Raw genomic sequence first — 72,089 nt, forward strand, 5'->3', positions numbered from 1 at the left:
CTTGATGTTTCAAATTGTTTTGATGTTGGGTGAAACATATTATCACATCCTAACCTATAAATATGTTATATGTATAAGAAAAACTATAGCGAAGTAACACAATTCAATTCAATTTATATTAATATCATCAAGATTAAGTTTACGAATTTTTTTCAATATAAATGTATAAAAAAGTTTATAAAAGAAAAGATTTAGATTTTTTTCAATGAAAGAACACCGTGGCACAAAGCGTCATGTCAAAGCAAAACAACATAAGTCTTATAAAAATCGATAATTTAATATAAATTTAATCACGGATATTCAAAATAAGTACAGAATCACAAGTTACAAACGTTAAAACTTTTTTGCTGCATCATAAACCACTTTTTTCACCAACATTTATTGCACCGTTTTCAGTGACGCGTTGATATTTGACAATTGTCAAAAAAGTGAGGTTGGGTTGGCATTACCATCAAAGAGTCGCAGTACGACGTACCAGTATTATACTTGTATCGTACGAGTATGTTGTGCTTCTTATTTCAGAAGTACGACGTACTGGCATTGTACTAGTACTATACTTTTATCGAGTACTCACATTTTATAATTCTAACAGTACGACATACTTTTATTATACTAGTACTGCACTGGTACGTACATACATAATTATTTTGTACTGGTATGAAACTAGTATAATACCAGTACTCCCTACTCGTAAATAACGATTAGTACGCTTGGTTATCTGGGTTTACTTACATCTGACAGTTAATTAATTAGAACGTTAATTAATAAATTCAATTTGAGTAAGAATTTAATTTAAAATTGAATAATTATTAAATAAATATGTTATTTATTCATAATTGAAGCTTATTTATTATTAATTAACTATTATTATTAATATTGTTTATTAAAAAACATTAAGGCAAACTTGAGGGGAGATGAGGGCAAACGTGAGGGCGCGCATAGGGGCGCCCTCATCAATGAGCATGTCGTTTCCATGAGGGGCCCCTATGGATCACTCGTATGCGCCCCTCATGGCATGAGGGAGATCCATAAGGGCCCCCGCACAGTGAGGAAAACTGTAAATTTTTGTGTCAAAATCGTAGAACTTGGGACAGAGTTGATACAATTTAAGAAAAAAAATTGGAGATGAAAGCTGTGACTCTAGAGATTAGAGGAAAAATACGGAGAAACCTGTAAAAAAATTGTTAACCCATAAAAAAAATATGCAAAGTTGGAATTTTATGGTAAAAAATTGGTTTTCAATGTACTGCGAGCATAAAAACGATGAAATCTTTGTCTATGTCGACTATACTTACGTACTTTTTCATGCTGAATACGAATCCGATGCCAGAATTAGTGAAAAAAAATCGAGGAATAGAAATCGACCATGTTTTTTTCATAAAAAGTATTGGATCAGCCATTTTGACTTTAGAATTTCTGAGGTCATATTCGTTATCAGCGACCCCAAAAACATAAGAAACATAAGTTTTGATTAGAACAGAAGCATTTAAAAAATTTTAGTCGGCCATATTGGATCCGCCATTTTGAATTTTGAATTTCTGAGGTCATATTCGTTATCAGCGACCCCAAAAACATAAGAAACATAAGTTTTGATTAGAACAGAAGCATTTAAAAAATTTTAGTCGGCCATATTGGATCCGCCATTTTGAATTTTGAATTTCTGAGGTCATATTCGTTATCAGCGACCCCAAAAACACTTAAAAAGTGAGTTTCGTTTCAATCTAAATAATTTGGACTTTTTATGAAAAAAACATGGTCGATTTCTATTCCTCGATTTTTTTCACTAATTCTGGCATCGGATTCGTATTCAGCATGAAAAAGTACGTAAGTATAGTCGACATAGACAAAGATTTCATCGTTTTTATGCTCGCAGTACATTGAAAACCAATTTTTTACCATAAAATTCCAACTTTGCATATTTTTTTATAGGTTAACAATTTTTTTACAGGTTTCTCCGTATTTTTCCTCTAATCTCTAGAGTCACAGCTTTCATCTCCAATTTTTTTTATTAAATTGTATCAACTCTGTCCCAAGTTCTACGATTTTGACACAAAAATTTACAGTTTTCCTCACTGTGCCCCGCTGGGGGACCACATCACTTTTTCACACAGAAAGTTAAATTTAAATAAATTAAACCTTTAAGTTTCTTTGAAAAATTTTAATAAAATCAAGTTTTGTATATTTTACTAGACGGTTTTTGGTTTGATAAAATAATTGAAAACAACTTTAAAGCATTTTGGTTAAGAAAAATATACTTACATTTAGATTTTCCCTATTTTTCCCCTTTTCCAAATATACTTTTCTCTATTCCCCTTTTTTGGAAATTTTATACTGTGAAGTCTGCTACGGAAACTTTTCCACCTGGATTATTATCGAAAATTGACTACAATTTATGGAAATAATTGTTATTCAAGTTTACATATTTCTTCACTGAGAGAAACGATTGGTTGCGATTGCCATATTGTAAGTATATTTATATTAGTTACTCTTACTAATTAGTAAGTAATGTAACTAATTAAAAACAAACTAATTAGTTAAACCAACTAATGAAATAGTTATTCTAACCAATTAAAATAATAACCACAAATAGTAAATTATAGTAGTATAGTTTACTAATTAAAAATGGTCATCTCAAAAATGGCAACACCAACCAATATTTTCTCTCAGTGTTTTATTGTATTACATTATTCTTTTATTGTACATTTCTCATTTTAGAAGTTTATATTATACAATATTTAAATTAAATTTGGTATAAGCCAAAAGTTTTGAACGTTCATATGAACGAATTTTTTTGTAATTTCTTTAAGTACGAATCTTATTACAAAATATTGATTAAATATCTAAAAAGAAGTTATTAATTTAATAATTGTTTAATTTACTGTTTTCTTTTAAAATTTGTTTATTTAAAAAATAACAATAAAAAATGAAAAAATTAACTTTTAGTAGGGGTTATAGTTAATCAGGAGGACAAAAACACAGCCATTTTTAAGAATATTTTTCAAAGAAAGTTGTTAATTTATAAGAATGAAATTTTCTCTATTGGATTATGTAAATTTTAAAGTGAAAACAAACATTCTAATTTTGTAAAAGTATTGATTTTTGTGACTTCTGCAACAATTTTCCCCCGGCTTTTCTAAAAAGGCGTTTTACGGTGAGCAAAATATTTTCAACTGAATCATATGAAAAAAAATGAAAAATATTTAGTTAATACAAAATCAAATCTTCTTTTTAATCGAAGGAATGAAAAAAATATTACATTTACACAAAATGGCAGCTTAAAAAAAGAAATTAAAATTTTTTTTAGAAGCTGCAACTTTGTGTAAATGTAGTATTCTTTTTATCACTTAAAAAAAGGATTTTATCTTATATTAAATAAATATTTTGCTGCTTTCGATTTCTGAAAATCCAGTTAAAGAATATTTTGCTCACCGTTTAAGATACTTTTTTCAGAGAAGCCGTTGGAAAATCGTTGCAGCAGCCATGAAAATCGATAATTTTGCAAAATTAAAAATTTTACTTTTATTTCAAAAGTTATGCATAATCCGCTATACCGATATGGTTATCGTAACCATATTTTGGTTAGGACAACAAACTATCATTTAGTTTTTTTTGGCAAAACTATTTTGTTGTGTTTACCAAATTATTTTGTTTTCGTAACTAAACTTTGGTTGGAATTTAAAAATGTTCAACCAAATGGGAACCCGAATAGCACAAACTCATTACTGACCATTATTAATGGGTTTCGGTACTGGCAAGATACATATTCATATTAGATACATATTCTTTTCTCAAATGTTCTGTCTTTTCTGAGTTTGAAAGGATTAATCCTAAGGTTGTAAATGCTAAAGATGCTTTGCTAAAGATTTCCTAAAGATTTATTTGAAATGTTTGGAATATTTCATTGCAAAGTTTAGTGAAAACTGTGTGAAGATTTAAATGTCCCACTTGAATAAATTATAATTAATAATTATAATTAGGCGAAAATATCATTTCAATGTTCAGGAAAGTTTCGCGCTAAAAATTTATTCAAGTGGGACAGTTAAATCTTTACTCAATTTTCACTAAATTTTGCAATTAAATATTCCGAACATTTCAAAAAAATCTTTAGGTAAGTTTTGGTGCTGTGAGAGCAGGGATACATCTAAATATTAAAACCGAAAATCTTTGTCATCAAAATGTTATATGTTGATTGGAATATTGTAAATAATTAATTATTTTCAAGAAAATATACTGTAAATTGTTTATTAACTTTTGTTCATTTATTAATGTAAGAATTGAAGGAGAAACGTGTTATTAAGCCCAAACAAAAATGGACGCCGGGCTCGATAGGTCCAAAAAAGAAGAGGCTGAATCATCCCAAAAAAATGATTTTAAAAGAAAAAAGAGATCCTACGAAGAGGAAAACGCCAAAATTAGACGAAGTAAGTTTTTAAATATTATTTTAATTAATAATTTACAAAATACATACATTACAAAAATTAAAAAAAAATAACTCTTAGCATGCAAATAACAAATTAATTTTTACAAGTTTATGTGAGTTACACCGAAAAAAATAAAATCTTAAAATGAGAAGAAAATTCCTCTCAACATTTACTTTTACATTTTATTTTCAATATGTGAATATTCATCTAAAAAATAGCGGATTCTTTTTTTTTATTTAAGAACATTTTGGTTAGATGATTACTTTTAATCTTTCTTTTTCGATTGAAAGTATTCTTTTTCAATTGAGATTTTTTTTCTATAATTGAAATTATTCCTCTAGAAATATAGTTTTTTGTTTTTTTACGCACACCTTCAAACTGTACGAAAACTGACAGTTAAAAAATAAATAATGGACATCCCACTAAGAAACCTTCTATGTAAAGTGGGACTAACAAATTACATCTGTAATTTTGAAAATAATATTAATTACTTATAATCAATAATGTTATTATAATAAATTATGAAGCTTAAGTACGCAACGTTTATGATAAAAGATTTTTTAAGAAATAATTTTTTAAAATAAAAATTCTATAATTTTTTGCCTAAAAAATATTTTTTTTATAATTTGCTGATTAATGAAAAACTACAAGAAATATTTTTTAGGCAAAAAATTACAGAATTTTTCATCTTAAAAAATTTTTTCTTCAAAAATTGTTTATCATAAACGTTGCGTACTATAGCTTCGTAATAAACTAATGTCAATGTGTTTAACCCCTATTCTTTCTATGATTAGAATTTTGTAATATTCCAGTTAGAATTAAATTTTTTCAGCATCATAATCTATAAATATTATTTTGAAAATATATTCATTTTTATATAAATAAAAATAAGAATGAATTTTTCTCTTCCATATTTTTATTTGTAGGAATGTTTATAAATTAATTTTTCGATTTTTTGGAAGGAAGTAAATAAAAATTATTCTGTAAATAATTCATAAACTTTTTCACCTGCATACTATTCATTTTATTTTAAAATTAACCTAAGTTAAAAGTATTTTTCATAAACTAAAAAATTTTAGTATTTTTATTAAACAGAAAATCGTGCTTTTGCCATGTTTCATTCTCTAAAATGATTTCTTTCCTATAAATAAATAAATCCAAGTTCTAAAGGATGAACTAACCCATATAATTTCTTCTAATTAAATAAAGAAGATTGACATTTCTGAACTTAACGTAGGATGAATATCTCTATATTTGAGATTATTCCTCTCAAAATATAGAAGAGGAAAATTCTCTCAATTAGATATGAATATATGATATATGATCGATTAGTAAAATTTTTTAATTGTCAGTCCATAAGTCAGATATTTCTTTATCACCAAAAAGTTAATATTTACAATGATTCATATAAAGGAAGAATTCGTTTTTATTAAAAATATTTTTACACTTTTTTAAAAAATTTACCTGGGATGATTCACGATAATAATCATAAAGCATATAATTAATTATATTTCATAAATTGCATTTAATTAGAAAATATAACTTAATATCTTAAATTTAACTAAATGATGTTAAGCACTTTTCTGAGTCAGGTATTATACAAATTTAAATGGCATCAAGAAGTTAACATTCCTTGTCACATAGCGTGCATAGCGTAGATGGTAAAGCGTAAGACTCATAGTTAGTTGGTCGTAGGTTCCATTTCCCCCATGCGTTAGATTTATTTATTTCTCAGGTTTGCGTTTAATCATTAATTCTATGTATGTATTAGTTAAAAAATGAAAACATTCGATCATAGTATGCAGAAATTACATATTTTTTTATTTATTGTATGTATATGTATTACTTTTAATCTATATCCGCCAGTTAATTAATTAGAACGTTAATTAATGAATTTAATTTGAGTAAGAATTTCATTTAGAAATGGAAGAATTAGAAAAAAAATGTTATTCATTCATAATTTAAGCTTATTTATTATTAATTAACTATTATTATTGATATTGTTGATATTGCAAAAAAATCTACTTTTTCATAAATGTTAAGGTTAAAAGTCTTCGTGCACCGTTTTAATTTTATTCGATGTAATTTTTGTTTCGCATACTATTTTTATAAGAATAATTGTTATGTAGGTTTTTTTATTCATTTTTGTTTCCTCGCAGAGGATGCTTTGTAGTCCCTTCATTTATAAGAATTTCAAAAATGTCGAAAACAAATTTTTCTCTGTACAGAAACATGTTATATGAGATCCTGATGGATTGTCTAGATGTATGTGTATGAATGTGTCGATCCCTTTTTTATTTCCATGATAACATTAACAAGTTTTAATAGAATTGGGTAAAATTTGTTAGGCTTATTTAGCGCATCAATATCTCAAATAGACAAAAGGATTTTGAAAAATACCCCTGAAAAAATTTCATTGTTTTTGTTAGGGTTAGAATTTGGTGGGAAAAGGTTTTAGGTTTTTATGGAAATCAATCATAAAACAAAAAAATAACTTATCTTATTATAAATTCCGGTAGGCTATCAACATGCCCTATGGACAATTTAAATTATAAAGGTAGTGGATTCCTCCTACTACCATTATATTATTCAGAATGTCTTTGAGATTCGTATTCTTATTGTACTCTTAATTTGATCAATCAGAAAAAAGGAAATATGAGAAATGGTTTAAATAAGAAATCACAATTTAAACTCCAAAGAAAAACATGTATCTTATAAAATAGAATCAAATGCTTTTAGTACATTTAATAATCAATATTCAATAACTCAATAAATCGATAAATCAGTATTCAATAAATCACAAATCAATATTCAAAAGATCAATAATAAATAAACCAATATTCAATAATTCAATACTCCACAAATCAATACTTTAATAATCAATATTCAATAAGTCTAAAAGAATTTCTCCACTGAGAGAATTCTTTTACAATGCACACTTTGTTCAACTAATTCTAATCTATAATAGTTTAATATTTCACTACTTTTTAATTTATCGTCTGTTTAATTTATTGAAAATTTTATTTTTTAGAATCTGGAAAGAATAACACTTCAGAAAATTTTATTAGAAAATGAAGCAGATAGTTATGCTGATTTCTTAAAAAACGTAAGTTTCTCTTTACTACCGTAATATGTATTTATTATTTTCAACACATATATTACATATTTTTAAGTATACCTTTCATGATTAATAATTTTTTACTTCCATTTCTAGATAAACATTGATACAGCTATCAACGAACCAGCTGCAGCTACAATTCCTGCTGCTGAAATACTCCAAGTAAGTCATTCATTCAAAATTCAAAATGTTACTTAGGAGTTTCTGGGTCACTGATTACGAAACGGATATCATTTCGCTTAAAATTTGTTATTCGTAGGTTTTGGAGGTCGTTGATTACGAATCTTACATATCTTTTTTCATTTTAAGAATTCAAAATATGCCTTATCACGGTACCCTGGAACCAATCTCAACCCTCAACATTCTCCCTTTCAAAAATTCCTGTTGCAACTTGTTCGGGGTACGTCACTGAATATTTTTTAACAAGAAAAATCAAAATCCGTCGGGCGCTTTTTTTTAATTTCAATTTTTGTGATTTTAGCGCTAAATTAAAGAAAACTGGTTGTTATAATTATTTAAAGTAAAATTCAACTTCACATGGTCAAATTTTGTTCAAGAAATTATACAAAATCATAATTCCGGTAAAAATTTTTCTGTAGAATCGAAATCTGACATTGGCTTTCGAATTTAAAGCAGAGGAATCCCAAAAAATCCGGAAAACTGTAAATATTCTAAAAGCAATCTCACTGTCGTTTTTTTCAAGTTTTCTGTGTCGAAATTTTTTTTCTGTATTAAAAACAGAATTCCTTACGCCATCTACAAACAGCAGTGGTAAATTCCACAAAACTGCTGCGTTGGTTTTCGAAATATACAAATTGTTCTTTGTGAAAAAGCCAAGATTAATTGGCGCAGGCGCAAATTTCTTGGGAAAAAACAGACTAGAAACGAATTAAAAAATTGTTTATATATTTACATATTTAATAACAGAAAGCAAATTTGAATCAGAAAATTTAAAATCAGTAGAAACGTCGTAAACTTACCCTAGATTTTGGTAACTTTTAAATTCAAAATTTTAATCACTGACAAAAAAATGTTCATTCTATAATATTTTGTTTTGTAAATTGGAAAATGTAACTGTTACTTATTGGGAAATTTCGATAAATTTTGAAATTGCTCTTATTTTTATAAAATTTAACAGACAATTTGGAAAAAACGACGCTACGGTGAGATTTTTTTTAGAATATTTACAGTTTTTCGGATTTTCTGGGATTCCTCTGCTTTTAATTCGAAAGCCAATGTCAGATTTCGATTCTACAGAAAAATTTCTACCGGAATTATGATTTTGTATAATTTCTTGAACAAAATTTGACCATGTGAAGTTGAATTTTACTTTAAATAATTATAAAAACCAGTTTTTTTTTAATTTGGCGCTAAAATCACAAAAATTGAAATTAAAAAAAAGCGCCCGACGGATTTTGATTTTTCTTGTTGAAAAATATTCAGTGAGGTACCCCGAACAAGTTGCAACAGGGATTTTTGAAAGGGAGAATGTTGAGCTTGGTTCCAGGGTACCGTGTTATATTACGTCATATGTACTATTTTTTTTACCATTTTCAATCGCCTATGCTTATGTGGGAGTTATGTTTTAAATTTTTATTAATTTTTGTCCGACATATTAACCCCTTGACTGAGAGGTACGTCTATATACGTACATTCTAAGGTGGGCTCTCACTATAAGATATGTCTATACATTTACATACAAAAAAATTTTTAATAACAAAATTTAGCAGATATACATCATACTAACGTTATTTAAGATATTTTGAACCGTGAATCCTAATTTGAGGTCAAAAATTTAAAATCCAATATATCTTCACAGAAAATTATAAGGTATTTAAATAAGCTGCAACGCTTATTATTTTAATACAATTTTGATTATTTTAATACCAAAATGGATTAAAATAAGCAAAATTGGATTAAAGTAATAAGCGTTGAAGCTTATTTTAATGCCTTTTAATTTTCTGTGTTCTCAAAAGTGACCTGTTTTGATATTCTGTTTACTAATTACGAATATGAAATCAGTTTAACTCGTTACTCAGGGATTTTAAAACTTGCAAAATTTGAATAAGAAAAATTAACAAATTATTAGAATTTATTTAAAACTTGTTAATGAAGGGTTTTCGTGGTCTGTGAATACGAATCTGATGTTTGTTTTTCAAAATTCAAAATGGCGGACTGGAAAATTAAAAATCATTAGAATTTACTTAAAACTTGTTACTTGGGTACTGAAGTCGCTGATTTCCACTAAGCTTAAGGGAAATTAGCGACTTTAAAATCCCCCACGTAACGAGTTTTAAGCAAATCCATAGAATTTAGAAAAATATATCCGCCCTATTAGTTTCGCCATTTTAGATTTTGAAAAACTAACATCAGATTCATAATCAGAGACCTCAAGAACTTAAGTGCACAGTTTTAACCTTTTTGTTAATATAAAAGTTTCTTAACTTTTTAAAACCATATTAACCCACATAGCACGACTTCTTGCTGTGAGGTTACTGTAAGAATATCTGTAGGGTTTGTAAGGTTACCGTGTAAGCCTGCAGTAAACTTGAGGTCATCTTAAAACTTCCGCCTTACAGTAAGCTTACACAGTAAAGCTAAGGTAAGCTTACACATAGTAAGGTCGTGGTAAGTTTACATGGTAAAGTTGTGGTAAGCTTACATGGTAAGGTTGTTGTAAGCTTCCCGTAAGGTTACTGTAAGGTTGCTGTAAGGTTACTATTAATATAAAGTAATATGAAAATATATTAAAAATAATTATATTATAATATATATTATATTATAAATTTTTTTGTATAAAAAATGATGTATTTGGTAAAGAACTTTATGAACCCCAATAGGGTTTGTCAAATAAAAGTTACTGCGGATCCGTATGTGCCATAGAAAACTACTGCGCATAAATATTAATAAATTTTATTTATTAACAACATTCTATGTTTACAGTAACCTTACATCAACCTTACAGTAACCTTAAAGGAAGCTTACAACTATCTTTCCGTGTAAGCTTACCACAACTTTACCATGTAAATTTACCACGACCTTACTGGGTAAGCTTACCTTAGCTTTACTGTGTAAGCTTACTGTAAGGCGGAAGTTTTAAGATGACCTCAAGTTTACTGCAGGCTTTCACGGTAACCTTACAAACCCTACAGATATCGTTACAGTAACCTCCCAGCAAGAAGTCGTTCTATGTGGGAAAGCTGTTGTTTCTCACAGCAGAAGGGTTAAACCTACCACAGCAACTAGAAAATTTTTAAAATCTGACTTTAGATTCTTGATCAGCGACCTTAAATACGTCCTAAATTGCTCTTGATGGCTAAATTCCTGTTCTTAAGAAATGTATTTTTCAAATGATTAAAGAATTTACTCTATCTTATGTATTTAATATTAGTTTATTATTGGTAATATATGTTTAATTTTATTATTAGTATAACATATTGTCATTATTTATTTAGCAGACGGAAAAAAAACCGCCACTAAAAAAGGGAGGTGCATTAAATGCACCGATCTTAAAAAACAAGTGGAGGAGTTGAAGCAACAGCTGGAAAGGATCAATTTAGAAAAAGCTCGACTAGAAGCCGAGAATACTTTCCTGAAAGAAGAGCGAGAAGCGCGTAATGCACAAATTTTAGCCGAGCGCGAGGCGCAACAAAATATTCTTTTAGCTGGTTTTAACCAACTAAAAGAAACGGTCGAGGCTCAAAATGTAGTTGTGCGAAACGAAACTGCAAATACAGTATGTACTTCATTAGATTACATTAAAGTATACCTCAGGGACAGTTGTTTTAATTTTTGAAAGACAATTTTTACATTCTTTAATCTATGAAATTTTACGTGAAATGTTATAATTTATTTCTTTTTTCATTTTTTATTTAATTAAATTAAAAGATAGTTTTAAGTTTTTTAATTGTTATAATATTTTTTGGTTTTAGAAAATATAATTAATTTGTAGAAATATTTAAAAACAATTTATTAAATAGTAAGGTTTTTATTTTTTCTGTAATTTAAAGTAAGTGTTAATAACCTATTATATTTGATCCATAGTATGGTGAAATTAATATATTTCAATAACAATCTTTTTAGACTCTCTGTGCTGGTGTAGTGCTTGACAAAAATTTGTACTATAAAGCGTTAAGCGCGCAGACAATAACTTGTCGAGTGTGCGCAAAATTGCTGCAGGCTACTGGCCCAAAGACGTTAATAAAGTCATTGCGGCAAGGAAGCCCCCTGGTGTGAAAGAGGAAGACTTTCTGCAGATCAATACGGAAGATTATTTCAATATTGATCGTAAATATGTTGTACCCTAATTTCGTTATTTACTAAAGTTATTTAAATGAAATAAGTTAATTTTTTAATACAGAACAAAATTGAAGAACTTAAGTTTCAGAATATTTGTTATGTTGTATATATAAAAATGATATCAAAGAATCAAGTGGACATTCAACATGCAACTCACTCAAGTGTTTAGAAAAAGGTTTTAGTTTTGATAGGTATTTTGAATCAACTAATTCAGCTGCTATTTTGAAGATATTTGTTTAAATGAAATTTTAATTTAGACGTAAAAACTATTATTTTCATAAGATAAACTATTTTTATACATAAAATAGAAATTGACATTTCTTAAAAGAACTTTTCTGTAAAAATACATAAAATTTGATCGAAAATTAGATTAAAAAGAAACCAAATAAAAAATAATTACTTTTTTTTAAGTTAATATGTTAACTATCTGCGGAATAATGGCAGCCAAGATACCGTAAAAGTTACTCTGATAAACACTGGCGCATCAACGGCCTAAATTTCAAATCTATAATAGCAAATTATCAATACCAAACTATCATACTAACAGCCAAAGTTCTAAATCTACAATAAAAAATTATTAATAAGGGTGAATAGTGTTTATTTATATATACAACATTTAACATAAACTTATTTTATTTAAAGAACTTTGTTAAGTAACAATATGTGACAAGAATGCTAGTTATAATTATTTCCAGCGCACTAATAATGTAATTTTAAACATAGGTGTTGTGCAAGAAATGCAGAATGATCCTGAAACGAAAATCGTAGGATTTGATAAAGTCATATATAAAAAAAAATTTAAAGAGACGGTGCAGAAAGCTCTTTCTTGCAGACGCGTTACGTAAGTTGTTAATATATATATTTGCATGTTCATGTTTATAATAATTTAGATTTTTAAAAAACTAAATACTTACAAAGTAATTGTAACTTAAAGGTCGATTATGTAATTTAGCTTTATACTCTCTAAATCTGAATTTGTAGTTTTCTACTAATGAAAGAGTGCGGATTCGTTTACCAATTAGATTAGTAATAGTTTTGACTAATTTGTAGTAAAAAAAACTAGCAGAGGGCCCCAAAATGGACATTTAATATAAAATTTTCGTATAAATATATATCGCCTCGTGAATTTTTTTACTGACTTAGTTTGTTTAGATGAAGCTTTTTATATAAGCACGGATCGGAAAGAATTGTTTTTCTTTCTGTAACACATATTACGTGGATTTTTCGTTTTAAAAAGTTTTGTAACAGCTTTTATTTCAGTCGTTAAAATTATCTATATTTTTGGTTTCGAATAGGTGCATATCGTAATAACCTCATTTATTTATAGTATCCCAGGTGCGAATTTCGGTCGGCCGCCAGAGTTGATGTTAATGTAAAATAAAACAGAAAATTAAACAAATATTAAATTAATAACTTCTTTTTAGATATTTAAACAATATTTTGTAATAAAATTCATACTTAAAGAAGTTACAAAAAAAATTTTGTTCACTTGAACGTTTAAAACTTTTGGCTTATTATACACCATTTTTAAATATTCTAAAACGTTTGGATTCCAGAGTACAAAATCAAAACTATGTCCATCTTGGGGCCCTCTCCCCTACTAATTGTTAGTAAAAAACTACTAATTCATTAGTAAGTCGTAAGTAAGTACTACTAATTCAGATTTAGAGAGTATTTACTGCTACTAATCTTGATTTTAAATGTAATGAATTTTGTTTGCACTTTTGCTGATTTTATTTTCCACATTTGTTAATTTTGATAATCACTTTCCCTCTTGTTGATGATGAGTTTCATTTTGAGTGACAATCTTACTGTATTTGAGTCACATTATCGATTAAAATATAACAAATCTAATACAAAAATTGGAAACAAGTGCTTATATCAAAACTTGTACAGAACTTTACAAGCAAATGTACATGTTCTTTTACATATTATATCAAACATGAGCCTTAATTGGTTTATAACTCAGGTTTATCGTAAATTATTTTTATTTTTAGATCGACAGTATTAGAAAAAATTAATTCTTTTTCTTCTGAAGAAGAAGGAGAAGAAGAAGAGGTAGATGAGGTAAATGAGGTAAATGATGAAGATGATGATGATAATAGCGATAATAATGGCAATGATGATGAAAATTACGACGATGTTTCTGAGGATTTTTAATTAAAACTTTATGTTTTACTTTTATACCATAAAAATAAATATTTATTTTCACACACCTACGTTTTTTACTGTGACTGTCGTTTTATTTAGATTTTTTCTGTGACAACTTTAATAAAATAGTCGACACTTAAATTGTTGAAATTGGCCAATAGTCCGTTTTAATTGTTTAGACGATGGATGAATCAAAATAATTTTTTAGAATAGTCAAATAGTCAACACTTTGATTGTTTGAACAGTTTATTTGAAAGAGCAAATCATAAAAATATTTAATAGTAAAATAATAATATTTGTACATTTATTTCTTATTTGTAACACAATTTTTAAATATTATCATAACAATAAAGATTTTATAGATATTTAGGTAGTTTGAAAAATTATGGTTTAAAATGGTTAAGCTGTCAATACGTCATTTATTTTACACATTATTAATTTATCTAAAAAGTGTTTCTTTACCTAATCAGCACGAAAACTTGCGTACAAAGTAACTTGTTGTGGGAGACTGCAGTGCAAACATGTAGCAAGTTTGATGCAAGAAACAAAATGTCTTCTTACGGCACGCTGTTAGGGCAACCTTGAAGAAAGCTTGCTGCAAGTTTTCATAACTTAGCACGAAACGCAGTTGTAAATGGAAGCTCCTACGGCGGCACAATAAGTTTTTTAATCTTCAAGGCTGGGTGCCCTTTATGTTTATTTAAAAATCAATTGTTTCTAAATTTTTTTATATTATACATGCTTGTAGCAAGTTTGCTGTAAGCTTGCTTGATCACTTTGCCGTAAGAGGACATTTTGTTGCTTGCACCAAACTTGCTACATGTTTGCACTGCAAACTAGCACATCATGGACTGCAAGCTTCCTGCAAGTTTTTGTATTGATTGGATATTTATCTCTTATTATTTTCTCTGAAGTAACCCAAATAGAAATGTGCCACTGGCATAGTACTGACCCAACACTGCCAGTCAGTATAACAGTACTGACTGCCGTACTGGGACAGCCCTGGCTGGTAACGCTGTCCAGTACTGATTTTGTAACGCTCACCAGTACTAACGTAGTACTGGAATGATACTGGCATAATACTGGCACTCATTCGGAGTTAAAATCTCATTTTTTTTACAAAATACTATATAATACTCTTTCCATTGCAAATTTCATCCTTATAAGCTTATTACTCCCATTTTTACCACGAAAAGGTAATTTGAGGGCAATAATAGTTTATTTAATTTAGAATATATATAAACTATTATTAATAATAAATAATTAAAATAATAATTATCATTTATGTTAATTAAATTATATTATTTTTAATAAATTAATTTACAAAAAATTTTTTTTTTTTTAATTCATACTATTTACTTTTTTTTTACTTTGCACTTATACTTAATTTAATAATTATTATTACAGTTAGACAAATATTGTACTTAAAACACTTAAAATTAAGAAAGAACAATCTCGTACGCATGGGGGATCGAACCCTAAACCCTAAGAACGCAAGTCATATACGCATACCGCATAGCCGCGCTGGCTTGACATGCTCACTTGAAATAGTTTACCCTAATGCAAAAGTTTTGATTTCGCAGACAGTATTATCTATTGATCACGAAAATAAAATGAATTTATTCTTGAATTTTTTTATCTCACAAAATGTTTTAATTTTTACAAAGATTTTATGAAATAAAACTGGATATCAATTTCAGTTAAATATTTTTAATAAATTATTCTTACGGTGAATAATAATATAAAAACAGAAAAATATGATTGATGAATTACATAATTAAAAATAGGTTAATAAAATACGACTGTAAAATATGAATGGTAAAAAAATTTTAAAATTTAATATTTAATTATTAATAATACCTATTTAAGAATTACATTTGCTTTATTTTTAAAACTATTAGAAAAAAATTCTCAACCTATTGTTATTGTATGCATGATAAGTAACTTAATGCACATATTTCAATGAGTATTAAAATAACTAATAAAAACATAAATATATTTTATATATAGATATAATAATAATACATAACAATTAGATAAAGAATTTTCAGAGAAAGTATTGGAAAGAAATTAATGAACCTATTTTTTAATAAAAAATCATCGTTTTCTACCTATTGGAATAATTTGAAGACTTTTTCATTTAATGTTTTTTTACCACCAACATAGTACTGATTCGGTGTGAATGACAGTGTACTTCCAGTACTGGTTTTAATATTTTTTTACCTCCGACATAGTACTGATTCGGTGTATTAGTCAGTACACTGCCAGCACTGAAAGTCAATACCGACGGCCAGTATTGGATCAGTACCATGACGGTGTTTAATTACGCCGAGCTACGGACATTTCTACTTGGGAAATAATAAGTTTCTTTAGTTAGCCACCAAGGTCCGGTAACTTCGGACATTTTATAATTTTATGCGCAACTTACAAATATTTAGGTTAATTATTTTATGAAACAATTTTTGTTTTAATAGTAAAGTATTCCAAAGCTCTCTGACCATTTTTATAATTTTGTTTAAAAGGAAATAAAATAAATTAATTAAAATTAATTAATAGTACATTTGAATTTTCAAGTGAATTCTGAATGTATTTTTTGAATACTTTTTGAATGCTTAAGTTATGTTTCCTAACCTCCGAAAAAAATTTCGAATATTAAAAGTAATTGACACTCTTTCCAAGTACGTTACATATTCGTCCCATGTCTGAAGTTACCCTTCAAAATTACATTTCCTCAAATGAAATGCATTTACGAAAAAATTTATGACTCTACCCAAATAGCACGGAAGCTTGTGGCAAGCATAGCATGCAAGCTTGGCAGAGCTAGCCAAATGTCCCACCCGTGGCAAGATTTCTGCGAAAGCATGTTGTAAGCTTGCCATGAAAGATTGCTGCAAACTTACTACGAATGATTGCAGCAAGCTTCCCGTGAAAGTTTGCTGTAAGCTTCTTATCAAATTTTTCAAAAATACTTTATAAATTAAAAAAATTATTTATTTATTTTTATTAATTATACTCTGCTTATTTTCACTTCGAAACTTAACGAGAAATTTTTCGAAACAAATTTGAGAGGACTGAGAATTGAACACGTCTTCGACGGACGATAACCAAAGACCCTAACCGACAAGCCAAACAACCAGCTATCTGAGAAAAAAAATTGTTGCTCTTAACGTACTCGATAATAATCATAAAGAATATATATAATTAACTTATAATAATAATAATATAAATATAATATGTATAAAGCTTATAATATAAAGTTTGAAACTACACGGGAAAAAATTTTCTGTAGAATTTACAGAAACTCCTGCGCCATCTACTGATGTTTCTCCAAATAGAGAAATATGTTGAATCATTTGCATTAAAATCTGTTAATTCTACAAGTTTGAGCTACAGTTCTTAAAAACTGTTGAGTGACCAAATTATGTATACTATATGGGGATAATATATATTTGGTAGAGTATTTCTTATAGGTTATATTCTCCTCCGAATACATTAAATTCGCGGAACATTATTGTATAAATTAGTATAACTTCTATGTAAATAAATTCATCCTTCAATAATTTTCTAACAAAAAAATGAGGAGCAAGTTTTCAAAACTTATGATAAATACACTTTTTCTTATGTCGAGAAATTGAAACAAACGACTTTTCTCACTTAATCACTACAGTTAATTTTAAAATAAAAAATTTGTAATAATTTATTTCTAGAATAATAATGTTTATATACTTAAGACGTTTCCTTTTTAATTAAACTTTCTTGCCGACACTATGATAATAATAAAAACACTAAATTCGCCTTAACCTCTCGCACTCAATCGTACTCAGCCTTAGTCGAATCACTGCATTGTTTTCGCGCATGCGTTAAATCCTTGCAGAAAATATCTGTAGAATTAACAGATTTAGGAACATGTAAAATCTCTAAATCGACGTTAAAGAATTACCAGAAAATTTTTTTCCGTGTAGATACACAGGAAATTTCGGGGTCCCTCGTTTTTGCGTCATGGTCTTGCCTTTTTATAAAATAGCATTTTCTTTACATAAAAATAAAATCAAAACTTCACTCACCATTAGTTAAAAGCAACAATAAGCTCTCCTAAGTGAATTACTAAGGGAGAAACTGCTTTCAGAATTAATTTTGTTGTTTTTCACACATTAAAAGCATCAAATGTGCATAGGGAATCACAGAATCGTCATGGTCTGGCCTTCAAATATTTCTCAATAAAATTAATAATTATTTATATTTTATGTCAACTGAATTACCGCATAAAGGCCGTAGCCAGATAAGCAGGGTCCTGCGGCCCCCGCTCAAATTTCGTCGATATTTACAGGATCAATTAGTCTCAGTATGAAACTTTTTTTCGACAAGTTTCAACTTCTAAAAATAATTTTGAAAAAAGTTATGGCATTTTTAAAAAAAAATTAAAAATTGGATTTTCTCTTAAGCGTTTAAAGTTTTTTAATCGGGTAAAAAATATGTTATAGGGGAAGCAAAAATGCATCTAACCAAAATTTGGCGACCATTTTTGTGTAGTGGAAGGGGTAAAAAAAAATTTTTTTTTACTTTTTATATTTTTTAAAAATATTAATTGATTTGGCACAATCACCATATTTTTTTCCTTCATTCTTTAACATCCAAGAAGCAACATATTTTTTTGGCAGCTCGATCTGAGGGGTACTTGCCCGTTAAAATTTAAAAAAACTTATTTTTGGCCCCTAAAATGTATGGTATCTCATGAAAATGGGGGGCCAACATAACCGGGCAAAAAATATGTTAAAAGGAAAGTGTGACGAAACTATATATATATATATATATATATATTGAGCACTGTTAGTATATCTGCTATATATAAGAAACAATAAGTCTTGACTTATACGTCCAATGAATGCACAAAGGGTGTAAAGAGTCAGTAATGACGTAGACATATGTTTTACACCTAGATTAGATATGCTAGATTTATGTATAATGAATGCTCAAGGAGTGTGACTAAAGTAAACAAAATGAAGAGAATCACATAATTTATTTGATATATTATACCTTGCATAATTTCATATACATAGTAATATAAATCCTCCATTGCTAAAACTGTTATAATTGAATCGAATAGATTGGCGGAATACTGTGCATATGATTGTGCACTAAGAGTGTTGCAGAACTAGTAATAGTAACGAAAAGTACACGAATAATAAATGTTATTGCATTTATGATAATTTAGATATACTAAACTTATGTTAATATAGTTTTATATAATTATAATATTAATGAAAAAAGTGCCGTGCACTAAAAATACACTTGACTTTTAATAATTGCCTGTTATTTTACTTAATGTTTCACAGTAAAAAGTAAATCTTATATTAAGGTTAATCTTAAATTAAATGATTCTTGGAAATCAACATAGTCTTAATTTAAAGTGAGCCTTGTATGAATTTAAGGTACTCATAAATCTGAATTTACAGAGTGTTTGAAATTCAACTCCCTTTGAGCCTTAATTTATAAAAGCTAAGTCTTAAATTCAGCTTGGGGCTGCTGCTTTTACCAAAAAATTGCCTTCAATATAGCACATAAAAAGTTCTGAAAATCAGCTTACATACTCCCTTTTTAAAATCAACAATGCCTGTCTTAAAAACGTTGCGTCTTTTTACTGTGTTCAGTTTCACTCATAAACCCAGGTGCGAATTTTTGGTCGGCCCAAAGTTGGGCCAACTATACCTATGGTTGGCCCTCCTTCGCATGCCAAAGGTTCGGCCAACTATGAAATGATAACGGTCCGCCAACCATTGGCGACATAGGTTGGCCCGACAACTGACGCCAACGTTGGTCCAACTTGAAATGCGTATGTTGTGCCAACCGTAATTTTCAAAGATTGGCCCAACAACTAATGCCAACGTTGGTCCAACTTAAAATACTTAAGATGTGCCAACCATCACTTTCAAAGGTTGTCCCGACAACTGATCCGAACGTTGGTCCAACTTTAGATGTGTAGGTTTAGCCAACCATACTTTTTAAAGTTTGGCCAACTTTGAAGTGAATAGGCGGGCCAACTTAATCTGACAGTGGTTGGGCAAACTATACAAATGATAACGGTTAACCGTCCATTGGTGTCAAAGGTTGGCCCAACAACTGATCCCAAAGTTGGCCCAACTTAAAAAAAAAAGCTGAAAATTAATTACAAACGTGAATTAATTATTAATTACACAATTAACACATTATTATTGTGAAGAACATTACATAAACCTTAAACTATTATTATTAAACGCAATTGTCGACATACATTTTAGAAAATATTTGACGCTCGCTGGGATCGAACCCTGACCTAACGCACCGCAGACTAATACGCTAACCACTAGACTATACGCTCGCATGTGAAAATAAATGAAAAATGATTTCATAAGTTGCGACCCAGTAAAAATATTTTTACTTTCTTAATAATTCATTAAGAGTCTTAAACGGGTGATAGAAGCCACAAAATAATAAAATACTGGAATTAGAAACAACTTTTTATTATTTAAACAATGATATTTGGCACAAAATATTATATGACTCAAAAATAGTTTTTTTACCGTTTAACGTTTCGAAAAAACTAATATAAATATTTTATATTAAAAAAATAAATGTGTTATGAATATAGTGTAAGTAATCAACGTTCCTTTCGGCCTCCTTCACGATCAACAGCTCGTCCCAACCAAGTGCTTAATTCACTGCTTATTTGTGACTCTGAAATAGTGCCGTTGAAAAAATCCAAGAGTACATCTGCAAAATATTTTTAAAATTAGAAGTAAGTGATAAGCAATTAAAATTACTTAGTATAAGACAAAATCCGTTAAGCTAATGGATCAAAAATTAAAGGTTTTTTGGATGGGGCTAAAATTTAAAAAATATTTAGTACAAAGGGTATGTAATTTATCCACCAAATATTATTTTTATCAAAAAATTTAATAAAACATGTAAGTAAAATATTTTTCACCCTAATATTCATCACGGATTACAGTACCTTTTTTCCTTAAAATAGAGAAAAAGGTGAATAATTTTCTAAAAATAAATAACTAAAAAGTGACAACAAATTTACCCAAAACATTTCAGTAAATCAAAATTATCAAAACCGTTAAATATCTATTTTGAAAAAAGTTCTAAGCTCAATTTTTGAAAAAAAAATTATTAAGAAAAATTTAAGTAAAAAAATTGTCAATATTGAAACTTAAAACATTTTTTTAAAACAAATGAAAAATCAATTTTAAAAAATTATTGTAAATTTTAAACAATTAATAATTCAATTATTCCATATTTCAGTCGATTAAAAATTACATTGTTTTACATTTTAACCAATTCATAATTCAATTTTAAATTTTAGTCAAGTATAAATTCAATTATTACACCTTCCAATTGATTTAAAATTCAATTATTTAATATTTTAAAATTTGGAATAATTAAATTTTTATTTGATTAGAATCCGTACTAATTTAATTAATAATTTTTTAAAATTTCAAATTTGGAGTAATTGAGTTTCTAACTTCTTATTTGAAATAAGGAAATAATTTAATTTATAATTGATTAAAATTTGAAATAATTAAATTTTTAACTAATTAGAATGTAGAATATATGAATTTATAAATTATTTTTATTTAGAATTGAATTTTTATTTGATTGGAAAGTAGAATAATTGAATTTTTAATTAATTGGAGTTTGTAAGAATTGAATTTATAATTTATTAAAATTTGGAATTGATTTTTCAATTTATTAAAATTTAAATCATTAAGTTTTCAATTGATTAAATTTCGATTTAACTGAATTTAAAATTGATTATTATTAATAATAATGGATTTTTTCAATTAATATTTGGAGTAATTGAATTTTTAATCACTGATTGTATTTTTAATAGACTGAATCTCAGAATTGAAGAATATAAAAAAGATAAATTCTGAAAATAGGGGAAATAGGTGATAAAATCTAAAAAAAAAGTTAAAGTCTGTGATCCCTGATATATGTATGTATAATAAGCTGCTTCTATTAAAAAAACCCACTGTCGACTGTTGTGATCGATCCACTGTTGTGATCGTTCACTTGAAAAATTTTGTCCAATATAAAAATAAAAAATATTACCTCTCATTGTCTTGTAAGTAAATGTTTCATTGAATGCCAAATTATTTTTTCCTCTTCCAAGAGCGCTGTATGATTGTTGAATGGGTTTTGCAATCAATGTTTTTAAAATGTTTGGTATAGCTTCTTTCAGGTTTGCAGATCGTCGAGCGGAAACTGACATTATTGATTTCTGGAAACAAAAATACATTATTTTGAAGTTGACATTGTTTAAATTTCTGTGTAAGATATGATAATTTTAATATTTAAAAAACAACTTTAAATTTACCAGTGCTTCTATTTTTTCCGGACTTCCCGACACTTCTAAGTCAAAAGCAGTGAAGACTTCTGGATCGTCCATTGGTAAGGCAACTTCTAATACCTCAATTTTATCTTTTAAATCAAATAATAATGGCGTATTGACATTTTTCCCAAAAGTAGTTTCAATTTCACTCAATTTTTTGGTAACTTTTTTTATCAGTTTTCGTTCAAAGCTACGCGCAGTGAGGATTAAACAATCTTTTATAGTTTCAACTAGCTCGTCAATATCCATATCTATATGAGGATTCTTACTTCGAGAAGTTTTTTGATTTTCATTTAACGCTTTTGTCTGTTCGGATCCAATTTCTCCATTTATTTCTTCGTCAGCGTTAGTATTTTCTGTATGATCGTTCTCCTCAATATTTTCCCCTGAGCAATCGGGTTGTGGTTTATCAATGCTCATATTCACAACAGAATCTTGTTTTTCTACAATTATAAAGATAATATTATTTTACATTTACAGTTAAATTAGAAATTAAATTATGTATTAAGGGGTTATGCCACTCTAGGATTTTCAAAAAATCGCTTTTTTTTTTTTTGCTTTAAATAGTTCCTTAGGGTCTCAGAAATAACATATTGCAGGATTATGGCTCGGAAAGATCTCTAAATAATTTATTTTCGAAGTTCCTTGCAAGGCTGCACGGTACGCGGCGAGCTCATTTTGTATGTTCTACGGGGGGTAATATTTGAAGGATCTACAGCAGGTATACGGCAGATGTTTTCAAAGGCGCTAGTTACTTGCTAGACTATAGTGGTCAATTATATGGTGCAGGCATTGCAGATTAAAGGTATTGTGAAATTATTTAAGTTTTTTACAACTTAAAACTTTAAACGCGTTTATCTCCAAACTACATTTTTCGAGTTGGCCGAACCAACAACTCGTACAATTTCCAACCGATTAGGTTCAAATTTGACACACATCTTTAAAAATACATTTTTTAAGGTATCACGTAGGATTTTTTTTTTATTCTATATAGTTCATTTGTTATTAACTATTAACTGATGGTTTTTTAGTCGAAATTAGAAAGTTTAACTTTAGAAGTGCGCCATTTGATCATGAATTAATATATCGAAAAAATCCTACGTGTTACTTTAGCTATTGTAATATATAATAAAAAAAAATTTAGATACTCAAGATATTTCAAAATTTACAGGAGCAGTTAGTTCGGCCACGTACCCCTTGAACCATAGAGGAGTCGAAGGACGACCGCTACAGCGCCACCATTCTTCAAGAAATATTTATAAGAAATTATTTTTTTACACCTAAAAAGATGTATAATAAACTTCTTATATTATATTTTTAATTGACTTTATGGTTTTTCTAAAAAAAATTCACATAAAACACCTATTTTTTCGGTCTCTAGAGTGGCATAACCCCTTAAAAACATAAAATTATACTTTTTCCATACGTATTGTTTTTTTCTATAAATTTTAATCCACATGTACTCCTACTGATTTAATTTGATTACATAATTTACAGCCATAAATTATTATATTAAATCTAGGACATATTCAAATTTCTTGAAAAAAATAAAAGCCTATCTAATTTTTCTTTTATAAATTATTGAAATAAAGTAATTATTCTTGTTGAAAAGGGTCAAAAAAAGAATACTTTTCTGAATAATAAATATGACGTTAAACTTGAAAATTCTGAAAATCGACACAATTAAAAACTGTAATAAATTTACCTGCATGCTGAGAAAGAGATGAACCATCACAATTTTGAGAAAATTCTTCCTCATTCAGCGACATTTTAAATGATCAGGTTTAATTTGAAATTAAAATTTATAGAATCCTCTACCCTCTGGTGTCCACTATATTTCTCTACTCTGAAGCATAAAAAGATTTTTATTTATTAATTATTAATATTTTGTATAATTAAGCAAGGAAAAATTATTTTAAAAAATTGTTTTATTTTTACTGATACATACTACCCAGTGGACCAAAAACCATCATTGTTCGAAAAACGTTCCTGAAACGTTTTTAGAACGTTTCATGTCGGCCAAATAAAGTACCAAAAACGTTACATGTTTTTAAAACGTTTTAAAAACATGTAACGTTTTTGGTGCTTTATTTGGCCGACATGAAACGTTCTAAAAACGTTTCAGGAACGTTTTTCGAACAATGATGGTTTTTGGTCCACTGGGTAATATCTGTCCATTAAAATTAATTAAACCTAAAAATCCATATATAATCACTATACCTCTGTATAACAATATTTTGTGTCAAATAGTATATTAAAAATAAAAAAAATATATTAAAGCTCAATTTATGTGACAATAACATGAACAGTTTAATAATGAGAATCATAATAATAAATAAATAAATAACGAAATTTTTTGTGCACATACAATTGTATTCCTAACCTCAAAATGAACATTATACCCACTCTACCAATATTATAAATGCCAAAATAATGTTAAAACATGAAAAAGTAATTAATATATAGTGATTATTAAAAAGTAAACTTACTTTCTTCAACGCAGTTTTCAGAAGATTGTAGAGAAATTCAAACAAAACGATAAAAAACGAACAATGAAAAGGTGACACTTCGCAAAAGAGAATAGATCTTATGGTAACTGACGATAAAGTATCTTTTCTCATGGAGCGTCACATGTGTGTCAAGATGATCCACCAATAATTATTGGATCTCGCATATGCTCTCTATGATATGGTAATTATGAATGAACGAATAACAGTTAAGAATTTAATTATCATTCTTCGTTTATTAACTACATTAATCAGTCTCATTTAGATGAGGTAGTTGCGCTGCGTCGATAGACCAATTACAAACGTGTTATTTAATGTACTATAATATATTACGAGGTTTATTCTTAACATTTGGAATAATGCGATAACCTCAGTCTTTGATGGCGTATTACCGCGTATGTGAAACACAAACAAAAATATAATACTATTGGCGCACAACGGCGCAATGAAATAACTAAAAATATAATAATGTTAATACGCGACGGCGCATTTATAGTAACCAAAAAAAGAAAACAATGTATTATATATAACGCGCAACGGCGCGAGAGGAAAGAAATTATTTATTTATTTAGAAAAAAAGAAAACACACAGATCAATGCGCAACGGCGCAATTAACAACTTTTAGTTGTTTGGACATTGAGACGCACTATTCTTGCGGGGTATCGGTCGATTCCTGATTGTGGACGGCCGGATTTTCGTCACCATCGTTAATCGGTTCCTCCTTGTCCTCATTAAGGGCTTTGTGGAGAGCGTAGTCAGCCGGGTAACAATAGTTTATCTCGAACTCAGATGCGTTTGATTCAGTTGCGCGTTGTAATCCTCCAACCACTTGGGGGGTTTGTGGAGGAATTGATCGTGTCCTGCTACTTCCAGGTGGGCCTATTGCTTTTTTGGCAGTGGATGACGAAGATTGCTGCTCAAGGCGCAAGGCTCTGGAGCGTTGAGTGGTCCCCAGCATCTCTTGCATCTGAGGTGCTCTGGTATCCCAGGTGGTCCATTTACGAAATGAGGCCAAGGACATTCGCTTGTCGAAAAATCGGGATGTGCGCACTTTTGGCAGAATTTACCAGAATAGGGCTTCGTGCACGACCTGTAACTATGGCCTGGAGTCCCGCAGTTCAGGCATCCTTGTTCTGCCCTTGGGCGTAGTTGCGGTTCACGTAATTCTGCTACTGCGCGATAAACATCTGACAAAGTTTCTCGGAATAGATCTTTGTATCGTTTGGCCAGCTTTGCATCGTAGGCCGCGTAATCGTAATCCTCTTGTAGCGCTTCATATTTGTCTTGTAGCTTTTCTCCTTTCGTTTGTAATTTGTCCACTTGTTATTTGCAGTGACGCAATTCTTCTTTGGTTTTGGCCAATTGGTCTGTCAACGACGACTTTTCATTGGTGACCGTCAGCAATGAATCGTACAATTTCTCTACCTGTCTAAAACTTGGTTCTGTTGACGAAGATAGGGATTGGGTGGAGCCCATGCGTAGTGAATGCGTGGTCACGCGTTCTTCCCTCAACTGAGCAGCCATGGCGTTACGCGACTTGATGAGGCTCTCCACATCGGCCTTGGCGAGGATAGTCAAACCGGATGGTTTGATTCCAGCATTGATATCGATGTTGGCGTCGAAGAGGTCATCTATGCTGGACGTAAGATACGTCAGTGTTGCGCTTGGTAAACCCTCGTTGGGTGTTGAAGTACTGCCTTCGGAACTGCTCATGATGATATCTAACCTAAAACGATTTTACAGGATATTTCGCGATCTGAGATTTTTCCTAGCCATTTTTAAATCATTTACGTGATATTTGCCAAGCTTCTTTCCATGCGTATCACTAATAATAACAACCATAGGAGATACCTTTTCGGTAATTGTAGCCGGTCCTTTGTAACGTGGCGCTAGTTTGGAACTATAACCACGCACGGCATTTGATAAAGTGTTATTGGGGTAAAACACATAATCTCCAATCTCGAAAGGGATAACATTTTTACGGTTTTTATTATAAGTTTTACTCTGTCTCTTAACAGCCTTAATCATTAAGTGTTCGACTTTAGCGCGAAGAGTATCGATACGCTTTATACGCTCCAGCCAATTTTCAGCGGTCCCATCGGTCATCGCTATGACATCGATGTCATGAGGTTGTTTACCGGTACGTCTTGGTTCACGAGCAAAGTTTAAAAAGGCCGGGGTTACACCTAACGAAGAATGGACAGTGGTATTATACGCGAATTGTATTTCTTCGAGTAACGTGTCCCAGTCGCGCTGGTCTTCTCCAAGGAGACTGGCTATCATCATTTTTAAGTTTCGATTAACGCGCTCTACAGGATTGGACTGTGGGTGATATACCGGAGTTGTTCGTTGTTCCGAGCCGATTTCCATTATAAATTTTGAAATGGTACGGTTTACGAACTCTGTTCCGTTATCCGTGATAAACGCTCTGGGAGTTCCCCATTTATTAATCAAGGTGTTCAATGATTTGACAATTTTTGGACCGTCGGCTTTCGATAATGTAAAGCATTCGATATAGCGCGTATAAGTGTCCTCGCATACTAAGACGTAACATTTTCCTGATTTGGAACGTGGTAATGGTCCTATAATATCTAGCGATACCGTATCCCAGGGTTCGATGAATTTGCGCGGAAACATTAAACCTTGTGGAGGGGAATTGTCAGGTTTGCACCTGAGACAAATCTCACACTCGTTAAGGTACCGCTTAATATCTTCGCGCATTCCGGGCCAATAATAGTGATTCAAAATTGACAAGTACGTCTTTTGAATTCCCTGATGCGCTGATTGGGAGGAATCGTGATATTTCGTAATTGTTGGTAGGATTTCATTTTCTTTCAAAACCTTTTTCCACGCGTTATTGTCGCCTATGGTTTCTTTCAGTTGATTTGGTTTGTAATAGTAAAGTTCGGAATTATCATCGAGCTTATATCTTTCGTAGCGCGTGGGAGCCTGCTGTACTCGATTTACTAACTCGTCGTACCAGGATTGGCTACGGGTGTGACTTAGCTGTGATGGGGGCGTGTCTTCCGAGACACTCCCCACATAGCACCGAAAGTTTCCTAAACCTGTATTAAAGCTGTGCGTGCCAAGTTGGAAAAATTTACCGTAAAGCTTAGCACAGGTTGTGTAAATGTGTAAATGTCCGCAATTGAGTAAATGTTTAGCGTAAAACTGTACTGAATCTTTAAATTACGTATTTAGTACAGGTTTAGCGTAAAACTGTACTGAATCTTTAAATTACATATTTAGTACAGGTTTAGCGCAAAACTGTACTGAATCTTTAAATTACATATTTGGTACCCCTATCGAAAATTCCGATATCGAAACCTATATAGGAAACTATATGGGAAACTATATTGTTTCCCATATAGTTTCCTATATAGGAAGCTATATATAGCTATATATAGCGTCAATAATATAAAAAAAAAAAATTCTTCCGACGTGTTAACTCTGAGACGCGAACCCTCGACCATCATAGCTCTCAACCGCACTGGGAGCGCCTTAACGGGCTCGACCAGGGGAGGCTATGAAATATCTTGAGAAAATGTCTCTTATAACGAAAATACTTTAAACAGATACTTATATTATTTTGTAAAGTCATCAAACAGTTTTTCAGATGTTTATTATTACAAAGAGTATATTATTGTATACATATATTTTTTTCCAATGGTATATGCGTTTTAATACCCAATTTTATATTCGGAGTTTATTAACTTCAACATTTTAATTTAGAATGACATGAATTTAAATTTTAATCAAGTGAACTCTGCATAAATTTCAATTTTTTTGGAAATAAATTAAGTAACAATGTTCGTATAGCAAATTTTTTTTCATAAACTAATGTAAATTCATGTCATTCTAAATTAAAATGTTGAAGTTAATAAACTCCGAATATAAAATTGGGTATTAAAACGCATATACCATTGGAAAAAAATATATGTATACAATAATATACTCTTTGTAATAATAAACATCTGAAAAACTGTTTGATGACTTTACAAAATAATATAAGTATCTGTTTAAAGTATTTTCGTTATAAGCGACATTTTCTCAAGATATTTCATAGCCTCCCCTGGTCGAGCCCGTTAAGGCGCTCCCAGTGCGGTTGAGAGCTATGATGGTCGAGGGTTCGCGTCTCAGAGTCAACACGTCGGAAGAATTTTTTTTTTATATTATTGACGCTATATATAGCTATATATAGCTTCCTATATAGGAAACTATATGGGAAACAATATAGTTTCCCATATAGTTTCCTATATAGGTTTCGATATCGGAATTTTCGATAGGGGTACCAAATATGTAATTTAAAGATTCAGTACAGTTTTGCGCTAAACCTGTACTAAATATGTAATTTAAAGATTCAGTACAGTTTTACGCTAAACCTGTACTAAATACGTAATTTAAAGATTCAGTACAGTTTTACGCTAAACCTGTACTAAATACGTAATTTAAAGATTCAGTACAGTTTTACGCTAAACATTTACTCAATTGCGGACATTTACATATTTACACAACCTGTGCTAAGCTTTACGGTAAATTTTTCCAACTTGGCACGCACAGCTTTAATACAGGTTTAGGAAACTTTCGGTGCTGTGTGGGTCTCGTAGAGGCGCGATAGAGTGTCAGCGGCCTCGTTCGTTGTACCTTTACGGTGTTCAATTTTCACTTGGTTTGCTGACAACTCTAATGCCCATCGCGCAAGTCTTCCACGCGGGTCTTTTATGCCTTGCAGCCATATCAAGCTGGAGTGATCAGTGATGACTGTGAACTCGGTAGCTTTGAGATAGCACCGAAGTTTCTTGACTGCAAAGATTACGGCTAAGCATTCCTTTTCGGTGGTAGTGTAATTTAACTCGGCACCTCGCAAAGGTCTGCTTAAGCACGTAATGAGATATTCCTTATCTCCATCTTTTTGCGTCAAGACGGCGCCGATTCCAGTATCGCTCGCATCCGTGTATAAAAAGAATGGCAATTTAGGTCGCGGCGCGTTTAAGGTTAAGGCATCTTTCAATAATTTTTTAACATCCTGAAATGCAGTTTCATGTTCACCTGTCCAAGACCAAGGCACTTTAGGGCTCGCTAATTTGTTAAGCGGCCCTTGTACTCGCGCAATATTACGCAAATGTCGATGGTACCAGTTCACTGAACCATTGAACTGGCGCAACTCTTTGCGATTACGAGGACTTGAACGTTCAAGGATCGGTTCAATGCGCTTGGGATTGGGCTTGAGTCCATCTTTATCAAGGATAAAACCGAGATATTCAACGGATGGTTTAGCGAAATGAGATTTATCTCGATTTATCGATAAACCAGCTTCCTGTAAGATATTGAAGATGATATCTAAAAGCAGGATGTGCTCCTCAAAGGTCTTGGAAATGACAATCCAATCATCCAAATACGCATGTACTTGATCGATATAGCACTCAAGTAAATTGTTCTTACGAACATGTTCGATAAATTTATCTTTTAATCCATCAGTCAAGGCTTGGAAGGTGGCCGGCGCATTTGTAAGGCCAAATGGCATCCGGACCCACTCGAATTGTCCACGCCCGGGTATAACGAAGGCGGTATATTCGCGCGACTTCGGGTCTATCGGGATGTGGTGGTACGCATCTGTCAAGTCTATTGTACTGATTACATGAGCTTCTGATAAGGCGTCGAGAATAGTATCCATGCGCGGTAATGGATACGCTGATTTTTTTGTGTTTTTATTTAGCTTTCTATAATCCATGCATACTCGCGGCCTACCATCCTTGCGGTAAGTTAAAACTACTGGGCTCGCGAAACGGCCATTGCTTTTTACTATGAACTCTTTCTCCAAATATTTATCGACATGATCGTTAATAATTTTACTTGCTTCTGCGCTTCGCCGATAGGGTTTTAGTTTAAATGGAGTTGGATCTATCAGCTCAATGACATGGGTAGTCAAATTGGTGACACCGGTACCAGTTGCAAAGCCTGATAGTTTCCTATCAATGAATTCGTCAAGAATTTTTCTTTGCTCAGGTGAAAGGTCAATTAACTGTGTACAGTTTAGGGAGTGATGCGCATTATAGGCGCGACTCAAAGGGCGTTGGATACTTGATCCTTCCATGGACCAATAACCTTTGTTGGCGTCTATAATGACTTTCCAACTGGTTATAAAGTCCATGCCTAAAATTATGGGCGTGGTTAGTCCGTCTAGGACTGTGAACCAGAAATCGCCATGACAGTCGTTGATCCCAATGTCAAATTTGATGGTGTAACGAGGCGCGGCCACATGATCGCGTTGCGCGAGTTGTACGCCGGCGCGTGTTATCGCATCATAGACAGGATTGTCAATCGCGAATTGTTTGATTTCATCGAATAATTCGCCAGACATGAAAGTCCTGTCACTACCAGTGTCTATAAGGCCTGCATATTCTCTATTTCCTATTTTAACCGAAGTAATAATGGAATTCTTTTCTTGCGACGGTAAGGGCGATGCGGGCCCTTTGCGTACTATGCGCTTGAGTTTCCCAGCTAGTGCTAATAAGCCAATGGCTGGTTTCCTCGAGGGCGTTGACAGGAGCGAGGATATGCTTTGTCCTACCGATCGCGAGTCGGTGGAGGGAAGCTCCTCGTTAGAGTCTGTGTACTCCGTCTCAGATTCGGAATAGAGTGCTTCGTCATACTCACTTTCTGAGTCACTAGTGTAATTCCCACTGGCATGCGCTTGATTATTCGCTAATGCATTTTGGGGAATGCACGTTGACTCATTTGCGGAGTGACTGCAACTCGGAATGGCATGAATATCGACTAGTTTGGTATTGTTGATGTTTGAAAAATTATTTATCGGTATTTTATTTTCTGGAGGTTTGCCAGGGAGATTTAATCTCTCCTGGCATCCTTCTCGTTTTTTGCCGGGTATGAGTTGGATACATTGTGTCCGCAAGGGGGAAACTCACGGTTGTAGTTGGGCCAGTGCTGCGTTTGTGGGTGCGAAGGCGCATGCGCGGCTGGAAAAGTTGGCGGCGCGTGGGCATTGCACTGGCAGTCTGGTTGACAATGTTGTGCGAAATTGGGATTTTGCTGGTGATAATTATAGTTGTGATGATAACCACGACCACGATTATTCCAACCATTTCCACAATTTCTACCGCGGTTGTTGTATTGTTTTCCGCCACGATTACCGTTCTTGCTATCATTTTTATGTGGCTTAGTATCGCTATCCCGGTTTTTGCGCGTAGACGATCTGCGTCTCTCCCCCCCCCCTTCTGCGATCGAGTAGAGCGAGAGGAGCTGGAAGACTCCGAAGAAGATCGGCGGCGCGAATTTTTAGACCGAGAAGAGGATGTTGATTTCTTACTCCTCTTTTCGGTGTTAGATTTGGATTGACCGACTGGTAAATTCATATCCGTTAATTTTTGTTGTAATTTATTTATTTGGTGATTATAAATTTCTGCTTTATTTAAATTTATTTGTGGATTTGCTTTTGCCTGCTTTTTGTCATTTTTCGGTTGTTTCGGAGGATTTTCATTTTTTTGATCCGCTTGTGGCGCGGTTTCCGAGTTTTCATCAGCTTGAAGCGATGAATTTTCGATCGAGTTGAGCTGATTTTTCCCGCGCGTATTACGGTTTTTCTTTTGAAGATCGCGAATTTTGTTAGTTGATTGCATTGTCGCGACTTTTTCCTCGTATTTTCGCACTTTTTCTATTAAACCGTCATAATCCGTGAAGCTATCGCGGTCAAAGTGGACAAGTAGTTCGGAAAGAAGAGCCGAATATATTTTGTCAAGTTGACTTGTTTCCGGTATTTTTGTTTGGAGTTTATTGTAAAGCGCTGCCATCCGGACGATAAACTCGATTCCCGATTCATTTTCGGATTGTATAGCGTGCTGAATTTTGTTAGTGATCTGTTGATCATCGTTAGAATCGCCAAATGATTTTCGAAATTTGACCGCAAATTCAGCCCATGTGTGCCAGGTAGTGCGGAATGATGTGAACCATGTGTAGGCAGTATCCGACAATACCTGGGACATTGTTGCTAGAGCATCGTCGGGGTTGATGGCGCTCGCATTCAATTTACGCTCGAATTCATCAATAAAATCATGCGCGTCTAATTTGCCTGGAAATTTTAATTCCCAAGATTTTACGATCTTGTGCAAATTTGTGACGTTATTGATTTGATTTCTGGGAGCCGGAAGGGGTGGCGCGATAGGGGGCGGTTGTTGGATCTTTGAATTATGGTTTTGGAAATTTGAAAAAGTCGAATTATGCCCTAAGTACGTGGGGTTTGAATTAAAAAGTACTTTTGATGGTGGGGGTCCTGGCGCGGAAGGGGTATTGTAGTTCAGTGGAGGAAAAAGATAATTAGGTTCTATTCCTATGTTACTGGTGACTGGGTTACCCAAAGTCGACGTAGTGACTGTGGTTGTGGTTAGGGTGGGGGGATGACAAGTGGGGGGCGGTATATGTTCCCCTACGGTGTCGAAGGCCCACCGAGAATCGTGCCAAGTCGATTGCGCTTGTCTCGTTTGCTGTTCCGAGACTTTGTGCGCAAGCGCCTCTATTGCTTTATTCGTTTCACTGCGAAGGGCATTTATCATTTCTTGATTATTTCTTTGAATCGATTCTAATTCTTTGGAATTTTGTTTTTTAAATGAAATGAATTCGCGGCGCGATTCTGAAAATAATTCACGTGTCTGACGGCGCGATTCTACGAGATGTTCAGAGAACATAGTTTGTATGTCATTTTTAAATTGGTTCATTTCAGATTGAAAATGATAAAGAGCTTTATTAGCTTGTGACTTAGTGATTGGGGTTTTTTTTGTTTTTCGCGTATGTCGCGATGGCATTTTAATTTTTATTTTAGTTCCGGACGTGGTATGACGTTCTAAAATTTTTTCTGCGCTGTCACTATTGTCACTATTTTCAGGGTCGGAAGCGGTTAGCGTGTTCTCATGGTCTGGCGTCTTAGGCTGCAGTCCCATGGTAGCGTTTTGCGTTGCGTTTTGTCACTAGACCATGAGTGTAAAAGAGATGCAGATATATGTTTGCTATGTTTACACTCAGGGTCTAGTGACAAAACGCAACGCAAAACGCTGCCATGGGACTGCAGCCTTAGGAGGCGCGTTCTGAGAAGAGGCTTGATTCTCTAGGGGATCGTTTTGCGCTTGAGCGCTTGCCGACGCTCTTTGTTGTTGAATGTTACGGGGAGAATGTACCAACGTATTACGCGCTAGGAAAGCGTTTTGTTGGTCCAGAATTTCTGGGCTTGTGTTGGTTTCTTGTCCCTCTAAGTTTTTGTTTTGGTTTTTGTCCCTATTACCTTTACCCATTTTGAATTAAATGGTTTTACTAATAAAAGCGAATTTTTATTTTAATAAAATTAGAAGATAATGAGAAAAAAAATTTTTTTTTTTGAAGAGAACAAATTTTTAATTAATTAATCGTTCAAATGATAATCAATTATTTTGAATTAATTAATTATTTTGGTTTAATTAATCAATTATTTAGGTTTAATTAATTAATTATTTTGGTTTAATTAATTAATTATTTTGGTTCAATTAATTAATTATTTTGGTTTAATTAATTAATCAAGCGCCTAATCATTTAAAAACCCGTAATGCCTTTATTTTTTTTGTCAACACGACAACCGATGAGTAATTGTCAAAAACGAGCTGGAAGAAAATTATTTAAAATTAATAAATGGAATTAAATTTTATTTTCTTCGTTGTGGAAAGAAAGGCAAAAGTTTTGATATTATTTTTTTTTGTTATACTTTGCTTTATTTCAGTTTAAAGCTGGTAAGGGACAAGAATTGTGTTGTAAACACAGTTGTGTTTACAATTTGCGCGAGCCGTGTTGGAGATTACGTGTTTCCTCGTGGTAAAACGAATGTGGCAACAGTAATGAGAAAAATTGATTTTTGATCATTTTTATACATATATATTTTTTTTCTATGGTTGTTATTATTTTAATTTTAAAATAATTCGTGCAAAAAGCGTATTTGCATGCGCAAAAAGTCGATAGCGAAAATGTACAAAAGCAAGCTATTTATGCGTAAAAGCGGTGTTAAATTGTATTAAAAGAATATTTTATTATAATTGAATATCGTTATATATCTTTGTAATATTTAAAGCATATATTACAAAAAAAGCAGTAAATTTGTGAGAGAGAGCGAGCTTATTATTTTTTTTTTTTTTTTTTTTTTTTGGAAAAGCAATTTGAGGTGAATGAAAATCTCGTTCGAAAAGTGCTTTGCTGGTGTATTATTTGTACACGTGATACACTTTAAAAACTCGCGTTTCTAATGAGAAAAAAAAATTATTATTTTTCAAAGAAGGCGCGAAAAGAAAAAAAATTTTTTTTATTTAAGATCAAACTAATATTCTAATTTAGAATTAGAATTCAATTCGATCATAAGAAAATATAACGTTGGGCGCCATAATGTGACAAACCCTAGTCGCGAGGTTTTATTATTAAACTTTAAAAAAAATCGAAAGATGATTTATGCGTGGGTACGCCTCGTACTGGGTGCACATGGGAACGAGATTTCCACTCTTACCTGCATTGCCTTGATTGCGTTGATGGCACTGGTTACGTGCATAAGCGAGGTCCAACAATGAAAGAACAACAAGCAGAAGGGATAAACAAAAAGACTCACCAGTGTCGAGTTTATTCCAATGTTTCCACAATTTCCAAAGTTTTGATAAAATATTATTCTGGTGATTAATAAAGAAATAAACGCTGATTTTATCAAAACACACTTAATTTATTACTTTATAACAATGTGATTAATATGAAATACAAAGTACGCGTAATAATCGCGCGAGTTGCGTATAGCGTTATAGGTCGCTCTCATCTGATTATTTCCTCCGGCAAAATCAGAAACGTGCTTTTGTCGGCTGCTAGAAAATCGAGCGCCACCTACGTTTTTACGCGCGCAATCTTATTTGATTTGAATAATATTATTATATGAGAATAATAATAAAACCACCGACAATAACAATTGTAAACCAAAATAATTAAAAACGATCTTGTTCGTTACAGTTTGCTGTTTATTGCTGTTTGTGTAAAATGTGGAAATTATTTTTTACTCTGCAAAATAATAAATTTATTTGTTGTTTTTCAAATTAAACAACAAATTTAAATTTTGTCAGACAATGACAGTGTTAAAAATATTAGTTGTGTGTTTCCGGCTGATTCCTGTGTGAATAAAATTGCAATGTTTATTTATATGCTGCAAAATAATAGTTGTATTCCGTATTTTTCAATTATAAAACAGAAGAAATTAAAAATAAATGTGAAAGTTAATTTTTACTATGCTAAATAATTATTTTATTCGGTGTTTTCAACTAAGAAACGTGTCAAATTATTTTTTTGTCCCACAATTGCAGTGTTAAAAATGTTTGTGTTGTGTTTTCAGTTTGTTCCTTTGTATGTAAAATATGTCAGTGTTTAATATTTGTGTTTTGTTTTTTAAGTTTTGCAGTCTGTGTAAAAGGTGGAGATTAACAAAATAGAAAATAAACTCAAATAATATTTACGAAACGAATTATTTACAGAATACTAATAATAATAATAATAATAATAATAATAATAATTATTATTATTATTATTATTATTATAGGTTCATCAATTGGCAGCTGGGAATTATTAGGGTATTTTTTTCAGAGGTAAGTAAAATAAAAGTATTTATTGAAAATAAAATAAACAATTATTTTCGCAGATGCTTTTCAAAATATCTTTCGAGCCATGTTGAGTGAAAGGAGGATGGGGATATGTTCAACGATGAAAACAATTCTACGGCTGTTTGAGAGGCACGGATAAAAATTATATCTTGGTCAACAAATTTATCTCAAAAATAAGAAAGCTATTCAGGGCTGCGGATATTATTTGGAAGCCAGATTATTAGAATTAATGATATACTGGAAACGAAAAAAATCTACACACAATTATTTTCAAGCCAAAAAGAAAATTTCTTTCTCAACAAGTCCATAAAGAAACAAGTACAATCCAGGATTATACTGAAGAAAAACATCAATTTTGTTAAGTATCATTTACCTTGTTATAAAAGACTTAAAAATTTGAAAAACATAAGAAATAAAGTAAACTTTTTCATTCACCAAATATTTTTTAACAAATTGCAGGAAATCTGACACCTGGGAGAGTAGGACACAATAAACAACCCGCCCAGAAATTGGAAAACAAATAAAATGGTCACAGCTCACAGCAGAAAGAAGAAATGAAGAATATGAAAATGTGACAAGAGATGGCTTCATAACATTCTCTAAAAAACTATTGTGAGGACATAAAATTCAAGAAAGAAGAAAAGTGAACAGTGTTTTTAGACTCGATTTTAGGTCGATTTAGGTTTTCTTGACAAAAAATATTTAAATGCGTGAAAATTCCATCCTGTTTATGGTTTTTTTGTTCAATAGGAAGCGTACAATTTTGAAGTACTCTCAAATTAATTATTTTCGTCCATTAATAAATTTTCGTTCTTTAATTTCGAAATTAAGATACGATTTTCCGTTATCTTTTCTAAAAATACTCAAATTCGTCAATATTCGATCTGGTTTTCTATTTTCAAGTTCGGTAGAAAGCGAGTAAACTGTAGAAGCTCGTAAATTAATTATTTTCCTCGATTAACAAATTTTCGAATCTATATTTCGAAACTTACAATTAGTGTCGATTTTACTTTTTATTGTCTAAACATATTTAAAATCGTTAGAATTCTATCCATTCGTTAAAATTCCTTCCGGTTTCTGGTTTTCAGGCTTGGTAGGAAGCGAATAATGTGGAGAAACAAGTAAATTCATTATTTTCGCCGATTAATAAATTGTCGATCTTATATTTCGAAATTAGAACTCAGTTTTCAGTTTTCTTGACAAAATATATTTTAATTCGGCAAAATTCTATCCGGTTTTCGGTTTGCAAATTCTATAGGAAGCGAATAAACTGAACAGTCTTTGGAATTAATTATTTTTGTCAATTAAGAAATTTTCCATCATTTGTTTTTAAATTAAGTCTCAATTTTCCGTTTTATTATCGAAAAATGTTTAAAGTCGTGAAAATTCGGTTCGCTTTTCGGTTTACAGGTTCTATTGGAAACGAATAAACTAGAGAGACTCTGGAATTAATTATTTTCGTCCTTATAAAATTTTTAAATTATCAGTCTTATATGTCCAAATTAAGACTCGAATTTTCTTTGTCTTGTCTAAAAATATTTATATTCGTGGAAATTCGTTTCGTTTTTTTTCGTTTTTGGGTTCCATGTGGAGCGAATAAGCTGGAGAGACTCTAAAATTAATTGCTTCCGATCTATTATAATTTTTTAACCTCGTATTTCCAAACTCAGATTCAATTTTTCTCCTTCTCGCCGTATAATATTACAATTCGTCAAAATTTGGTTTGGTTTTCGGTGTTACAGTTTAGTAGGTCGGGAATAATTTGAAGATATTCTGAAATCAATTATATTTAATAAGTTATGATTTTTCGATTTGTGACTGAATTTTATAGAGTTTCGATTTTTCTCCTTTTTGTCGATTATTAATAATTGAAATTGACAACAGTTTTTTGTGTTTTCTTTTTACCAGGTTTGTTAAGATGCCAATTAATTGGAGATACTTTGAAATTATTAATTTACGTCGAATTGTAATTTTTTGATCGAGGGTTCTACTATCTTTTAAACCCATTTTTCACACAATATTGTTTATAAAAAAAGTATTATCTGTGTGTCTTTGAAGTTGAATATTGATATTCTTGTAAACTTTTTAATAATGTTTTAAATATATTAAATGCAAATAAGAAATGATGGATTTATGAACAAAATTTTAACTGTATTACTTTTTAGGCGCAATGATGGAACTTGCAGAAGAAGCAGAATTGCATGTTCGCTAATATTTGGATACTTTTTGCAGATTTGTAACACTCAAAGCTACTTTTTTGTTTTTAAACCATTTTGCACTACTTTGAATCAGCCAGTTGTTGAAAGAAATAAATTGTTCTCATAAATATGAATAACATTTTTACAAACAATTCAAAAAATTTTTTAAAAATTGCTTCGAATGATTTTAATCATTTTAAAAAATTTTAATAAATGTTCTCGAAATAATTTAATTATATATTTTAAAATATTTCTACAAAATGGCCTTTGTCTGTGTATTTTGAATAAATAGACAAATAAATAAAAATGTTTTGCATTGAAATAATTAAAAATTTGATCTCCTTTTTAAAAATAAATTGGAATAAGTATTTTAATATTTATTTAACAAAACTTATTCATGTTTGAATCAATGTAAGTTAGAAATTATAAAAACAAGGTTTTAAATGAATTGCAATTACAATTTTTTCAGATATTTTAATTTTTGTAAATAATTTCTGAAAAATTAAATAAAATTTTGTACAATTTGGAAATTTTGTCTAATTTACGTTAAATAAAGTTTACTTTATAATGAATTTAATATTTTTATTTTTAAAAATTATTTTGAAATATATAATTGTATTATTGAATATTTTCAAATTAAATGTAGTAATTAATTGAATTTTGCAAAAATTTAGAATATTGAAGTTTTTGGAGAATAAGAATGAACTCTCTTAAATTGAATTAGTGGAATTTCACTGATTAATCAGCTAGAAGTTTGCCACTGATTCCACTCAGTAGAATTTGACTGAAATTTAAGTCCAATTTTTTTATATCTACTTTTTTCAATCTTAAAGTTACATTTTTGATATATTTTTAAAAACCCAATATCGAGTGCCATGCCTGTTATTATTAAAATTTTTGAGAAATGAACCAATCGTAGTTAAGTTTTCTAGCGCTAGGAATTTTTTTAATTCTTTCTAAGTAAGTATGTCATCTACTGATATTATGTGAAACCAGGGACCTTCACGGAAACAAAACAAAATTCAAAAACACTTTTGTTTCGTTTCGGATAAAGAATCAGAAGTCAACTTCATTTTGGTTCGGATAAAGAATCAGAATCAAAAGTCAACTTTATTTTGATTCGGATAAGGAATCAGAATCAAAAGTCAACTTAATTTCGATTCGGATAAGGAATCAGAATCAAAAGTCAACTCTATTTTGATTCGGATAAGGAATCAGAATCAAAAGTCAACTTTATTTTGTTTCGGTTTCAATATAAAAATCAAAAATCAACTTTATTTTGCTAATCTAAATTAGATTTTACTTCCGTTTTTTCTTACTTAACAGAATCAAAATTTAATTCCATTTTCGTTTCTGTTACTTAACCGAAATGAAATTAAATTCTACTTTCGTTTCTGTTACTTAACCGAAACGAAATTAAATTCTACTTCCGTTTCTGTTATACTTAACCGAATCAAAATTCATTCGTAATTTTGTTTTGTTTTCAGTTATTGAAACAAAATCAAATGTCGACTTTCGTGAAGGTCCCTGTGTAAAACATATAGTGAAGTTATAACGTGGATTTTCATTAAGTATTTAAGGTCTAAAATTAAACATCGCTTTTAGATAACAATAAAAGTATTATGTGTCCAAGTACTAGGAAATTGATTTCACTCTTGCTGAATACGTGTATCATATTATTTGTCAATTTGTAGCAATTTCACTATTTTCAGAATTAATTTTTGTGTGAAATTTACTTTGATTTTCTTCGAACAAAATACAATTTTATAATATTAGATATTGTTATTTTCAGAGTAAATTGTGTTACATCTAAGGTAGATTTTAAGATTTTTTTATAAAGAAATTTTGTCCGTTCATATTAAAAGTTTATTTGAAAATAAAAAGTTTTGGTAGTGAGGAACCACAGTTCAACTTTGGACCATAATTATTGATTAATGACAATCAATGCTACTCCTCTGATTCCTTCTGAAAATGGTCGAAAAGTAATTGGGGGTTAATAATTTCAGACACTTTCCGGTTGTTAAAGAAATTTTTTCAACTCTAGGACACATGTTATGTTCGAAATTTTATCTGAACTCACAAAAATGGCTGATAATTGTTATATAAAAAATTCGATTAAATAAATTAAGTTGACTTCCTTTTGGAAATCTTCTGCAATTCTACTGAAAAGTTGTTGTTACCAACAACAACAACAACAACAACAATTGGGAAAACTAATACGCCCAGGATAGTTTCCATCACATCGTATCCAAAGACAAAACGTAATTATTAAATCAAAGATACCTTAAAATTCATATATTATAAAAAATGATTGATGTATATAAATTAAAAAGAAAAATTTATTCTTTCAGCGGCACTGGAGATAAGAAAATACACAAAAAAATAATAAATTATTAGACAAAATTATACCAATTATTAATCTACTTGTTTCTCCAGTTTATTTGCTTCCCACCGAACCTGAAAACCAATAACCGGATAGAATTTTATCGCATTTAAATATTTTTAGACCAGAAAATGGAAAATCGAGTCTAAATTTCGAAATATAGAATCGAAAATTTGTTAATCGACGGAAATAGAAAGTTTACTTGTTTCTCCAGTTTATTTGCTTCCCACCAAACCTGAAAACCAAAAACAGGATGGAATGTAAACGAATTTAAATATTTTCAATCAAGAAAACGGAAAATCGAAGGAAAATCGGGAAATTGTATCATTGAATACTTCTTGATCGACGAAAATAATTAATTTACTTTCTTCTCCAGTTCACTTGCTTCCAAACGAACCTGAAAACCAAAATCCAAATGGAATTTTCACGAATTTAAATATGTTGAGTCAAGAAATCGCAAAATCGCGTCTACATTTCGAAATATAGGATCGATTACTTGTCAATCGTCTACAATTATTAATTTACTTGTTTCTCTAGTTTAATTGCTTCGTACAGAACCTGGAATCCAAAAACCAGATGGAATTTTAACGAATTTAAATTTTTGCAGTCAAGAAAACGGAAAATCGAAAGAAAATTGGAAAATATATGATTGAAAACTTGTTAATCGACGAAAATAATTAATTCGCTTGCTTCTCCAGTTTATTTGCTTCGTAACGAAACTTAAAACCAAAAACCGAAAGGAATTTTTCACGAATTGAAATATGTTGAGTCAAGAAATCGGAAAATCGAGTCTAAATTTCCAAATAGAGGATCAAAAATTTGTCAATCGTCTAAAATTATGAATTTACTTGCTTCTCCAGTTTATTCGCTTCCCACCAAACCTGAAAACCAAAAACAGGATGGAATGTAAACGAATTTAAATATTTTCAATTAAGAAAACGGAAAATCGAAGGAAAATTGGGAAATTGTATCATTGAATACTTCTTGATCGACGAAAATAATTAATTTACTTTCTTCTCCAGTTCACTTGCTTCCAAACGAACCTGAAAACATAAATCCAAATGGAATTTTCACGAATTTAAATATGTTGAGTCAAGAAATCGCAAAATCGCGTCTACATTTCCAAATAGAGGATCAAAAATTTGTCAATCGACTAAAATTATTAATCTACTTTTTTCTCCAGTTTATTTGCTTCCCACCGATCCTGAAAACCAAAAACCGGTTGTAATTTTGACGAGTTTAAATATTTACAGTCAAGAAAACGGAAAAACGAAAGAAAATTGCGAAATATGTGATTGAAAAGTTGTTAATCGTCGGAAATAATTAATTTACTTGTTCCTCCAGTTTATTCGCATCCTACCGAACCTGAAAACCAAAAACCGAATCGAATTTTGAAGAATTTAAACATTTTTAGACTAAAAAACGAAAAGTCGAGCCCTAATTTCGAAATATAAAATCAAAAATTTATTAAAGGACGAGAATAATTAATTCCAGAGTCTCTCTAGTTTATTCGTTTCCAATAGAACCTGTAAACCGAAAAGCGAACCGAATTTTCAAGAATTTAAACATTTTTCGATAATAAAACGGAAAATTGAGACTTTATTTAAAAACAAAGGATGGAAAATTTCTTAATTGACAAAAATAATTAATTCCAAAGACTGTTCAGTTCATTCGCTTCCTATAGAATTTGCAAACCAAAAACCGGATCCCAGTTGAAAATTCCGACCACGTTTACGACGTCGTATTCTAAGTAGTTTGCGACGTAGTAAACGACGTAGTAAACGACGTAGAAAACGACATAGTAAACGACGTCGTAAATGAAAGCGGAATTTGGGATAGCAAACTACGTCGTTTACTACGTCGTTTACGATGTCGTTTACTACGTCGTTTACGATGTTGCAAAAATTATTTTAATATTATTTATTGTATTATTTTAAATCGATTTTTGGAAGACAGGTGAATAAAACACATTCACATATATAATGACAACGTTTCGGAGGCACAGTTCGCCACCATCCTCAGGTCACTTTATTACATTCTAATTAAAAGAAAAAGAAATTGCACCAACACTTCATCAAAGGAGTAAAAAATTAAAAAATAAAAAATTGTAAAAGTTTAAATTATAAATCACGAACATGATTATTGACAATAATCATGTTCGTGATTTATAATTTAAACTTTTACAATTTTTTATTTTTTAATTTTTTACTCCTTTGATGAAGTGTTGGTGCAATTTCTTTTTCTTTTAATTAGAATGTAATAAAGTGACCTGAGGATGGTGGCGAACTGTGCCTCCGAAACGTTGTCATTATATATGTGAATGTGTTTTATTCACCTGTCTTCCAAAAATCGATTTAAAATAATACAATATATATACATATGGAAGAATTAAATATATAATTTTTATTTAATATTATTTATTTAGTAATTTAGTAAGTCCAATATCCAATATTAAAAATTTTAATAATAATTTAAAAAATCAATAATTTAAAAAAAAATTTATTTTTATTAATTTTAATAGTTATTATTATTATTTTATTTTTAATATTTAAATTAAAATAAAAAAATGGTCATCAAAATATTAGTGAAACCATTTCTTCCAAAAAAGAATTTGTCTCAAATCCAATAAAGGAGAGACATCGGGCAGAAAAAAATTTCGACAAAAAAAAAATTTTCGATCACTGCTTATATACCAATCTAATGGCACCTCAACTGCGAGAAACAGTTATGATGTTCGCCCTCCCTGTGGCGTTGAGCGAACTTAAGTCCAGAGCTGAGCCATCAGCGCAGCGCGGAAACATTTGAAAAATTTGATTTTATTAGATATTTTATTTTATTTTAAATATGACAAATAATTAACTTAATAAATAATTAATGTCATAAATAATTATTAATAACATAATGGCATACTTAATAATTCGTTAATTAATTATTTTTAACGAAAATTTGATAAAAAAAAAATTTGTTGGCCAAAAAAAATATTACCATTAAAAAATAATTTTTTTGTTAAATTTTCGTAGTAAAAAAAATTTTTTCAAGACAATTATTTGTGACCTAAAAAAATATCACGATGAGAATATAATTAACAAAAAAAATTACTCGTAGCACAGAAAAAATTTCACCAGGAGAAAATAATTTTTTTTAAATTTTATTTGTAAAAAATTTATTGGTAGCTCAAAAAAAATATCACGATGAGAAAATAATTTTTTGTCAAATTTTCTCTGTAAATAAATTAATTAACTAAATAACGTACCGTAAAACGGGGTTATTTCGCTCATTGCGGGTAAATTCGCTCACCCACTTTTATGCTTTATTTCAGCTTTAAAATAAAGTTTAATACCTTTATTAGCAGGTAAAAATGTTAAATTTGTTAATAGAAATACTAAATTTTAGTTTTTAATCAAATTTAAAGCAAAAAAATGGGTGAGCGACTTTACCCGCACTGAGCGAAATAACCCTGTTTTACGGTAATTATTAGTTACTTAATTTTTTACTACGAAAATGTAACAAAAAAATATTTGTAGCACAAAAATAATATCAAGATGAGAATTTTAATTATCTTTAAATTTTCTCTGTAAAAAAAATATTTTGTGGCCTAAAAAAATTATCACGATAAGAAAATAACTTTTTTGTCAAATTTTCTCTCCAAAACAATTAATTCACTAAATACCGTAATAAATCGTTGTTTTTTTTACTACGAAAATTTACCAAAAATTTATTCGTAGCACAAAAGAATATCACAATGATAAAATAATAATTTTTTTTCAAATTTTCTTTGAAAAAAAAAATTTGTGTTTTTAAAAAAAATCACGATGAAAAATAATTTTGTTGTAAAAATTTCTCTGTAAAAAAATTTAACAAAAAAATTGTACGTAGCACAAAAAAATATTACGATGAGAAATTTACTTATTTTAAAATTTTCTCAGTAAAAAAATTATTTGTGGCCTAATTAAAATATCACGATGAGAAAATAATTTTTTTTGTCAAAATTTCTCTGTAAAAAAAATTAATTAAATAATTATATAATAATAAAATGTTTGGTCTGTCTTTCTGTCCTAACTTGAAGTTGGCCTTTTCTGATTTCACGTGTTTTTTTGAATAGTAATCTTATGACGTGTCAAATTTTGACAATTCTTTTTCTCATTTTTGCCAAAGTTGTATAATTGTGTTTCCAAATTTCTTTAAAATAAAATAATAAAATAAGTTTCTTTAAAATTCCAAATTCGAAAATTCAATTCACGAAGCTGAAGTACACAACGTTTACCAACGAAATTTTTTTTAAAGTTGTATATTAATTTAAAAATTGTATATTGATTCAAAAATTGTATACAAATACAAAAAATTTATGATGAGAAAAAAGATGCGCCAGGAAATTTCGTACAAGATAGTAATTTGAAAAAAATTTATTTTTAAGGTACCAGGGGCCAACGATTACCTATTAAATATTAATTATAAAAACACAGGCCTCGAATCAACTTAAAGACACAAAACAGTCGTTTTATATTCCAAAAAAAAGTGGATTTGTTTTTCATTTTAACAAAAATATTTTACAGATTTTTAAATAAAATTTTTTTTTTTAATAATAATCCTTTTCGAAGGGTTAAAGTTGAAATTTTTAGAAATAATTAAATTTCAAAAGGTATTGTTAATTTTCAAACAATTATTAAATTTTACAGAACTAAAAATAATTTATCAAACAATTTTTAAATTTAATTGAATTTTCAAAGATTTAAAATTGAGATTTTTGAAATTAATTGAAACTTTAAGTGTTTTGTAATTAAAATTTTAGATGATTTCACTAAAAATTTATTAGAAAATGCGGACAAAATACAATAATTTGAAAATCATTTTTAATTGAAAAATGGTTTCACATAGTTGAATTTTCAAAGAATATTATTAAAATAGTTAAAAATAATTGAATTTCCTTAGAGTTATAATTGAAATTATTAAATTTCAAAAAAAAAAAATTTCGATGGAAAATTTTAGAAATTTTAGATGCTTTTCAATTCAAATTATTGAAAATTCAATTAATTTTGAATTCAAATTTTTGAGAATAATGAAATTTTATTTGATTTTAAATTTGGAAAATAATTGAATTTCACTTCATTTTGAATTGAAAATTTTGGGAAATAATTGAATTTTAATTGAAATTTTGGATAATAATTTAATTTAAGTTCATTTTTGATTGAAAATTTGGATAATTAATTTTGAATAGAAATTTTAGAAAATAATTGAATTTTATTTCATTTTAAATTGAAAACTTGGTAAATAATTAAATTTTAAATTGAAAATTTTGGATAATTATTGAATTTTAATTGATTTTGAATTAAAATTTCGGGTAATAATTGAATTTTAGTTTATTTTGAATTGAAATTTTTAAAAAATAATTCAATTTTATTGTGATATTTTTTTTTAAATTATAAACAATTGTTAAATTTCATAAAAATTTTAATTGAAAAATAATTTTGATATAATTGAATTTGTGATGTATTTAATTAAAATTATTTAAAATAATTAATTTAGTGAAGAATCATTTTAGTTCATTTGTTAAATAATTGAATTGAAGAAGATCTGAAGAAGATCTACATTTTATACAAAAAAAAATGTATTTTATTTACATTTTTTTCAAATGTAAAAAAAATGTCGCATTTTATTAAAATAAGTCGATAAAAGTCGTATTTTTGAAAAAAGTCGGAAAAAGTCGTATAATCCGAGGCCTGTAAACATATAATTTTCATTATTATCATTTAATATGTTATAATATTCTAATAAATTAAATTATTATTAATAATATTAATCTTTAATTTCTTTATAACAAATAATTAAATCCTCAATTTTTTTTTACTACGAAAATTTAACAAAAAAATTATTTTTTAATGGTAATATTTTTTTTGGCCAACAAATTTTTTTTTTATCAAATTTTCGTTAAAAATAATTAATTAACGAATTATTAAGTATGCCATTATGTTATTAATAATTATTTATGACATTAATTATTTATTAAGTTAATTATTTGTCATATTTAAAATAAAATAAAATATCTAATAAAATCAAACCCTACCGGAAGGGTGGTACTGGATTGGTACTGTGAAATTGGAACTGAGATCTCAGTACCAACTCAGTACTAATTTGGTGCATTTTGGTACTGAAATGGAACTGGGAAATTTACCTGCGAAAAGGGTCGAGTTACCGTTAATACCCTCATAAAAGTGAAAAGCGACTAGCTTTTTCAATATGTTTAAACTAAAACTTTATATTTATTTCAATATTATATTTGTTTTTCATGGATTTATATTATTTTCATACATTATTATGCATATGATATTTCCTTTGTCAGCTAAATTCAAAAATGATGTCCATTTTTTTATCAAACTTAAGGTATACGAGATAAATTATAACTTTTTTAAATGTAATTATTTTATGATAAATTTTAGATATTCATAATCTGGAAATATTAACGAATCTGAATATATATTTTTTAAAGTTGAGTTATTAAAATTACAAATTTTTTAAGCAATAAAACTCGGGTTAAAATTTTAATCCTCCAACAAAGGACCTAGGGATCTATTGTAGGAGGGATTGCAATATAATTTCCAAACTTAACAGAAATTTTCTACAAACTATTATGTTTTTTTTTGCTGTTTTACACGTATATCATGAGAGACGGTTTGTTGATCTTATATACCTTTAAAACTATTGTTAAAGTACTTTAAAAATGTCTTCTTATGGGTTATCAGGTAGTGGTACTGAAGTGGAACTCAAGCCAAGTCCAATTCAGTACCATTCCAGTACCACTCTTTCGGTAGGGAAAGCACAAAGTGCAAGCGCATTTGTCAGCACATGCGAGCACGTGATAAATTTTAATTCTCTATTTCTCCACGCGCGGCGTCCTCATCGCATTATTAGAAAATTATTAGACATAATTTTTTTTTTTTTAAATGTTGAAATTTAAAAAGTCCTAAGCCTGGAAAAATTGTGATTAAAAAAAAATTAAAACTTTTTAAATTTCAACATTTAAAAAAAAAAAATTATGTCTGAATCGCAAAAAAATGAAGGGTAAAAATGTTGATATTTGAAAAGATTTAATTTTTATTAAAAAAGTTATTCGGTATCATGACTAGATCAATACTGGGGGATTCAGGCGACATAATTCAATAAAAATTATAAACATTTTAAATATTAACATTTTTAATTGGGACAACACATGCTCGTAATCGTGAAATTATTTTATAATTTTCATGAAAAACTCATTAGGGGCCATAAATAGAAAATTTCATTAGGCCCGAGAACACTGCTTAGGCCCCCCGCGGTGCATGAGTCCCTTGAGCACCGTGTTTATGGCCCGGCCGGTAGAGTGGGGGTATAGTGCTTCCCCTCACGGGGCTAACTTGGACACTGCCCATAATATAATAGAGTTATATGGTGGTTTTGAGTGGCCTTGGTACCTCTCTTGGAACCCTTTTTACAAAAAAAATAAAACGTAGTGAGAAATCGTCACTTTTGAGAAAACGTCAGGCCCATAAAAACTATTTAAGTCAGAATTAGTCAGCAGCATCACAGAACATCAAAATAGTCTCAAAACGTCAGGATTTCTGACGTTTTGAGACTGATTTCTGATTTTATTTTTAGCAGTGTGGTCTCTTGTAAAATAGAATATATGAATTGATCGCCCAAGTAGCACGATATATCAACCAGATGTCACGGTGATATCACCAGGGAATGTCACCGTGACATCAGGAAAATGTCAAAATGTCCGCCTTACGGTGATATCACACGGTGACATCGAGGTGATATCATGGTGACATCAAGGTGATATCACAGTCATATCACGGTGATATCATGGTGATATCACCGTGATATCATCTTGATATTTTACAGGGACTTAAAATTTTTAAAAAATTATTATTATTATTATTATTATTTTTTTTTTATTATTTTTATTATTTTTTTTATTTATTATTATTTTTTAAAATATTAAAAATTTTAAGTCCCTGTAAAATATCAAGATGATATCACGGTGATATCACCATGATATCACCGTGATATGACTGTGATATCACTTTGATGTCACCATGATATCACCTCGATGTCACCGTGATATCACCTTGATGTCACCATGATATCACCTCGATGTCACCGTGTGATATCACCGTAAGGCGGACATTTTGACATTTTCCTGATGTCACGGTGACATTCCCCGGTGATATCACCGTGACATCTGGTTGATATATCGTGCTACTTGGGCGCTCAATCAATCTCTGAGCGAATTTGATCCAGTTTTCACTAAATATAAATTTGATTTGAAACAAATATTCCATCTAATTATAGTGCAGTATGCTAAAAAGAGAAATTAAAATTAGTAATTATTTAGTTGATTTGTGGAAGAATTATGTTAAATTGAATTTTAATAATATAGTAAAATTAATATATGCATATTAATTAATTGTTATCATTATAATTTATTATAATAGTAATGAATGTGCTAAAACGTGAGCGAAAAACCTGATAAAATTCGCTCAGAGTTTACTTGAGACAATCCGACAGTATCGAGTATCTTATTATTCTAGACTATTTTATTTGTATATTACACATATTCTTTTAAGTTCGAATTCAAATAATATTTACATACGAATTTTTTGTTTAATTAAATATTTGCTAAAGCAAATTTTATTAATTGAATACATTAATATATGATAATTGGACTAAAAATGTTTTTTGATCAATATAAGAATATACCTATTTTAACTTTACTTGTTAATTTTTAAAAATTATAAAATTTTTTTAAAATAATAATAATAATCATCAACAAAATATGTTGATAAAATTGAAAAAAGTAATAAGATCTTCTGTTTTCATAAAACCGTATTCTATTTTTAAGACCTCAGTTAGGTTAGTTTAGCTCAGGGGTTAGGTATTCGGTTTGCGTTCGTTAGGTTGTGAGTTCGATTCCCTGCGTTTGCGAGATTTTCTTCGATAGGAGTAAATAAATATACACTGGAGACTCCATCCAATGTGACTCCATCCATTGGACACGTTGGTGGCGCGGCGCGGTAAAACGTCGGAGGGGGAAAAGTGGGCGTGACTAAACTCAGAAAATAATATTCAGTAGCGTCTGTTTAAAGTGTATCATTGACAAGTCCAAAGTCAAAATGGTCAATAAAATAAAAAAATTATTTTTGACGTTTCAACAGCACTGCTGTCCTCATCAGAAACTAAAATATTTATTAATGGAATAAAAAATATTTATTAATAAATAAAATTTATTAATATTTTACGGTATCAGTGAAAGACCCCATCTTTTTTATTGGTAGTACAGCCCTGAATATTTACAGTTTTCGGCGTAGAGGTTGCGTCAAGTACGAACTCCATCGACTGGACTAAGACTCGAGCCGTCCAGTGGATGGAGTCTCCAGTGTATTGACGATTCTTTGACTAAACCTCACTTATTGTGGTGTTCTGTGACTGCAATCGTAACAAAAACAGTCTCAAAACGTCAGAGATCCTGACTAATTTTTTGACGTTCTGTGATTTTATTTTTAGCAGGGTAATTTCAAAAAGAGACAATTTACAAGGTTGACTTGGAGCGAACTCGACAAGTCGAAGGCAAGATAAGATCTGACGTAAAGCATAAAGTACAAGTAGAGGAGAAGCGCTCAGCTGTGAGTCCATGCGGCTTCTTTGCGCATGCTCTTTATATTTTCTTATTCTATGCTGTTTCCAGCAACACTGCTCTGCACAACACTACTTATGTATCTTATTTACTATACACTTTACTAATTACATATTTCAAGGTATAACTTATACATAATATTTATTATATTATAAATATTATAATTAACAATATAACATACTCATACGTATTAATGTAATAATTATTTATTATCTTGTTATTGTGTAAATAACACACACACACACATACACCACGATTATATATTTAATAATGTTTTATAGAGAAGATAATGATTTTTAATTTATATTTTTAATGTAATTTATTCTTTATTAATTCTTTACAAATATTTTATCCTTTGTTTGACCAATACGTGACTTTTCTCGATTTACCGAGTCTACATGTGTGTCTGGTCAACATGTGTTTGGTGTCCTGTAGAGAAAGGACCACAACTTTTTCAAGTGCATTTTTTATGATCTTTAAGGATTTTTATTTCATGGTTGGGATTAAAGGAAAGTAAGAATCATATTTCCTTTTGCTATTTTACTTAATTTATGACTTTTCTTAGAACTGTTTATATTCTTTGATTTGAGAATAAGACTTAAAAATACTTAAAGCATGACGATATTATTTTACAATTAATTTAACTTTTTATAGTTTCCTCAATTGCTAAATTTATGTGAGAATAAATTGTAGAATACAAAATATTAATTATTTAATATTTTGAATATTTATTATTTAGCGCGTAAATATCGTTAATTTGAGATATCGAAAAGTTATTCGAGCGAGAATATAGTCGCTCGTTACACATGGGATACGCACTTATACTTGGCTGTTTCCAAATTGGAATTTTTAGCGTACTTTTGATAAAGTGTTTATACTCGGGAAATATGCAGTAATGCAGTGCCCTTGTTTTTCGGTGCTGAGAGAGAGGGCTAATTTTTGTATCTTTCTCCTTCTCTTGCTAAACTGCGCAGGCGTAGTACAATACGTTCCAAAAGTTTACTGTTAACTGTGTTATGTCATGTTCACGTATACTGTTAAATATTTTCTAACGGATCTATACCGACAAAGAGGGGGATACAAAAAACAGACCTCTCTCTTGGTTCGCGACTTTCAATGGCAGACAGCATTCCAGATATATAGAGTTCAGTGCCAATAAGGTTTTTCTTCAATATGTTCCTAAATACGGAAGCATCTATGCGCCACCACTATGCACTCACTCATACGGAAGCTTCTATACGGAAGCGCCTACAAGTCACCAGCGAACTATCTTGTTCGCGTCACATTTTTAGCTGTGAAACCGAGGAACGCGTTCGATGGTTTCGCTGTTTCCTTGTTTTTGAGTGACGATAAAACACACTGTACGATTCGATAGTTCGATGGTTCTCTGGTTTTACTTAGTTCTATCGTTATCGAAGTCTAAATTTTGTATTAAAAAAATAAATTTAAATTTAAAAACCGAAATATAATAATATATTTAAATTATATATTTGAGATATATCAGATATCTTATAATGTGTGCCTAAAAAATTATTTTATTTAAAAATAATAGTACAAAATATTATTTTGAAGTAAGTTGATTTGTTTGCATTTTATATTTGTACTATACTATTAATATTTTGTACTATTATTTTTAAATAAAATAATTTTTTAGGCACACATTATAAGATATCTGATATATCTCAAATATATAATTTAAATATATATTATTATATTTCGGTTTTTAAATTTAAATTTATTTTTTTAATACAAAATTTAGACTTCGATAACGATAGAACTAAGTAAAACCAGAGAACCATCGAACTATCGAACCGTATAGTGTGTTTTATCGTCACTCAAACAAGGAAACAGCGAAACCATCGAACGCGTTCCTCGGTTTCACAGCTAAAAATGTGACGCGAACAAGACAGTTCGCTGGTGACTCGTAGGCGCTTCCGTACTTCTACGCGCCACACTGCTGCGCGCACTCGTGTTACGAGGCACAGTGTACGGAAGTGCCTGTGCCACTGTGAGCGAATCATGCATGAAGCCTTAAGTAAGCTTCACATTGCATGATTTGCAGTGGTTTCTACCCATAAGGGTACGGTCACACGACTTTTGGAAAAACCATTCTTGTCTTTCTCTCTCCTATTACAGACGCATAAGTTTGTCTCACTCTGCATTTTCCGTCTTTGGGAAATTTAAGAAAATGCAGAGTGAGACAATCATATGCCTCTGTCTTAGGAGAGAGAAAGACAAGAATGGTTTTTCCAAAAGTCGTATGACTATACCTTGAGTCCAGCTGAAACTGGACAAATTTTCACTTTTTGCGAGCGAGCGAAGCCCCCCATGACTTGTAGACAAAATATTAATATTTTTAGATTATATAGTAAACAATAATATATAATAATAAATAAAAAGCAATTGAAATAATAAAAATGTAATTAAACTGATTATACCACTTAACCTAAAAAACTTTTTTTAATTATATTAATAAAATGCAACTTACCTCACAAGTTTTCTTTATTGAAAATAATTATCAGCGAATAATTATTCAAAACACATCATTTTTTAATATTACATTTCACTATCTTTATTTAGACTTAAAATTTCACCTACAAAATTAAGGTGCTTATATACCTCAAATTTCGATCAGATGAACATTATTTCTGGACCGTGAAAATGCGTGAAAAGTCATTTTCACGGCGGGTATTTTTGAATTGTTTTCAACAAAAAATGTTTTTTTAAGAAATATAATATTAAATAATTGTTTTAATATGTAAGAACACTTTAAAATAGTGATAGAGAGATGATTTGATTAAAAAATTTAGCAAATTTTGCTTTAAAACGTTTTCTGCTACAAGAAAGTGTAAAATGACGATGTTTGTGAAATGGTTTGTACAGTGCTTCTTCCTTGTGAGTGTCTCTCAGAGTTTTGTTTATGTTATGTCGTTTCTTTTTAACTTGTAATAAATAATGAGTGCTGAAAATAAATCGGTAAGTTGAAATGTTTATCAAATAAATTTAAATTCAACTAATTGTTTCGAATAACTGAAAGAAACATGTACACATGTACACTGTACAAACCATTTCACAAACATCGTCATTTTACACTTTCTTGTAGCAGAAACGTTTTAAAGCAAAATTTGCTATATTTTTTAATCAAATCATTTTTCTATCACTATTTTAAAGTGTTCTTACATATTAAAACAATTATTTAATATTACATTTCTTAAAAAAACATTTTTTGTTTAAAACAATTCAAAAATACCCGCCGTGAAAATGACTTTTCACGCATTTTCACGGTCCAGAAATAATGTTCATCTGATCGAAATTTGAGGTATATAAGCACCTTTACATTCGCACCAGCCATGGGGGGCTTCGCTCGCTCGCAAAAAGTGAAAATTTGTCCAGTTTCAGCTGGCCTAATGGGTAGGCACCACTGCAAATCATGCAATGTGAAGCTTACTTTAGGCTTCAGGGTTGCGTACGTAATATACTTGACGTAAATTACATGGTTTTTTACATGTATATTACGTATGTAATTTACGTGCTTAGTTTTTTACGTAATTTACTTTTTCAAAATGGCCGCTTAAACTCCGTGATCCTGAAAATAAAATTGAGTGGCACAATTGCAAATTGCGAAAAATAAAATGCGTAGAGGTGGAAGGCCGCGAAATTCTTTTTGGAAGGAATTGTCGTATGTTTTGGTGAAACTCGATGGGAAAAATGCAGCATTTTGTCCTGGGTGCAAGAGAACTATGACAAATACTGCAGAAGAGAGGTTAAGAAACCACCGGTGAGTTTTCAAGCGTGAAAATTTTAAACTTTGCCAAGGAATTGCTTGGCGTTTTCGATTTTGTGGATTCATATCCATATACTTATTTTTTAAAAGTTTTAAAATAATTAATTTGTTGCTTTTCTGTGATACTAATATTTGTTTACATATTTTTTATTGATCGCCAGACCGCCGCCATATTTTTTTACATTTATTACAGGTTTTTTACGTATATTACATTTTTTACGTAATATACGTCAAAAACCTCAAGTGACGCGTCACTGTGCAACTGACACATAGGCGCTTCCGTAGAACATCGATGTTTCATAAAGGCCTTTCTCCAATAGGAACCTAAACTTTTGCGTTGCGTGACTGACGCGTTGATTTTAGCATTGGTTGCCAATAGCAACCGACGCAATGCATACGCAACGCAAGAGTTTAGGATCCTATTGGAGAAAGGCCTTGAAGGCCTGAGCAGAATAGAAACGTAACCGGAATCGTAATCGCAAACGCAACCGGAAGAATGAGTTAGAGAACGATAGACATATTGTTTGTCCTTCTCTAACTCATTCTTCCGGTTGCGTTTGCGATTACGATTCCGGTTACGTTTCTATTCTGCGTTGGCCTTGAAGCGGTCACACCTCGGCTGTAGGAGCAGTTGTCCATGGCAACCGTATAAGAGTAAGAGATAGATAGAAGATTTTCCATCTCTCTTACTCTTACACGGTTGCCATTGGCAATTGCTCCTGCAGGCGAGGTGTAACCGCTCCATCAATGTTCTTGTCGTAAAGAACACACAAGTTGGTTCGACATTGCTCATTAAAAAATCATTATAAGATTATAAGATTTTTATATAATATAAAATAATATAATATATAGATTCATTTTTATATAAGGTTATGTTTAAATATATACAGGATGTTCAAAAAGTATGGAAACTTGCAACTTTTTGAACACCTTGTATATAAATTTATAATTTATTCATTTACTTTAATATTTTTAAATATTAATTATTGTTATATTAATATTAAAAAATTCATTGCAATTATTATACATAATAGATTATTTAAATACAACAAATTTCATCTTATAATTTAAAGATGAATGGATTTAACGAACCACCGAGCCGTCGAACCAACTTGTGTGTTCTTTACGTAATGAACATTGAAATATCGATGTTCTGTATGCTAAATATGAAACGAGCATAAGTTGGTTTCGCCTCGTTACGAGGTGGCGCGTAGAAGCTTTCGTACTGTATTAGGCTAGTGTTCTAAAGACAGTAAATTACGTCAAGAAGAGAAAGAAGATTACGGTAAATTACCGGATCGTTTTTTCTCTGACAATTTATGAGAATTTTTACTTGTACTTTTATCCTTGTCTGACACGTGCGTTGTCATGACAACGTGTATGACGAGGATAAAAGTACATACATATATGTTCCTGACTGTACAATTATTATTATAATGAAAAATATCTTTGTTACAATATAAAACACACATGTTGCCATGACGACGCACGTGTTAGACAAGGATAAAAGTGCAGGCATATATACCCGACTGTCATCTTGTCAGTAAGAACACAGAGAAAATTAGGGTGCAGTCCCATGGAGCAGATTAGCAGATTAGACGTTGACCAATAAAAAAACAGTCTCTAACGGAAATGTAAAATTTGCCGCGAGAGACTAACTTTTGATTGGCTGAAATCTATTCTGCTAATCTGCTCCATGGGACTGCACCCTTACAGTCTATTATATTCATTGTTCAAATTATTCATTTAATAACATATCGGTCGTTTATTTATAACTTACATACTATAAAAATACATATTTAAATTTAAAAAAGGCAATTATCAATCACTTAAATGAATATTCTCATAAATTCTCTTTTTTTCGGTAATTTACCGCAATTTTCTTTCTTACCTTCTGAGGTTTCAATTTTACCGAGAATTTTAAAACACTATATTAGGCTCTGTCACTTGTGACGTCAGAGGCCTGGAAGGACAATAAACAGACGACACAATGTTAAGGCGCTTGTATACCTCACCGATCCCGAGTATACTTCTGTCGTGTACTATTGGAGTAAAAGAGACAAAAGATATTTCATCTCTTTTACTCCAATGGTACACGACGCAAGTATACTCGGGATCGGTGAGGTATACAAGCGCCTTTATTCTTATGGGGAAGAAAATTAGTTTCCACTTTCATCAATTTTATTCATACTTTAAACATAGAAAACGCTTGTTGACATATAATAAAATTAAAATGTGTGTTGATAATTAATTTTGTTATATATTTGATTTAATTCCATTGATAGATTCTCTGAATTCGTGATAAAATATAAATTTTGAGGTTAGGGGTGTTTGTTTACTAACTTGAAATTTTTTACTGATGCGGTAATTCCCACATAAAATATATATTTTATATCTTTCTTAATAACATGCATACTGGATATTGTTTAATAATGTTGTTAAAATGTAAAATGTGATTAGCACGAAGTAGTATAAGGAGACGTAACGCTCATAGTAGATTGTGGTGAAAGTGAGCCCCAAAATCGTGTCCTAGAGTTTACGCATTTTTCTAATAATGCGATGAGGACGCCGCGCGTGGAGAAATAGAGAATTAAAATTTATCACGTGCTCGCATGTGCTGACAAATGCGCTTGCACTTTGTGCTTTATGTTAATGTTATCAGTGAAATGTCATGTTTTATAAAAGGATGTGGATCAAAAATAACTACAAAAGAAGAAAAAAATGGAGAAAATCGAAGTTTTTTTTCGGCTCGAACAGTATTTAATTTTTATTATTTGTTATTGTTTTATTATTGTTAATGTTATATCATTAGAGTTTTAATTATTTCCGAAGTGTTTTTTATTTTTTAATGCTTTCCTATTATATACGTGTAGTTCTAATACACAGCACACCGGGTTTAAGCATGCAGGTTGGGTTGAACCATCTCACTGTTTCCGATCGCTGATTGGTCGACGGTCAGGTGCTTCTATCACGAGACATTTCCCGCTCTGCGTTTGACTCCATTCAATAGATATTCGATTTTTATTCTTATTGGGTCATAATTTCTGAAATTTTTAGTTCCAAAAAATTTTTTTCATAAAATTATAATAACTATTACAATCATTTAGCAGTCTCAAATAAAACATTTTTTTGGTCAAAATCTGCTTGACCGATGAAATAATCAAAAAAGTTTTTTTGTTTTAAAATGTAATTTACAAAATTTTTTATTTTTAATAATTTTTTAAATTGCGTATTTATAAAATGTTAATACAAAATTGTGTTCTTCATGTCTCATTAAAAATCTAAAAATTGTTTAATATTCCTCATATATTTCAAATTATAAAACCATTAATAAAATGAGAAATAAGTTAAGAAATAAATAAGAATAGTTATTTAATAATATATAAATTTTTAATAATAAATAATTATTTTTATTGTTTGAAAACTGTGCACAATTGTAGCATTCAATTTGCATAGTTCCCTTACACGTAATACTTATATTTATAAATAATTTTTTGTTAATTATTTTTTATTGAGTGACAATTTTTCTCAACAATTTTATACTCAAAATGTATGTAGAATATAAAACAATTATTTATAAATCTGTAATGGAATATGGAGAATACCTTATATTATCAGTTTATAAATAAGCAATTTAAAAACTATTTTAAAAAATTTTTTAAACAAAAGTTGTTGTAAATTACATTTTGAGAAGAAAAAACCTATTTTAATTCTTATGTCTGTCAACTGGATTTCGATAAAATTTTTTTTAAGGCTACAAAAAATTAAGTTGTCAATAACTTTAAAAACAAAACTTTTTTTTCTAAAAATTTCAGAAACTTTATTTTCACAACAGGAATGAAAAACATGATTTTAGTTGAAGATGAAGTACTTTTTCAAAATTTTACGTGAAGCATTCAAGAAATTCTTATCCTATAATTTTTATTATACTGCGTAATTCAACAATTGTTATTATTATTATTAATATTTTATTAATATAAATATAATAAATGTATTTATTTCAATTTTTTATTCGAGTGTATATTTTTTTCTGTCACAACGAAGATTTTTTCTCATCCCCTTAAATCGTGTAAATCATTGAATAAATAATAATCCAATTAAAATTAGACACACAGATAAAAATATATTTAAAAAACAATATTTTTTAAAAAAGGCCAAAAGAATTTTGATTTTCAAAATAAGGGTTGAAAGGGATTAAAAAAGAATATACATTTTTTATATATAATATAAAAATACACTACGAATGGAAAATTCACGTATTTGAAAAAAATTCCAGGGGTTTTACTGATTTTCCAGTTTGCCAAACATACTGTGTAAATATTTGATTTGAAAAATAAGGAGAAATAAAATCTAGACAATTGCTGGCCCTCAGCCGGCACGCGATCTAGATAATGTGTAAGACAATATTCCAACCCATTGCTTGCCCGCAGGATTTACCACAATCGCGGCAGCAGGTGCTAGCTAAATCGCAGCGTCACAGCTTACATGCTGTGTAACGGCCGCAGCGTGCCGGGCGGGCCTGGACACCTTTGTTATCTGGGTATTTAATATTTCACAATATTTATTTTATTATTTATTTATTACACAATATTTTATCAAAACCACTTCGTGATCAAAACACTTTTGCTGTCAACTACAGTTGTTTACGCGATAGCAGACGACATATTTTGATTACGATTTATCTCAGTAGAGGCGCTACAAGAGCATTATTCGAAAACCTTAGTAACTCTAGGACACGCATTTGGGGTTGCTTTGAATGCATGGCGTTACGTCTCCTTATACTACTTCGTGATGATTAGTAAACAAACACCCCTAACCTCAAAATTTATATTTAAATATTAAATTTATATTTATCACGAATTGAGGGAATCTATGAATGCAATTGAATGAAATATATAATAAAATTAATTATCAACACACATTTTAATTTTATTATATGACAACAAGCGTTTTCCATGTTTAAAATATAAATAAAATTGATGAAGGTGCTTATATACCTCAAATTTCGATCAGATGAACATTATTTCTGGACCGTGAAAATGCGTGAAAAGTCATTTTCACGGCGGGTATTTTTGAATTGTTTTAAACAAAAAATGTTTTTTTTAAGAAATATAATATTAAATAATTGTTTTAATATGTAAGAACACTTTAAAATAGTGATATAAAAAGATGATTTGATTGAAAAATTTAGCAAATTTTGCTTTAAAACGTTTCTGCTACAAGAAAGTGTAAAATGACGATGTTTGTGAAATGGTTTGTACAGTGCTTCTTCCTTGTGAGTGTCTCTCAGAGTTTTGTTTATGTTATGTCGTTTCTTTTTAACTTGTAATAAATAATGAGTGCTGAAAATAAATCGGTAAGTTGAAATGTTTATCAAATAAATTTAAATTCAACTAATTGTTTCGAATAACTGAAAGAAACATGTACACATGTACACTGTATAAACCATTTCACAAACATCGTCATTTTACACTTTCTTGTAGCAGAAACGTTTTAAAGCAAAATTTGCTAAATTTTTCAATCAAATCATCTTTTTATCACTATTTTAAAGTGTTCTTACATATTAAAACAATTATTTAATATTATATTTCTTAAAAAAAACATTTTTTGTTTAAAACAATTCAAAAATACCCGCCGTGAAAATGACTTTTCACGCATTTTCACGGTCCAGAAATAATGTTCATCTGATCGAAATTTGAGGTATATAAGCACCTTGAAAGTGGAAACAAATTTTCTTCCCCATAAAGGCGCATTCAGACCTCTCGGCTGCCTGCCTGTTGTAGTTACCATGGTAACATGATAAGAGTGAGTGAAGCAGAAAATTTAAATTTTTCGTCTGTTTCACTCACTCCCATTATGTTACCATGACAACTGCAGTAGGCAGGCAGGCAGCCGAGAGGTCTGAATGCGCCTTAAGAATAACATTGTGTCGTCTGTTTGTTGTCCCTCCAGGCATCTGACGTCATATCTTGAACTCGAAATATCTCGATGAACTGACACACTAATCAAAAGTGCGACAAAAATCCCAATTCGGAGACGGCCCAGTGCATGCATGAGATAGTGTGACCGTACCCTGAGAATTGACTGTCGTCACCGGTGGCGCTGGCTGTGTAGTGGGAACATATCAATGAAAATGCATAGGATACCACACAAAAATTTACTTTTTACTTATTAAAGTTTATTTAATCGTGTTTATTTATGCATATAATTGATTTATAAACTTTTAAACATATTTTATAATGTAACTCACTTCAGAAAAGAGTGAAGTTTTTTATTTATAGTAGAGCAGTTAAGGAGCTTCTACAATAGCTCCGTTTGGCAACTCCAAGTCCAAGTCGGTTGGAGTTGGTTGCGCACGCATGGTGTTGCCAACTGTCGCCGAGTTGAAAATGAAAAAAAAAAATTGTGCGTGATATATATAGTAATATATATAAATATAGTAATAAAAAAATATACAATTAAGGCGCTTGTATACCTCACCGATCCCGAGTATACTTCTGTCGTGTACTATTGGAGTAAAAGAGACAAAAGATATTTCATCTCTTTTACTCCAATGGTACACGACGCAAGTATACTCGGGATCGGTGAGGTATACAAGCGCCTTTAATAAGATGAACTGTCGATACAAATTTTTTTTATTGACATTATAATAAAAGTTTTTCATCATTTTGATTTCACAATATATTAAAAAGGTTTTTTCATGAACATAACATTACAATATTTTTTGCTTATTTTAATATTAGAGAATGCAGATAATTTTCAAAGTTTAATATTTTATGAATAATGAATTTTTTCGTCTAAAATTCATTGAATATAATTACTATATGTGATAATTCTTTAAAAAGTTAATTTCTTCATGCGTTGCCATAATATTTTTGTAATCCAATTTCCTGAATTCTCCATTTTTCCATGTAAATAATAATATTTTCCCTGACAAACAGATTTCTTATTAGAAGAAAAAAAAACATTTAAGACTCTACAAACATTTTAAACACTATAATCTAAATACTAAAAATACTCTAATCTGAATTTAATTCTGAAAATAACATTAAAATAATATAGTAAAATAATCTGTTAATGAGAATAATGTAATCTTAAGTTAAGTTATTTTTAAAAATCGTATTTAATTAAAAATATAATAAATATGTCAACGCACGTTTTCCATTATTTTTCAAATATTTTTAAATTTAATACCATTTTATGATTACGCCCTTCTCATGTGATGAAATGTAAAAATATTGTAAGGTTATGTTCATGAAAATACCTTTTTAATATATTGTGAAATCAAAATGATGAAAAACTTTTATTATAATGTCAATAAAAAACATAAAAAAAAATTTGTATTGACAGTTCATCTTATTAATTGTATATTTTTTTATTACTATATTTATATATTACAAATATTAAATTCATTGCATGTGTGTATTATTCCGGGAAAAAAATTTTGTTATTTATAAAAGAAAAATTTAATTTAATTTATATTTTTCTTCTCTTTAAAAAACGATGAGACGGTGGCAACATCAAAAGCAACAACAACAAATAATTTATTAAACTTTACAGCGTGTTTCAGCTTCAAAGGTACATAACCTCAACTATTTCGTGAGCACGAGATCACGCACAATTTTTTTTTTTTATTTTCAACTCGGCGACAGTTGGCAACACCATGCGTGCGCAACCAACTCCAATCAACTTGGACTTGGAGTTGCCAAACGGAGCTATTGTAGAGGAGGTTCTACAATAGATGCAAAAGGCAAGTGCAAGTCCAAAAAAACCATGAGTGCAAAAGAGATAGATTGTCTAGCTATCTCTCTTGTACTCATGGTTTTCTCGAATTTGCACTTGCCTTTTGCACCTATTGTAGAACCTCCTTAGAAGCTCCTTCACAGCTCGGCTGCCTGCCCGCCTGCGGGATGACGGGGAAAGGGGTCGACATGAGTGTAAGCGAGAAGAAAAACTTGCTCTTTCTTGCTCACACTCATGTCGCCTCCTCGCCCCGTCACTCTGCCGGCAGGCTGGCAGCCGATCTTTGACCTTACCATAACGAAAAATATGTCACAATTCCTGGCGGGAAATTCAAATAAAGTAATTATTATGCACTCATCAAATATCAGACCTAAAAGTATTCAACAATTTATTATAAATATTGTAAAATATTATTAAATAAATATCAACAATTATAAAATAATAATTTGCAATAATAAAAATTTATTTTATTTGAATTTCCCGCCAGGAATTGTGACATAAACATTAATAAGTGAAAAGTAAATTTTTGTGTGTTATCCCATGCATTGGCATTGATACATTCTCACTACACAGCCAGCGCCACCATTTTCACCGGTCAAATGTTGTGTGAGTTTCCACACAAGAGTGTCACGGGTACGGAAGCGCATACCCGCCACCTCGTGGCAATCAGACAGGGACTGGTGGTAAAGAAGTTTTTCGCATGAAAGCAGGTGCGCATATAGGCATGCATGCCTACCTGCCTTAGTGTTTCATGAATCGTGCTTGAAAATTCGAAACTAATTTCTTTCGTTTGAACCGTTAAAGGCCTTTCTCCAATAGGAACCTAAACTTTTGCGTTGCGTAACTGACGCGTTGATTTTAGCATTGGTTGCCAATAGCAACCGACGCAATGCATACGCAACGCAAGAGTTTAGGATCCTATTGGAGAAAGGCCTTAAGGCTGCAGTCCCATGGCAGCGTTTTGCGTTGCGTTTTGTCACATAGACCCTGAGTGTAAACATAGCAAACATATATCTGCATCTCTTTTACACTCATGGTCTAGTGACAAAACGCAACGCAAAACGCTGCCATGGGACTGCAGCCTTAGGTAAGTGACATTATGAGGTTAGAATGCACGTGGAGAATTATTAATTGTTAATTTTCTCTTTATTAAATAATAAGATTAATGTTAAATAGGGTCAGTTGCGGTAAATTTAAACGGAATTGCTTAGTTTCGACAATAACATAAGTTTTTTATTTTAAGAAACAATACTTCCAGTTTTCTTTTGTATAAACTTATTACTTATAATTTTTGAGTAACTTTGATAAAAGCTCATATGTTACGTGATTTTATTTATTTGGACCCCAATATTTTAACCTCAGGCAAGAGGTTCTGAGTATTGACAATATTTTATTTTGACAATTGTCAAAGCCCTACTTCAATTTATCTATTAATGCATAAAACATTGAAAATAAAAGTTTTTTACTGTTTCAGTATTTTGTCTTGCATTTGCATAAAAATGAACTAAAAATTTAAACAAAAATTTCTAATTGTTCCTTATTATTGCCTTAAAAAAAATTGACTTTGATTTTTCACCTTTAAAAATTTAGATATTAAATAATAAACTGTTTACATTTCCCCCGAGAATTTGAAAACTCGGGGTGAATGTGAACAGCACTTTTGGGTCGTATATTTTATAACATATCAAGGCAAAAGTTGTTTCTTTTTAATATAGGAGACTTTTTCAAATTTTCAATGTCGGACCAAATAAATAAAATCACGTAGCATATGAGCTTTTATCAAAGTTACTCAAAAATTGTAAGTAATAAGTTTATACAAAAGAAAACTGGAATAAGTATTTGTTTCTTAAAATAAAAAACTTATGTTATTGTCGAAACTAAGCAATTCCGTTTAAATTTACCGCAACTGACCCTATTTAACATTAATCTTATTATTTAATAAAGAGAAAATTAACAATTAATAATTCTCCACGTGCATTCTAACCTCATAATGTCACTTACTTTACCACCAGTATCTGTCTGATTGCCACGAGGTGGCGGGTGTGCGCTTCCGTACAGGGGGGTGGAGTTGTCGTAGGGCAAGCGTAGTATAGCGTTTAGGTAGGGTCATTAGGTTGTTCAAGTTGGGTGGGGCTGTCTGTCTTCAATGGCTGTTTGCCATTGAAAGTCGCGAGGAGAGAAAGAGGTCTCATTCTTGTATTCCCCTCTTTATCGGTACAGGTTCATTAGAAAATATTTAACAGTATGTATACGTGAACATGACAGTCAAGGCCTAAGCAGAATAGATTCTTGAACGGGAACGCAATCGTAAACGGAAACGTAAGAATGTGTAAGAGAAGGATAGCAAATATCTTTATTCTTCTCTCACCCATTCTTACGTTTTCGTTCCCGTTCAAGAATTTATTCTGCTTAGGCCTTTAACAGTAAACTTTTGGAAAGTATTGTACTACGCCTGCGCAGTTTAGCAAGAGAAGGACACACTCTGTTGCAGAACCTGTCTACCGCGGCGCTAGCTTCGCTGCTCTATACAAACAAATTTTGTGTAAATGCAGTTACTTTACTTAACCTTAAAGCAGATTATTCTTTAACGATTTTAATAAGCTAAAAATTTAAATATTATTAACATAATTTAAATTAAAAACATAAATTATTTAAAAAAATATACAGACATTAATTTTTCTAAATACAATTATTTTTGAATTTTATTTGCAAAAATTAATAAATTAACACGCTTTATATACATAAAAAAATTCTAAATTACATTTAATTAAATATATTTTAAAAACGATTTGTATTTATCTAAATGAAATAAAATTTAAATAATTATTGCAAAAATAACAATAAATAATTATGACTACCCTACCGAAAGAGTGGTACTGGAATGGTACTGAATTGGACTTGGCTTGAGTTCCACTTCAGTACCACTACCTGATAACCCATAAGAAGACATTTTTAAAGTACTTTAACAATAGTTTTAAAGGTATATAAGATCAACAAACCGTCTCTCGCGAAATACGTGTAAAACAGCAAAAAAAAACATAATAGTTTGTAGAAAATTTCTGTTAAGTTTGGAAATTATATTGCAATCCCTCCTTGAACAATAGACCCCTAGGTCCTTTGTTGAAGGATTAAAATTTTAACCCGAGTTTTATTGCTTAAAAAATTTGTAATTTTAATAACTCAACTTTAAAAAATATATATTCAGATTCGTTAATATTTCCAGATTATGAATATCTAAAATTTATCATAAAATAATTACATTTAAAAAAGTTATAATTTATCTCGTATACCTTAAGTTTGATAAAAAAATGGACATCATTTTTGAATTTAGCTGACAAAGGAAATATCATATGCATAATAATGTATGAAAATAATATAAATCCATGAAAAACAAATATAATATTGAAATGAATATAAAGTTTTAGTTTAAACATATTGAAAAAGCTAGTCGCTTTTCACTTTTATGAGGGTATTAACGGTAACTCGACCCTTTTCGCAGGTAAATTTCCCAGTTCCATTTCAGTACCAAAATGCACCAAATTAGTACTGAGTTGGTACTGAGCCCTCAGTTCCAATTTCCCAGTACCATTTCAGTACCACTCTTTCGGTAGGGTATAACAATTTTTTGCTAAAAAATTATTATTTATGATCGAAATTAAATAATTTTCTTTAAAAATTGAATTAAAAAAATATATTTTTTTAAAAATAATTTATGTTTTTTATTCAAATTATATTAATAATATTTAAATTTTTAGCTTATTAAAATCGTTAAAGAATAATCTGCTTTAAGGTTAAGTAAAGTGGCTGCATTTACACAAAATTTGTTTGTATAGAGTAGCGAAGCTAGCGCCGCGGTAGACAGGTTCTACAACAGAGTGTGTCGTTATAATGCATTGTGGCTTGTCAGGCCTGATTTAAGGTGCTTTTATATCTCAAATTTCGGTCAAATGAACATTATTTATGGACCGTGAAAATGCGTGAAAAGTCATTTTCACGGCGGCTATTTTTGAATTGTTTTAAACAAAAAATCATAGGTATAGGTGTAAATTTTATAAGTTTCATGTCAAGTCACCTATACCTATGATATACTTAGCCACAAGTCGAAACTAAAGGTGCTTGTATACCTCACCGATCCCGAGTATACTTCCGTCGTGTATCATTGGAGTAAAAGAGACACAATTATCTGTTATCTCTTTTACTCCAATGCTGCACGACGATAATACTCGGGATCGGTGAGGTATACAAGCGCCTTAAAACTAACATATTACAATTAAACAAAAAATGTTTTTTTAAGAAATATAATATTAAATAATTGTTTAAATATGTAAGAACACTTTAAAATATTGATAGAAAGATGATTTGATTGAAAAATTTAGCAAATTTTGCTTTAAAACGTTTTCTGCTACAAGAAAGCACTGTACAAACCATTTCACAAACATCGTCCTTTTACACTTTCTTGTAGCAGAAAACGTTTTAAAGCAAAATTTGCTAAATTTTTCAATCAAATCATCTTTCTATCAATATTTTACAGTGTTCTTACATATTTAAACAATTATTTAATATTATATTTCTTAAAAAAACATTTTTTGTTTTAAGCAATTCAAAAATACCCGCCGTGAAAATTACTTTTCACGCATTTTCACGGTCCATAAATAATGTTCCTCTGATCGAAATTTGAGGTATAAAAGCATCTTTATAGTCATTCGATTTTTTCGTTCTGAGATAGAAACCTGAATCTCCAAAGTTTTGGGTATGGACAAAATGCAAGAAAGAAATTTATGATTACTTTCTGTAATTTCTACTATTTTTTATATTCATCTTTTTATTTCTTCTAACATAATTTCCAATAAACTCCAACATTATTTTGAAATTGACTGCCATGCGCAAACGGTCACTGCGCATCAATTTCTCCTCACGCGAAAAACCTGCTTTAAGAGAACCCCCGACTAATGGAGCTTCTACAATAGGTCCGAGAGGCAAGTGCAAGTACAAGTCCAAGTCCGAGTGGCTCGGACTTTGTTGCGCGCGCATCCTGTTGACTTTTATTTTTGTAAGATATTTGATAATAAATAGTAATTAATTATTAAATTATGAGTAATTAATAATTAATGAGTAATTAACACTATTTCATGCATGCAGAAACATTTGACTGGTCACACTTCAACAAAATCTAGTGAATGTTTAGTAACTTTCTAGTAATTTTCCAAAAATTTCGGTTGTAACTAGAATGTTACTAAACATTCACTAGATTTCATTGAAGTGTGACCACCCCGGTGACACTCTTGAGTTGAAACTCAGACCAGATTTGACCGTTGCCACCGGTGGCGCTGGCTGTGTAGTGGGAACATTTCAATGAAAATGCATGGGATAACACAGAAAAATTTACTTTTTACATATTAAAGTTTATTTAATCGTGTTTATTTGGGCATATAATTAATTTAGAAACTTTTAAACATATTTTATAATATAATTAACTTTAGAAAAGAGTGAAGTTTTTTATTTATAACGAAAAATATGTACCAATTCCTGGCGGGAAATTCAAATTAAGTAATTATTTATTATTATAAATTATTATTTTATTAATTGCTGATATTTATTCCATAATATTTTACAATATTTATAATAAATTGTTAAATACTTTTATTTGTGATATTTGATGAGTACATAATAATTACTTAATTTGAATTTCCCGCCAGGAATTGGTACATATTTTTCGTTATAAGTAAAAAACTTCACTCTTTTCTAAAGTTAATTATATTATAAAATATGTTTAAAAGTTTCTAAATTAATTATATGCCCAAATAAACACAATTAAATAAACTTTAATAAGTAAAAAGTAAATTTTTCTGTGTTATCCCATGCATTTTTATTGAAATGTTCCCACTACACAGCCAGCGCCACTGGTGGCGACGGTCAGTTCTCAGCCGAGTTTATTCCTATAGAAAATAGTACAAGTGTCACCGGGGTGAGTGTGACCTACGGAAGCGCCTACGAGTCACCAGCGAACTATCTTGTTCGCGTCACATTTTTAGCTGTGAAACCGAGGAACGCGTTCGATGGTTTCGCTGTTTCCTTGTTTTTGAGTGACGATAAAACACACTGTACGATTCGATAGTTCGATGGTTCTCTGGTTTTACTTAGTTCTATCGTTATCGAAGTCTAAATTTTGTATTAAAAAAATAAATTTAAATTTAAAAACCGAAATATAATAATATATAATTTAAATATATTATTATATTTCGGTTTTTAAATTTAAATTTATTTTTTTAATACAAAATTTAGACTTCGATAACGATAGAACTAAGTAAAACCAGAGAACCATCGAACTATCGAATCGTACAGTGTGTTTTATCGTCACTCAAAAACAAGGAAACAGCGAAACCATCGAACGCGTTCCTCGGTTTCACAGCTAAAAATGTGACGCGAACAAGATAGTTCGCTGGTGACTTGTAGGCGCTTCCGTATCCGTAGTGACCAGCCAAATGTTTCTGCATGCATGCACAGTGCATGAATGAGATAGGTGTGACCGTACCCTAAAATTGTCTTATGAGAGGTTTCTCTGTACCTAATTGATTAGATGACGTTTTATCTGCATGTGGCGAAACCTTGGTTTAGTTGTATCATGGTTGAGTTGCGGCTGTTCAGCTGTTGTATGGTTGACATTGTAAAACATAATCGTCAAGTAGGATTTTTTCCTCTGTGATTCCGTCTTTATAAAGATATTTATTAAAAATGGCTTCTCGAATTTTGAAGACATTTCTAACTGTATCGCGAGCAGTTACCAGTGTTGCCCCAAAACGTAAATATTTAAAAAATTTCTTTCTTGTTTCTTATGTAACAATACACAAGAACTTAATAAAATGATTTTTAGGCTATGTTTCTACTTTTCCTGCTTTGAGAAGTTCATCTCATGAAACAAAGTCTGAGGACATACGACGTGAGTTATTAGTTATTCATTTCATTTTAATTAATTTTTCTTTTGTGAATATAAATTTCAGGTAATGACGAGGTTGACATTAAAAAAAATTCTCAGAATAACACCAAAACTATATATTCAAGTTAGATGATAAAATTCTTTTTAAAAACGACAAATATTCAAATTTTTATTCTGCAAAATTTGAAACAATAAAACTTGAATTTTTTTAATTAAAATTATACTACATGGATCGAAGTAGAAAAGTCGAAGCAGAAATAAAAATCACATTTTTTTTTACTTTTCATGTTTTATAAACAAGAAATAAATCATATAATCAATAAAATAAAATTATGAAATATACACATTCAAAAAAAAAATCTTAACCCTAGAAGGAGTAGGGTAAGTCCGGGGGAGTTGGCCATACGGGAGAGATGGCCAATTCAAATATTTTATAGAATTTGCTGCTAGGTATCGCTTATTAAAGATTAGTTCGCTTTGTTTTGTGGCAAAACACAATTAAAAGAAAAAACTTCACGAAAAATATCGAAAAAGTATGTAGAAATCTGATTTGTTATTTTGACTAGTTCGGAAAAAAGTGATGAGTTTGCGTTTCTCACTGGTGACATGTTATTTTATAGAATAATTTTGAATTTCATGTTTTTTTGTAAAGTACATGACCCAAGCTTTGTCATAACTACATTTATTCAAAAATTTTATTTATTTTTTATATATTAGTTGTGTCAATTTGTCTCCTGACATTAGGAGAGATGGCCATGTTTTTTCGAGGTGAGATGACCATACTGTTTAAGTTATTGGCACCCTTTTGAGATTCGTGTGGTCGCCAAAAAAAAACATTAATTCTGTGGCAAATGACATTTTTCATGACATATATTACAACAAGACACTCCAACAAAGATTTTCAAATTTAAATATGATCAAATAAAATAATCACTATTGTGTAATTAAATCTTAAAAACGTTTATAAACAATCATAACACAGGTCTACAAAATAAGACTTTTTTTATATATACAGCGGAGTGGTTTCCAATGTATTTTTGTGTGCTGAACCCCATTCCGGGTTCCAAATTGCGTATCACATCAGGATTTTGAATAAAGTGGAGGTAAAGTCTCCAAAAACAGTGTTTTTGAGGGTTTTCATTATTTGTTTATTCCTTAACCAGACGTGCTAGACACTTATATATATGCTTTTTTTTTGCTTAAATATGCTTAAATTAAATTTTAGATCGTACACTTTTAGACTCATTTACGCAGGATTAAAAAAATTTGAAATTTTGAAAAAAATGGGGGTAAATACCCCAAAAATCTTTTTAAGTGACTTGAACCTAATTTTTATTTAAAATTTCAAATTTTTTTTCCTTACGCATATGAATCTTAAAGTGTAAGATATAAGATTTAATTTAAGCCTATATAGAAGTCTCTATCACGTCAGGTTAAGGAGAAAAAAATACTGAAAACTCTCAAAAACACGGGTTTTGGAGATTTTACCCCCACTTTACTCAAAATCCTGACGTGATACGCAATTTTGTAAACCGGCATCGTGTTCAGGACACAAAAATAAATTGGAAACCACTCTGATATCTTAGAAAAATACCTTGTAGACTTGTTGTGTTGGTGAGACAGACAAACAGAGAGCGCTTATCGAAGACTGGATTCAGTGCAATGATTGTCACCTTTGGGTTCATGAAAATTGCACTGAATATAATGATAAATGTTCGAAATGTGGTCAGAAGAAGAAAAGAAGACATTAATCACTTTAAATTAAGAATTCTGATAAAGCGAAAAGTTAAAGAATGATTTTATAGTATTGGCCATCTCTCCGTACATTCCGGGAGAGATGGCCAAACGTGTTTTTTAAAAAATATTAATTTTAAGATTGTTTACATTTAAAAAATGTATCACTTCTAGTATTACTTGTAAATTAAATGTTCAATATTTAATTAGCAAAAAAAGTTAATACATAAATCACTTTCTTCTTATTTTTACAGGCCTTTAAAAAAACTATGGCCAACTCCCCCAGACTTACCCTATATGAATCTTCTCACTTACTCTTACTTATAACTTTTTCCCTACTAAAAATAGAGAGAAATGTTGAGAATGTTTTTTACGTAAAAGATCTTAAACTTTTAGAAAAAAATTACTTTTTAAAAAAATATTAATTTTTTTAACAATTTGCTTGAAAAATAAAATTTGTTTATAACTTTTAAACATGTTCACCCTTATTTAGAAGCGCGAAAAAAATCATTAATATTGTTTAAGTCATAATAAATCAATGGTTAAATTTTTGAGATGGCATTATTTTTTGTTTTCGAGATATTAATTAATTAACAAAAAGTTAATAAAAAATGAAATATTTTACGAACAAATAAAATTAGAATAATTTTAAAAATACCATTCCAATGCTTTTCGAAAACCACATCCAACGAGCCCTATATGAACTATTTTGGATAAACGGGTGTCAAATTAATAACATTTGAAGAAGTGAAGATAAATCTTCAATTATTTTTTTATGTTGAAGATCATTTAATTCTGAGCCAAATAAAACCAGAGTAAATTGCATTTTTAACAATCCAAATTATTAACAGATAATTATTAAAAATCGTTGTTTCAGCACCCCACGGCACAACACGGCAGAGGTTGCCTACCTACTAGGCATGGTATTATTCAGTCTTTCTCTAAATAACATTTTATAATTAATTTTCGATTCTTAGTAATACTTAATATTCTTTTTTTGACGCAGAATTAGATGAAGTTTCAAATAAAAAAAGGATTGACGATTTATTTTCATTTCTTCAAATGTTATTAATTATTTAAATAATTTGTATTATTAATTATTAATTTCACACCCGTTTA

The 72,089-nt window shown here is 30.2% G+C and overlaps 4 protein-coding genes and 1 long non-coding RNA gene across 5 annotated transcripts in view; 3 read left to right on the forward strand and 2 right to left on the reverse strand.

The window, feature by feature from the left end:
* Positions 1-4,364: 4,364 nt before the first annotated feature.
* On the forward strand, positions 4,365-13,998 carry LOC127286212 (kinesin-related protein 7-like). The gene is made up of 7 exons (XM_051312569.1): positions 4,365-4,421; positions 7,453-7,527; positions 7,636-7,701; positions 8,678-8,702; positions 10,995-11,275; positions 11,676-11,826; positions 13,877-13,998. Exons 1-7 carry the CDS (start codon positions 4,365-4,367, stop codon positions 13,996-13,998), a joined length of 777 nt encoding a protein of 258 aa, XP_051168526.1.
* A 6,610-nt stretch (positions 13,999-20,608) lies between these two features.
* LOC127286265 (uncharacterized) lies at positions 20,609-24,202 on the reverse strand. The gene is made up of 4 exons (XM_051312639.1): positions 24,069-24,202; positions 22,349-22,806; positions 22,084-22,252; positions 20,609-20,736 (listed from the first exon to the last, which is right to left on the reverse strand). Exons 1-4 carry the CDS (start codon positions 24,130-24,132, stop codon positions 20,624-20,626), a joined length of 804 nt encoding a protein of 267 aa, XP_051168596.1. The 5' UTR covers positions 24,133-24,202; the 3' UTR covers positions 20,609-20,623.
* On the forward strand, positions 22,886-23,684 carry LOC127286274 (uncharacterized). Its single transcript, XR_007843720.1, has 2 exons — positions 22,886-23,168; positions 23,535-23,684. It is a non-coding gene; the product is annotated as an uncharacterized LOC127286274 (long non-coding RNA).
* Positions 24,203-25,153: 951 nt separating the features above from the next.
* On the reverse strand, positions 25,154-35,678 carry LOC127286270 (uncharacterized). The gene is made up of 2 exons (XM_051312651.1): positions 35,498-35,678; positions 25,154-26,596 (listed from the first exon to the last, which is right to left on the reverse strand). Exon 2 carries the CDS (start codon positions 26,581-26,583, stop codon positions 26,194-26,196), a length of 390 nt encoding a protein of 129 aa, XP_051168608.1. The 5' UTR covers positions 26,584-26,596; positions 35,498-35,678; the 3' UTR covers positions 25,154-26,193.
* Positions 35,679-68,900: 33,222 nt separating this feature from the next.
* The window catches only part of LOC127286266 (NADH dehydrogenase [ubiquinone] iron-sulfur protein 3, mitochondrial), a 22,427-nt gene continuing 19,238 nt past the window's right edge, over positions 68,901-72,089 (forward strand). Inside the window, exons 1-2 of the mRNA XM_051312640.1 lie at positions 68,901-69,101; positions 69,174-69,239. Of these exons, the coding sequence (XP_051168597.1) occupies positions 69,035-69,101; positions 69,174-69,239 (133 nt within the window). The 5' untranslated portion in view covers positions 68,901-69,034. The remainder of the gene's footprint in view (positions 69,102-69,173; positions 69,240-72,089) is intronic.

The sequence above is a fragment of the Leptopilina boulardi genome, unplaced genomic scaffold (assembly GCF_019393585.1).
Source record: "Leptopilina boulardi isolate dan_hultmark-lab unplaced genomic scaffold, ZJU_Lbou_2.1 LbouV2_351, whole genome shotgun sequence".
NCBI lineage: Eukaryota > Metazoa > Arthropoda > Insecta > Hymenoptera > Figitidae > Leptopilina > Leptopilina boulardi.

Bases quoted from the DNA above. Each gene is read 5' to 3' on its own strand.
- LOC127286270 (XM_051312651.1), bottom strand. From the start codon at position 26,583: ATGAGCAGTTCCGAAGGCAGTACTTCAACACCCAACGAGGGTTTACCA.
- LOC127286265 (XM_051312639.1), bottom strand. From the start codon at position 24,132: ATGTCGCTGAATGAGGAAGAATTTTCTCAAAATTGTGATGGTTCATCT. The intron at 22,253-22,348 runs GTAAATTTAAAG...TTTTGTTTCCAG, and splicing joins CGGAAAAAATAGAAGCACTG to AAATCAATAATGTCAGTTTC. The intron at 20,737-22,083 runs GTAATATTTTTT...AATATTTTGCAG, and splicing joins TACTTACAAGACAATGAGAG to ATGTACTCTTGGATTTTTTC.
- LOC127286212 (XM_051312569.1), top strand. From the start codon at position 4,365: ATGATTTTAAAAGAAAAAAGAGATCCTACGAAGAGGAAAACGCCAAAA. The intron at 4,422-7,452 runs GTAAGTTTTTAA...TTTATTTTTTAG, and splicing joins AAACGCCAAAATTAGACGAA to AATCTGGAAAGAATAACACT. The intron at 11,276-11,675 runs GTATGTACTTCA...TAAAGCGTTAAG, and splicing joins GAAACGAAACTGCAAATACA to CGCGCAGACAATAACTTGTC.